A 69,712-nucleotide genomic window follows, 5' to 3' on the forward strand; every position below is an offset into this window, starting at 1 on the left:
ATTGTGATTTATAATAAAAAAAAAATATTTGGTCATTACCCCCATTTCTAGCACAGAACTCCTAAAACACTTGGAATTTCCTAAGTGATGAGAGCCATAACGATGTCTTTTGTTATGCTACCGAGTGACTTTGGGACTGCACCTAAAGATGGGGACTGGTCACCAGGAGAACCAACTTTATGATTAAAAGGTTGGAGCTTTCAGTCCTAAGCCCCTGACCTCCAGGGAGGGAAGAGGGCCTGGAGGTTGAATCAATTACTGTTGGTCAATGGTTTAATCAATCATACCTATGTAATAAAGCTTCCATAAAATCCTAAAAGAACTGGGTTTGGAGAGCTTCCAGGTTGGTGAAAATGTAGAGATTCAAGGAGAGGAGGGTGGCATGCTCAGAGAGAGCATGGAAGCTCCACAACCCTTTCCCCATGCCTTGCCTTATGCATCTCTTCCATCTGGTGTTCCTAAGTTATATCCTTTTATAATAAACTGGTGATCTAGTGAGTAAACGGGTTTCCTGAGTTCTGTGAACCGCACTAGCAAATTAATGGAACTCAAGGAGAGGGTTGTGGGAACCTCCAATCTGTAGAGAGTTAGCAACCTGGGCTTAAGATTGGCATCTGAAGGGGTCGGGGTGGGGGACGTCTTGTAGGACTGAGCCCTCAACCTGTGGAATCTGATACTATCTCCAGGTAGATAATATTGGAGCACTGCTTGTTGGTGTGGGAAACCTCCCCCTCCACACACACTGAATTGGGTCTAGAACCGTTAATATCGAAGTCTTTAAAGTAAATCATCATGTAATAACAATAACACACATACACAAAGCTAAATGGAGAAGGGCCAGGAATTCAGCCCAAGGTCTTTTTGACCAGGTCCCCTTAGGCATCAACCTGTTTACAACAGGAAGAGGAAGGCCAGGATTCCTTCACACATTCTCCAAGCACAAAAACAGAAATCCGATTTAAAGTTTGTCTTCATTTTGCCTGGAATGCCCAGTACTGCAATTTTCATTAGTCCCACCAGAGAGCAACCTTTCTACACTTATGCTCTTACTTGGCAAGAACAGAACCACCTCGTGAAGCTTTCATGACCCAAATAAATTCCCCAGACTCTGCAAAATTACCCCACTTTTAAACCGTCTAGGTAGATCATTTTGAAAAGCCAACAAGATAACGCGTTGGAAAAAGGCTTGAGGATTTGGGGTGAGGGTGTTCTTTGACCTCTAGCAATAAACCTGACACCAGAGATACTGAGGTGAGTGCCCGCACCATAGAGCTGTGGGTCCAAAGTTGCCCCAGTCAGGTTCTGGGAAGAGAGAACTTTCACTGGGGTGAAGGACCTGCAGGAAGTGGTCTCTGGCTCCATGGCCCTGTCTTTACACAGCCTTGGGAGAACTGAGTGTCGACTTTGTATCAGGGTGGTTCAGGGTCCTGGCCAAGTCCCCTGCACCGGGCTAAGACATGGAGCCTGAGGACTTCCCAGGCTATTCCATTAGGGTACAGAACTCCCCTTGGGATCAGTGGGCTGTGATAGTTAGCACATCAGAGTAATAAAAGACACCCACACACACCTCGTTTAAGTGCCTTATGTACACTGCAGACTACTAGACCAGCATTACAGGGGCTGGTAAGAGATGCATTACAGAAGAGTAGGAAATAAATGTTTTTCCTTTATAACTGGCCACTAAGGTGGCCAGTTAACACTAAAAAGATCTGCTCTCCTCTTTCTCGGCCCCTATAGTAACTTCCCTGTCTATGCCCCACCCTAGCAAGATCAAGTGCTGTTTGCTTGTCTAAAGCCCTGCTACACTGTAAACTGTTTATGGATCACCATCTTATCCCCACGACCTGTTGCAGGACCCAAGTTCAATATTCGGCGACAGAAAAATAGTACAGTGCTTGGATGCACCCTCCTCTGGGGCTGGATCTTCGCACAGCCTTGATCCCCACTTCTCTTCTTTGAGTAGGATTCAGGGACTGATGTCTCCCAGGCCCATCCTGGAAATACAGACAAGCCATTCAGAATATCTGTATTTCTTTATCTAAATCTGGTCTGTGAAAGTCTTTGAGTGCTAGAAACCATCTTCCAAATTCATTTCTTCTTTTAATCACTAAATAAATCTTCTGATACTAATTGTATGAAGCAAGGAGTAAGACACTGTTGGGGAAACTGATATGTGTACAAAATATAGTTCCATTTATATATGATATATTGTGTGTGTATCATATATGTATATTTGTGTATGTGTGTGTGATGTAGCTGCAAGAGTCGAGAAAGAGGAAAACCCACCCACCAACCCACCAACCAAATACATCACTCTAGGTCATAATATGTAAAAATCCTTTATTGTTGAGGTGTGGAGAGAGACATCATATTTTTAGGATGCTACAGAAACTCCAGGGCAATCTATAGTCAATGCCTGCAGGGACTGGGGAGGCTCACTAGGCAGTTTCTACAGCGGGTGGGGTAGAGGGTTGGAGAAGGGGTCAAAGCACAAGAGTGTTACAAGGATGTGGGAGAGGAAGGGAAATAGGAGTGCGTGCACCTGGGGATTGGGAGAGGGTGACAGGTGTCTTCACGATGCAGCCCAGGAGTCCAGAAGTGGAGTGCTGAGGACCAAATAAAGAAGAAATCACATCTCTGTCCTGTAAAACTCCCACCAAACACCCACTGGGGAGGCAGGAGAGAAAGGGAGGGGCATCTGTAAGGGAGAAGTAGAGAGAATGGAAGTCTTAACCCTCAGCTATCCCTGTAGACTTTGATCTAGAGGACTGAACTCTCCTAGCCACAGGTGCATGCGTCTTCCCAGCTGCCATGTTTATCACTCTATGGTCTGAGGGGCCCATGCAGAAAGAAGTACTGGCAAAGTTCATAGCATCCTGGCATCCCTATGAGCCAGGCATACACACAGCCCTGTCCAATGCACCCTGGCACTAATGCTCCCCTGGCCTCACCCAGTCCCTCCTCCTCTTTCCAGAAACCTCCTAGAGGAAGGACAGGCCCAGGGATCACTTCCTTTTTCAGCAGTTTCACATGAATAAGATGGCACAATGATCTGTGTTGATCCATCTCATCTAACCTCCTTTAAATGCCAGCCCCCAGGGACCTAGTGTGTATTCTTCCCAGCACCTAACAGGTTGAGAATGCACCATCAGTGGTGAGATTATGAGGGCTGCAATTATGGTCCTGGTCCCTCTGAAAGAGCCTAGGTTCACCAGAAAGCATTAAAAGTAGATTTCCACAATGCACTTCTTTCTGCCATTTGTATAAAATACTATGGCAAAATTGCACTGTAATTATCTTTATGGCCGATGCATAACGTTGGGGAGTGTATGTCATCCAGATATAGCTGCCCGTATAATTATCTGGCCGTCGGCAGGACTGAAATAACAATCTAATGAGAGCAAAATGATACAGTAAGTACCATGTAATCAGTGAGTTACGGTTATTACGGCTTTTTGTACCCTCTTGCCCTACACTGAATGGGGGGCCAGACCCAGTCTCTGGGCCCGGGGAGTCACACACAGGCAGTTTCATTGAGAGCCTGCTCCTGGTCCTTGGGGCTCCCTTGAGACCAATGAGTGTGGGTAACAGGGCCGCAGAGAGAGGGGCAGGAGTCTCTGTGAAGACTGAGCCTTCCTGATCCCTCTCCTTTCCTCCCCTGACACCTTCAGTGGAAGCCAGTGCAAAGAAAGCCATCAGTGAGCTGCTATTGCTGTGTGTGGGAAGATGGTGTCGAGGCGGACGGTTCCGTGTTTTGACAAGACACTTCCCTGGGGGACTCACACTTGCATACCAAGTGGAAGAGCTGTCAGCCCACTCGGGCCCAGGGTCCAGCCCAGACAGCTCCAGGCAGACAGACCAGAGCCCGCCAGGGGCAACCCTGGGACCTTCCCCACACCTCCCAGACTGCAACAATCACAGTAAAGCCAACACACAGCACTGTGTGCCAGGCACTGTTCTGAACACTTTACCTAGACTCAAAACCACAGCCCTGCAAGATAATACTATGACCCCTGTTGTTCAGATGAGGAAATTGAGGCACAGAAGGGTTTTGTAACCTGGCCAAGGGACACAGCTAGTGAGTGGCAGATCCAGGATTCAAACTCAGGCCATGCTCATATTCATTCCACTGCCCAGAGCGATTAAGATATAGTTTCCAGCTACTCCCCATTAGATTTCAGAGTTTGTTGCATTTCTTCCTAAATCACCCTTGCAAATAACTATATAGTGGACCCGGTAACCCGAGATTCTGAATGGTCTGAATGGTTTCAGCCTGCCTGGGAAGCAAAATGCTTCACCTGTGAATAGATGTGGTACCTGTAATTATCAGATGATGATCTCTCCACCTTTTGCACAAATCACAAGAATGGAGTCCAAACAAGAGAAGTTGCTCATCAAAGAAACCCCAGGGGAAACCCCTCCCTTGCCATTTCCTACCACTCAGTCGTAAGCGGGGGTCCATGAGACTGGAAAGAGATGAGAAACAGGGCGTGTGTGTGTCTGTGTGTGTGTGTGATCACAGGCAAGCACACACTTCTAAGTGTCAGGCACTGGTAGTGTATTTAGGCCATTAATTATGAGCATTAATACACAGCATCAGAGGAAATGCTCCAATGCTCCTCTGGCAACCTACCCCCCCCCCCACATACACATACACAGTCCCCTCTCCTCTCCCTAAGTCCTTACCTCATTCCACGTTCGAGGGATACTTGAAGGTGCCAAAGCTGGGGACGTTCTCTTGGTTCATATCAATAGGAGTGTCTGGGGTGAAGTAAACAGTGTAGTTAGGAGGGATTTTTCTGCATATGACCTTCACCCTGACCCAATAGCAAAGGGCTGGCTATGCAGGACAGCTTTGGAAGACAGAGTTGGGAAGTAGAGGGATGCTCTGTTTGGGAGATGGGGGCGGGGGGGTGGGGGAGAAGCAGAGCTTGCCTGACCCCCTCCCAGCTGCAGCAGGACTATCTTATAAAGGTTTCCGTCCTGTGCTCCTGGGGAGGGCTGGACTGTGGATCCAAGCCGATTGGGTAGAAGGGGCGGAGGAACCCTCACTGTAGCTAAGAAAAGTCCTGTCTTTCCCTCTGGTGACAAATATGAAGCAGCTGACTTCTGCTACATCTTTGCCAGCACCCTAGCCCTTCCACCGACCTCCACATGTTCCTACCTGGCTGGATGTTCCTCTTGCCCATGAGACCCACAAAGAAGTCATGCATGTCACCTGCAGAAACAGGGCCAACATTTTCAGCAGTGATAGTGAGGGGCTGATACATTTCCCCAGACATGTGTCAAGACTTCTGAGGTTGGGTTTCTGGTCTCTGTTTCAGTGTCTCACCACAGCTTACTCCCCGCAGTTAGCAGGCTGTCCCCTAAGCCCACCCTCTCTGTCTACCTCTCCCTCCCCCGCATTTCGGGAACTCTCTAAAATTCTCCCACTCAGCAGGTGCCTGGCTTAGAATCTTCAGAGCCACCAAGAGATCCTCTTGGTTCCCACTAACCTACCAGTGGAGGGAGACTCCACCGTGCCCCGCACACCTGCTTCCTCTGGCTCTCAGCGGCCTCTCACATTCAGGAAAGGCTGGCTGAGCAGTTGCAGCTGGCATGTTGTTTGCGCCAGCTGAGCCGGGGCCAGCCGAAATAGTCACTGGGCCCTGTGCCCATGGAGCTCTAGGCAAGTGGTCAGCAGAGATCGGGAGGGAGAAGAGGCTACTCACGTTTCTGGGGAAGTGACGACTCCTTAGGACCTGTGAAGCAAGAACAGGCATGTAACTGGGGAAAGGAATCTGCAAAGTGATGATTAGAGGGGGTTCAGATCACAGCCCTCAATAATTCACTAAGCCATCTCCAGTCTCCTTCCCACTCGAAGGGGTCTCCCAGGCCTATTTAATCTTCAGAATCCTGCCCCACACGCCCCTCTGCCCGGGGCTGCTTCCTACCCACGCTAGCCTTGCTCAGCATTTTGAGCAATCCATCCAGGGAGACTGAGCGGCTGTCATAGAGTCTCCGGAGCAACGAGGGGGGCAGCTGGTAGAGATTCGAGTCCTTCTGGGGAGAGAAACAAAGAGGGCTGAGGAGGAGGCTCACACCCAATCCACTCACTCTTTCCCCACAAGAAATGGCCTCTTCTTGAGCTCATCACAGCTGAACTTAACGTCCTATTTCTTTCAGGATTTCCTCTGGTTTACACTAGAAGAGAAGTAGGCTCTCAAAGTGTGGTCCATGGACCAGCAGCATTGCCGCTGGGAGCTTGTTAAAAATACATAATCTTGGTCCTACGCCAGACCTACTGAGACAGAATCTGCATCTTAACCAGGCCCCCAGGTGATTCATAGGCACAGCAAGGTTTGGGAAGTACATGTAAAGGGAACACATCGGGCATCCCTGTAGGCCGACCAACTGTCCCGGTTTGCCCAGGTATGTGGGGCTTTCAGTGTTCAAGCTGGGACAGTCCCAGGAAAGCTGGGACAGTTGGTCATGCTATATCCCAAGCTCAAAGGGGACTGACCCTTGGGGCCCCCTCCCAGCTCCTGCCACCTCTCAGTGAGAAGGGCCATTGGTTCTTTTCTCCCTGGCACACCCGGAACCGGTTTGACCAACGATGTGGTTGCCCCACTAAGTGAATGAGCCAGGAATTCCCGCACTCCCAAGAAAGGCTCATCAGACAGAGCTAGTGTCTTCTGGTCTGTGCTCCATGATTGAGTCACAGACAGGACTCGGTCCTGGGGACAGGTGGGGGTAGGCAGCCAGGGCCACCAGCAATCCTGAAATTGCCCCCACTCTGCACTGTGTCCGTGGATGTTCCTCTCTCTGCGTTTCCCACCACCTCGCCCTCTCTTTTCTTCTCCATCAGGTTTCTACCTCTGGTTTTCTCTCCCTCTCCCCTCTCTCCCCTGGATTTAGAATTTCACGAAGGCAGCATGCTCAGAATGAAGCCTCTTCTTCCCCTCCACAGATGAACCCCATTCTAGACCTGCTGCCAAACAGGGGTTCTTTCTCATCTTGGTGGTTTCTTTTTTAGCAACTTGGGCATAGCAGGATGGTTGGTGGGCACACATCACACACCCAGTTTATTGCGGCTGCAGAGAGATAATGACAATTGATCATGTTTGGAGATTTTCACCTTGAATCTCAGCGGTGCCTCTCTCTCCAGAGCCTAGGGGTCCTTGGGCGGCTGAGCACACGCAGATGGGCATTTACCCAGGATGCACCCACACACGTGCCAACCTGGCTGCCCAGGCACACATACATCCTACTCCCGTTCCGTCCCAATTTCCCTCATCCTCTCGGACCTGCAGGAAGAAGGGGCAGGATGGCAATCTCTATTTTATTGACCAAGAGGGGCAAGGTCTCAAAGCAAGTTTGTCTCAGAGGAATAGACCCAGATATTCTGAGTGTCTCCAGCTGGAACTTTGGGCTCCACAGTGTCCAGCCCATATCTGGCACTCGCTGTGTGTTTTTTGAACTGGTTCTGGTCTTTTGGAGCTGGTGCAACTACTGCAAGGATGCCAACCTATCATGCCTTGGGACACCTCACCAGCTGGATGAAGGCTGGTGATCTCTCTCTTTGCAGAGCCCACAACTTCCCACGCAGCCACTTCCCCAAATTGTTCAAATACTCTGCGCACCTCCTGTAATGAGATGCTAAACAGATCTGAGCTGGAGAGGCAGTTAGACTTCACACACTGAATTTGTAGTAAGTTCCACCTGTAATCATCTTAAAAGCATTCATACCAATGTAACTGCTGTCTTTTCAAAACCTTGAGAAGACTTCCTCCCTGCTCTCCCCCAGTACCCCTACCCTGACAACTCCTACTCTTTTTCTTAGATGAACTTTGGAAATTGGGGCCCAACCTGTTTTGTGGGTTTTTTCCTATCCTGACTAAGCAGAGGCTAGAGGGGGACATGGGAGAGGAGGGAAGAAAGGGTTGGGATGTTAGGAGCACCTGAGGTTATTGGGGGTGGATGAGCAGGGGATAAGGGCATTTATTTGAGTTTTGAAATAAAATAATACATATAGCTGATAGGTAAAAGAGCACACAAACGACTATTGGGGAGAGAAGTTCTGACTGTGTTTCATACCATCCAGGAAGTGGGGAGGATCTGCCCCCCCTGCAAAGGGCCAGAACCTGAGCTGGACCATAGGGAACCTGAGACCACCCTATCCTACCCTCGCAGTACCATCCAATCACCAGGTCACCAGACAGTCAACCAACCAAACAACATATTAGTGCCGCACATTTTATGTACAAGGTGTCAAAGACACGCAGAGGGACAGAGACACGGACAGACATACTGGGAGAACATGAGGTCACTGGAGAGGCCGAGCTGTCAAACCCTCTGACGGGTGACTCCCAACCCGCCCGTCCCACCTTCCTCCCTACCATGGTGGGACAGGCAGAGTGCAGCCTATGATGCTGCCCTGTACTCTGCCGGGCTGGGTGAGCCAGAGGGGGTGCCTTACCTTGCTGTGGCTCCCACCAGGCACCCCCTGTTCCTGTGACTCCTCACAGACCGCCCCAAAACTCCGAGCCAAGCTGAGGGCCAGGATAACTGCAAACAGCGGGACACTCCTCATGATGCCTAGGAGCGCGGAGAGACAGGACAGGGGGAAGGCAAGGAGGAGGAGGACACAACACAGGTGCAGACATGGGAGACACTCACGACTAGCAGCCTGGCTTGACCCTGCTTCCCCAGCCCCCAACTCTCCCGCCCAAGCCTTAGTCTGGGAGAGTCTCTGAGCTGGGAGGCGCTTAGTTTCCCTGCTCCCCCATCACATATTTCCCCAGGATATGCACCTGGCAATGAGCAATGGCGCGATAATGTGGGGGACTCTAGCCTCCCAGGGAAGATAATAGATTTATAGGACGTGCACGGGTCTATTTCCTTAGTCGGCTTGAGGAGGGATCCTGGATGCTATTTTCCAGCCCTAGGTACCCCAAGACTTGGGCAAAAACTTTCTAATATAGGAAGAATCAGTCTGTACCCACAGGCTCCAAACATTACTACATCAACCCCCATTGATTCCTTCTGCCCACCTTCCCAGTATCCTGCTCCCCGATCAAAGGCTGCCACCTTTATTCCCTCCTGACTCTGCCCCTGTCCTTTGCTGCCAGCTCCCGTCCATCCAACATTCTGCCGCTTGTGCCTACCTGTGGAGCGGCTCTGAGCCTGGGGCAGATGCTCTGGCAGGATCAGGGAGCTGGCCGGGAGCACTGTCTGCTCCCCACACACGCTGCTGGTGCTGCCGTGAAGAGAGAAATGGGGAGTGGAGGGGCTTGGGGAATGTGGCAGGAGCTCCGGCCCAGCTCCCAGATAAAGGCTCTGGGACGGTCTGGGGGAGCCGGGGGAGGGGCTGAGAATCACCAATCCCAGGGTGGCTGGAGGGGAGGGGGAGGCTGGTGGGGGGAAGAGGGATATAGGCTGCAGCCACACACACACACACACACACACACACACACACACACACACACACACACACACACACACACACACACACACACACACACACACACACCACAAACCCAGCGGTGAGCGGGGGTTATCCAGCAGCCCACAGTCCAATAGCCCCTGAGCTGTGCATGCTAAGGGATGATATTGCGTACGGTTTGTCACAAAATTTCCATGCCGGAACCAACTCAATAGGTGCGGTCCCTGGGCTCTTTCTGCTCCTTGTCCACCCACCAGCTCTTTGCCCTTTAAACTTCCAGCCTCAACTGCCTGGCCGAAACAATTTCCGCCAGGTGCTGCTCTGGCCCTTCCACCACCAGGATGAGCAGGCTCAGGTCCCTGACGATTGAGAGGTGAGTCTGGCACACCCTCCAGTCCTCAGTTCTCCCTCTGTCCTCCTCCCAGCTGGAGGTGACCCATCGCGTTGGTCCTCAGACCAGTAGGCTCAGTACTTCTCCCCACTAGTGAATGCAGAAAACTCCAGGGTCTGCCCCCCTCCACCTCCCCAGTGCCGGCGCCTCTCCCCATGGCCTCCCACCCCACTCTTGACCCCTGCATCAGCCTGACGTAGTTGCATCCTTCCAGGGTTCTGACTTCTATCCTTCCTGCTGTCATCTCTGAAAGGAGGGACAGAGCACCACGGCTGAGTTGTTCCCCTACCCTCACCCCCACTCCAGCACTGATCTCTTAACTGCTTGTTTTTCTCCTCACAGTTGCATTTTTTCCCACTCTAATCTGTCTCCCTACAGCTTAGGCATCTTCTCCCCTGAACTTTCAAGCCTCTGGTTCACGTCCCACAGTCGAGGGGCCTTATTCTGCTCACTTCCCACCCAAGGTAAGAGAATCCCAGGGGAGAGGCAGAGTCAGGATCTGACCCAGATCCAGAGAGAAAAGACCCAGAGAGAAAAACATACTGCTGTAGACGAGGGGAGGGAAAGTGAAAGCCGGCTCCAGAGCAATCATCACTCTTAGCGTTTATAATGGGTGCAGAATTTGAACATTTGCAAGACGCTTCGGCAGAGAGCAATCCAACTGATTTTCATCACCTCCACCGCGTGAGTAGGAAATATTCCTATTTTCAGATGAGGGAACTGAGGCTCAAAAAGTTCAGTCACATGCTCTAGGACATATAGCTATTGGAGAACAGCCTCAAATTCAGGTTTTTCTCACTCCAAACCTCCCCTTCATTTTACTGCACTGGTCTGTACTTTGACCAGTAAGGAAACAGTTAAGTCTCCCAGAGGGAGTTGGGGGTCCACCTCTCCAAAAGACCTGGAGATTTGGGACCTTGTACTCTTCTACATCTTGGGATTGGGAAGAGAATCATAGCTCTGTTGCATATTTACTACAAAGACTTCTGCTCACCAGCACCTTCCCCAATCACCCTATTTAAAATTACTACCACTCCATTCTCCATATCCCTTCATTTCTTTTCTTCATACATTACATCAAACATACTGCAATTTTACTTATAGTCTGTCTACCCCACATCCCACCAGAATGTCATCATTATACGGGCAAGGACTTTCGTCGCTTTACTGTTGGATTCCTAGCTCTATAGTGCTTGGCATATAATATGTGCTCAATAAAAATTTATTTATAAAACAAAAAAGGAAGCCTGAGTCCAGCTTCTTGCATTGCGGCCCACAATGTGGATCCTCCACAGAGCCTCAAGCACTGCTAAGGTCCTGAAATGTTTGTCTCCCCACCTTACCCACCCTGGGGTTTGGGCCATACTGAGAAGTCATTCCAGCTTCACGGGGCCCCATGTTCATCCCCGAGTGAGGGCAGCAGCTAGGTCTCAAGGCCCCTTAATTATGTAAGAGGCCAATGGGGCCTCATTAAAGGCTTCCCATTACCCAGCTAATTACAGGGCTCCGTGGGGCAACCATGGCCCAGGACTCAGGGTTGGGAGCCTTTAGTGGAATAAAGAGTAGAAGTGGAAGGCTGTTTACATGTTAATGGCATGACTGGTTCATGCCTTTGAGAAGCTCAGATGCTATTCCTAATTGGACTTGGCCATCTCCCACCTCCTCCTCTTCTCCTCCCTCACCAATCTGGAAAAGGAGGTCCAAGCTGGGCAGGCTGGAGGAAATTGGGGGTGCAGTAGGAAGAATGTGTTAGACTGAGGGCTAAGAACAAAAGCCTCCTGGGTCCCATCTCTACATCAGCCTCCCTCCCCCACCAACCCATCCATCCCTGCCCCCAAGCCCTGGGACTAGGGAAGCAAGGCTTCAGCAAAGGTCCGTCATGAATAATGTCCTTTGATGATGAGGCATCTCACAGAGGACGGCAGGAGCCAAGGATGGGGGGAGCAAGGGAATGGCAGGGAGAATTGATCACCCCTTGATCTCTGGGATTAGCAAAGACGAAAGAGCTGATGCTAAGTCAGAGAGGTGATGAAGGAGGGAGGCTTCGGAGGGCTAGGGCAGGCTGGGCTTCACTTTGCCCACAAATCATATGCAAATGGCATGTAAAGCAGGTGCTGCAGCTACAGAGAACCTAGGTGTTTTTCCTTCGAACACTTACTCTTTATTTGAGCCACACCTCAGACACTAACTGTCGCTGGCCTAGCAGAGCAGGATCCCTAGCAGATCCTCCCTCTGGAGCCCCCCCTCTTTATTGCTGGTGCAGGTTGGGGGTGACCCAGTAAAACACTGAGCTGAGACGCTTTAGTTGGCCATTCCCAGGGGTCAAGGTGGGCCACGTGCCTGTGTGCACGAGCTGGCCTGCGTATGTCCACCACATGCACAGCTTGGGCGCAACATGTGGACCCCTTCGACATCCTGGAGGGGTGCTGCGGGCTGCTGAGGGAGGGGGCGGGGCCATATGTGACACTGGGTGGAGATACCAGTGAGGAATGGAAGGATGCAGAGTCCTGTGGCCAGGACACAGCCGGGAGACAACCCACAGCACAAGGAGAAGAGTCCCTCAGAGCCTGGGGAAGAAATGGGCTGAGCCAAGAGGGCTGAGCTAGAGCTGGTTTGTGCTGTGAGATGCTCGAGTGGCCCCTCTTGGGGGTTAGGGGACTCCAGGATGGCTTGTGCCCCTCAGAGGCTCAAACAGCCTAGACTTTGAGAGAGCTGGACTGGCTGTGAGCAGGGGTGGGCAGCAGAATTTTAGCTTCTTCCATCATGATGGAGCCAATTCAAGCCCTGTAACACAGGTGGGGAAACTGAGCCCCTATAGGCTTCAGGGGACAAAAACACACACTCCTGAGCTCCAGAAGAGAAGAGAAGCAGAGACAGGAAAGAGGAGGAGGGAGGGAGAGATGGGAGAGTAAAGAAGAGACGACTCCCCCACCTCCCTCAGCCTAGCATCTATCCACATGACTGACGGGGGGAGGACAGGAAAGAGAGCAGTGGCCCTAGCCCTCCCCCCTCCTACCATTCCCAGCCCGGAGAGCTGACAGTGCCTTCAGCCCTGGGAAAGGAAAAGCAGGATAGGGAGCAGCAGCTGCATATTCTCCTGAAATTGCTTCTGAAAATGACCAGACACTTCACTGGGAAAGTGACGACAATTTGGGCCCTGGGAGCAGGAGATGAGGCGGAGAGCGGGGGCGGTCAGGCTCTGGTCACCACCCCCCTCTCGGCCTGGTTCTGAGAAGTAAAGGACGGGAGAACTGTTGGGGGTGGCGGAAGGGTGGCCAGAGCCCCAACTCTGGACACGGCTCCCCACGACAGCTCTAACCCCTCACCCACTGGGAAGAGCTGCCTCCCTGGGCCCCATCTCAGCTCAGAGCAGGGTGTGCCAGAACACGGGGCTGGCTTGTGCTCTGAGGGCTAGATTAATCTGCAGGCAAGAGTATGAGCTAATCAGGTCTCCCGCCAGCATGATTACCTGGGGAGTGAGCTGCCTGCCAGTGGAAGCTGAGGTGGAGGGAGACCCAGCCTCAAGGCACAGTGAGCTCAGCGGAGACAGGGAAGAGGCAGGGAAGGTAGAGGTCCGAAAGGAGGCAGAGCCATCCAGACAGAAACAAAAGGCAGCCATTTGTATGCTCGCACAGAGCGCAGTCTACATTTTACTGCAAACCCAGGAGCTGCTTGTTCCCCAAAGGTAGAGAGCAGAGTGGGAGAGGCTTAGACAAGACAGAATCTATGAGGAAATAGCCATGAAGGAAGTGGGGGAGGGTGATATTTAAAGCATTATACAAACTCTTACGTGTTAACATTAGTCAGAGCCCACAGCAACGGGGACAAGGAGATGGTGTGAGACAGCTGGAAACCAAGAAAGAAATAATGACGATGACACATGGAAAATAAATGAAGACGATAGGGAAGAGGTCAGTCATAGGGATGGGAGAGTCCGGGTGGGGGGGGCGTGTCCCCCTGTCAAGTGCCACCAGCTGCAGGCCCCAGCTGTGGGGCAGTGATTAGTAAGATAACTGTTGGCAGCAGCCTGGCATCTCTGGTGTACGGAAAGGAAAGGGGCGCCAGGGGGCAGGTGTGACAAAGCCCAGTGCTGAGCTTGGGGTGGAGGGCGCTATGGAGCCGGGGACCCTGCATTCCCCAGCTCACCTCAGCTCGCATGAGCCCTCCAGCCTTGGGCCTCTTTTCGGGCTAAATCTCCAAAGGATCCCAGTTTCTGCCAAGAAACTCCCAGTTTCCTCACTTCTTCCCTCCAGGGACACACTTAATGAATCAGCTCATTGGCCACCTGCGACCTGAGCCCCATCCCCGACTGCCCCACCCCCACCCCCACCCCAGTCTCTCCAAACCCCGCCAGAGCTCAGCCGGTCAAGGAGCCCGGAGACAATTTCCCTTCTTTTTCATTCTTATTATCTGCATTAGCTGGCTCCAAGGAGCCTGAGGAGAGGAAAGGGAGGGGGGCAGAGGGTCTAAGTATAAGCCAGTGAAAAGATGGGGGAACAGGGACCCACCCACATGACCAAACGTTTGCAAAGCCTCTTGTTTTATTAGTGGGCAAAGAGGCTGAGGGTGGGAGGAAGCTAAGTTTGGAGAGAGGATTGGAAAGGATTGGGAGAAGCAAGGTCCTCTTCAAGGGTTCTGCACTCTCTGAGCCCCACCCCCCATCAGAGGGTTCAGGCACGAGAGCCTCCCACGAAGGTGGGCGGGTGGGAGTGGGGCTGGTGCTGGTCCAGGAAGAAGAAACTGCTGCACCTCCTCACTGTACAGTCACCTCCAGGCAACGACTCCCCTTCTTCTTGCAGCTCAGCTTGCCATTCCCACCACCCCCAGGGCCCTGGATGACCTTGACAGCCAAGCTGCTCTCCTTGAACCTCAATGAGAACCTGGAGGGGGAACAGACAGAAAGACAAAGCTAGTGCCCTCATCCCCTCACCCCTACTCCTGTATTTTCATGGTGGCTTCCCCTCCCCTTCTTGAGGCAAGTACATCCCCCCACCAGCCCCCTATGTCAGAAGACTCAAGGCCGCAGAGAACTCGGGTGGCCCTGACCTGACATAGTACGCTTCACTTTCTGACAGGACAAATTTTCCTGGTCACAATGACCGCCAGCTTGGTCATCTGCCCCAAGCCATCCCTCACCCCCAGCTCATGGCCTTACTCCTCAGTCACGGTGACTGGAAGCTGCCTCTGCGTGGCATCCAGCACAGCCCGGTACATTTTGGTCAGCAGTTCAATCACATGCTTGCTGACCAGCAGGAAGTCCCCCTTGGAGCCCACTGATGATATCTTAGGAAGGAGAGAAACAGCAGGGAAGGGATTCGTTTTTTTCTCCTCAGGAGCAGCCTGGGAGATATCAAAGGCCCAGAGTGAGAGGTCTGCTCTCCATGGCCTCCAGCTCGCCCCAGCCCTGTGATGCCCACCACCTTCTCCAGTCTGGAGCCCTGCCCCCACCCAGCTCTGATACCTCATTCAGATGCAAGCTAAAAAGCCCATCCTTGAAGCTGGTGACTGACACCCCGGCCACACTGTTTAGTGCGACGACAGTCTTGGCCCGGGAATTCTTGGTGTCTGAGATAATCACATGCCCCTTGGTCAGAAGGAGAATTCGAGAGGAAGTCTAGGGACAGAACAGGAAAGGGTGAGGAAGGGTTGCGATGCATCCCCACCCTTCCAGCTACCAGCCGAGGCTCTGGATCAGGCTGGGGAAGGAGTTCAGGATATTGGCCTTCACCTTGCCATTGCCACGGTTGACCTTCATCACAGTCTCAGCCACCAGAACAGGCCCTTCCTCCCCGCCCTTCAGCTTCTGTAGCTTGGGGTTTCCTTGCAGCCCAACGTAGTCACCGTGGAATGGAATAGGGACACTGAGGACACACAGGAGGTACGCAGTGGAGATAAGGTCCTTACCTCCGACCTCCAAGGTCCTCGTACCTCCCCCCACTGAGTTCCCATCTTGGTCCTCATGTGCTCCATCCCCCATCCTCCGCCGTACCCTGTGTCTCAGCGGTTCTCAGAGCATGGTCCAGGACCGACATCAGCATCCCCTAGGACCTTGTTAGAAAGGCAAATTCTTTGGCCCCACCCCAGACCTCCTAACTCAGAAACTCTGAGGAGGGCATGCAGCAACCTGGCTGTTACCCAGCCTGCCAGGTGATCCTGAGGCACACTGAAGTTTGAGAACCACAGCTCTGTTCCACCTGGGGAAACTTCTCTTTGCTATTGATGAAACTGCACAGGGTCTGGGAGGCACTCACCTCTGGGGGTATGAAGCCTTCTTGCCCTTGAACAGTTCGCTGGCACAGAGCTTCTCCCTTAGGACCTCTACCTGCTTCGGGGACAGCTGATCCCGGAATTTCTTGCACTGTGACAGGGGAGGGGAAGGAGGACACTTCAGAGAGGGCAGGGGCTGGAGGAGCATTGGGGAGGGGAAGGGGGACTGAGGGATGCTGGGGGAGGGGGATGGAAACAGTCAAATACAAGCCCCAGGAGGGCTGTGTGCCCAGCGCACAGCACAAGGCCTAGTCCCAGACAGGTGCTCAAAAGTATTTCCTGAGTAGAAGAACTCTGTGCTAAATGAAATAAGCCAGACAAAAGGACACATGTGGCATGAGTTCACTTACATGAGGTACCTAGAATAGTTAAATTCATAGAGACAGAAAGTAGATCATACTTTCTGGGGGCTGGGGGACAGAGGAATGGGGAGTTATTGCTTGATGTGTACAGAGTTTCAGTTTGGGATGATGAACAATAGTATGGAGACAGATGGCGGTGATGGTTGCACAACAATGCGAATGTGCTTAATGCCACTGAACTGTTTACTTAAAAATGGTTAAAATGGTAAATTTTATGTATTACCACAATAAAAAAAAAAATTTAAGTGGAAGAGGGAGGCAGAAGAGGAAAATCAGGAGGAGGAGAAAAAAAAAAAAAAGACAAATGAGAGAGGAGTTGCCTGAGCACCAGGAGAGGCTGCCCAGGCCCCGCTCACCTTCCATTGGTAGAAGAGCTTCTGAAGCTCGTGGTTAGCTGTGTTGAAGTACTTGTAAGGGGCAGCTGGCCACCTTCTGTCCAAGACATTGGTAGACGGCAAATCGTTCTTCAGCCCCAGTAGGAATTTCCGTGCCTGGGTTGGGAGCAGGGGAGTTGGGAGTGGGATGATGAGAAGACCTCCTGACAGGCAAACTGGCACCCAGATCCCACCACTTTAAGGGAAAAGGCCACCCACAGGGAAAAGCAACAAGTGGAGCTGAGGAGATGGAAGGGAGTCCCCTTCTGGTCTCTTTCAGTGTGAATGTAGACTTGAGGTTGGGCAGTAAGAGCGTGAACGGGAGATGGAGGGGAGAGAAGGAGTAGTTCCAAGCAGATACCTTCTACCCAGGGTAGTGAGGTGGGAGAAGCAATATGAAAACTGGCCTTAATATTTTGCTTCTGTAGCTTCCTATTCTTGAGGCTCATAATTGCCTACGGATGGCTGCCCCACTGTCTGTGTTGGGGCTATTGGACAGGTACCAAATCTTTCCTCCTCTCTGCTCAGTCAAGCCCAACACCTCAACCTGGCATTCAAAGTCCTCTACTTAGAGCCCAACCTCATGTCACAGGATCCCCTGCATTATCTTATCCTGGCACACCAACCAGACTGGACTCCCTGACTTGCCCTCTGCCCAGCCCATTCATTATCACTCTGTGCCTTAGCTCATGCTGCTCTCAGTTCAACTCTGCCAACCCAGATTCTACCTATCCTTTGAGATGCAGCTCAAAGCCCTTCCAGATTCCCTGGGCCAGTGGTGTCTCTCCTTTCTTTGAAGCCCCATAGCACTTTGTCTATACATTTGTTTTTGTACTACTGTTATTTGCATGGAAATCTCCCTCTTCTACAGGGTGAGTCTTTGGGAGTCAGGATGCTAGGTCCTGAGTTTTTTCACAATTCAACATCATTGAGCATCTGTTCTGTGCCTGGCACTGTTCTAGGTATGGGGACACAGCAGTGAACAGAGTAAACAAAGTCTCTTCTCACCGAGTTTACATTCTACTGTGGGTGGAGAAGGAGACAGCCCACAAGCAAATAAACATAGACTGTAGCTTCCAATAATTATATACGCTATGATGCAAAAAAAGCAGAACTGAGACAGGAATGAGTGGTAGCATATTCCAGACAAGAAGGAAAGCCAGTGTGACTGGCCTAAATTGAGCAAGAGAAGAAAAGATCAGAGAGTAGGTTAGCCAAGGAGAGATCATGAAGGGCCTTGTAGGCTGTGGTAAGGACATTTGGCTTTATGTGGAGTGAAATGGAACATCTTTAGAGGGTCTTAGGGGAAGAGTGACATAATCTGACTTAAGGTTTTACTTTTTACTTTTGAAAATGTAATACAACTTATTTTCTTATTTTGAAATTTTTAAAATTTGAGTGAAAGTTGAAACAACATTGCAATGAACATCTGAATAACATATACGTCTCACCTAAATTCACCAGCTGATAATGTTAACATCTTACCCTATCTTTGTGCTCTTTCTAACACACGCACACATAAATACAAATGCATGTAAGTATATAAATACACGCATATGTACAAATCTTGGCTACTATAGCATCCTAAAGTAGGTTACAGTTATCATGACATTTTCCTCTAAAGCTTAAGCACGCATTGCCCAAGAACCAGGATATTTTCCTACACAATCATAATTCTATCACCATACCTAAGAAAATTAACATTAATTGGACACACTCACCCAACAGTAATGTATATGCAAATCTCTTCTAATGTCCTTTATAAACTTTAAAAATGTACTCTTTGACTTTGTTTTTATTTCTTCTGATCCAGGATCCAATCAAGTTTCACCCGTGGCATCTGACTGTTTAGTCTCCCCCAATCTAGAACAAGGACTCTTTAAGTCTTTATATCTCAGGGAGCACCTAGCACCCTGTTTATTTATGGGGTAGAATTACTGAAGGTATAGAAAATGACTTGACCTTGAACACTTCCAAATTTTTGGAATTTTTGTGAAAACTTTTTGCTGAGATATTAGGTTAAAAAACTAAAATAGAAAAAGGCAGAACACACAGTATATTGCTGTAACTCTCCAGGAACTATCCAAGCTCTTTGTATCTTCCACTACAAAGATCTAGTGGGCTTGGTCTAACCACCCTGGAGTCCCCAGTCCTTGGCCTGGTTTGATTTAATTCAATAAACATTCCTTAGCATGTCCCATAATCCCCCATGTTCCAATTGATGTGGAGATTCTGAGGTTTTTCTTTTTTGTTTGTTTTTTTTATATCTAGAAAGTTCTGCTTTTCCCTATGCAGCCCTCCTGCCTGCAGGTCTACCCAGAGCCATGGATGCCTGGGTTGCCCAGGCCTCTGTGAGTGTGTTGGGAGTGGTGAGGCAGGAAGGAGAGGGGAACAGTCGTAGGTGGTGGTTAAAACTAGAGTCAAATAGCTTGTATCCCAGCTCTACCACATACCAGCTATGGAACGCCTACAAGTTATTCAACCTCTCTGGGCCTTGGTTTTTACCAATAAAATGGGGGAAAGAGTTTATTTTATTTTTAAAAAACATATACTTTGAATAACAATTTTCTGGGCATGTTTAACTAACCTAGGTAAGAAAACCATGGTGCTGTTTAATTGTAAATAGATTGATATAAGATTAGACCAATACTTGATGTGTACGATTTTAGTATATAGGGTTTTGTGCTTTTAAAAAAAAAAAAGTTTGGTTCTTCCCTGGTGGTGCAGTGGTTAAGAATCTGCCTGCCAATACAGGTGACACGGGTTCGATCCCTGGTCCGGGAAGATCCCACATGCCGCGGAGCAACTAAGCCCGTGCACCACAACTACTGAGCCTGCACTCTACAGCCCGCGAGCCACAACTACTGAGCCCACGTGCCACAACTACTGAAGCCCGCGTGCCTAGAGCCCATGCTCCGCAACAAGAGAAGCCCTCGCAATGAGAAGCCCGCGCACTGCAACGAAGAGTAGCCCCTGCTCGCCACAACTAGAGAAAAGCCCATGCGCAGCGACGAAGACCCAAAGCGGCCAAAAAAAAAAAAAAAAAAAAGTTCAATTAATTAATTAATTATAAAATAAAATGAGGGAAATATAAGGGCCTACCTCAGAGGGTTGCTGAAAGCATTAGAGTTAATGCATGTAAAGGGCTTAGCACATAGTAAGTGAGTTATATATAGGCAAGGCAATGGCAAAATATGGACTAGTCAGAAACACTAGGGCAATCAATGCCCTGTGGTCCCCTACACGCAGACTTCCACAGTGGGTTTGATTTATTGAAATACTGGTTTAAAGGCAACAGCTCCTGTGGTGACATTCAGCAGATGCCTGATGATATACAGGTGAAAGAGAAGGCAGACTAGAGGTCATTCAGGAGATAAGAGCAAAATCAGATTACAGGTCTCAGGTGTGCAGCAAGAGAGCACGTACTCTGGTAAGGCAGACACCCTGGAGCCTGCATGAGGAGAGCCCAGGCAATGGAAGAGGCCTAGGACAACGGAGCTTCCCCGGGGAGGGGGAGGAGGACACAGTGAAGACTCAGGGAGGTGGGGAAGAGGCCCAGAGCCCCCATTCCTCAGCTTAGCCAAGGGAATAGAGAGGAGCTCCAATGCATCTCGTGTCTTTACGAGCAAAGTCAGTAACAGTCCTAACAACCGTCAAAAATCAAATCACGGGCTTCCCTGGTGGCACAGTGGTTGAGAATCTGCTTGCCAGTGCAGGGGACACGGGTTCGAGCCCCGGTCTGGGAAGATCCCACATGCCGCGGAGCAACTAGGCCCGTGAGCCACAACTACTGAGCCTGCGCGTCTGGAGCCTGTGCTCCGCAACAGGAGAGGCCACGACAGTGAGAGGCTTGCGCACCGCGATGAAGAGTGGCCCCCACTCGCCGCAACTGGAGAAAGCCCTCGCACAGAAATGAAGACCCAACACAGCCAAACATAAATAAATAAATAAATTTATAAAAAAAAAAAATCAAATCAGCCGAGGTCAGTTCTAATTCACTCCAGCCCTCAGTCCAAGATCTCCTGCTCTTCTCTCTGGTCTTTCCCAAGGTTTCACTGGAGTGCTGCTCTCCCCCATCTGGTTTCCCTCCAACACTTCTCAGAAGCACTACTGCTATCGGATATATGTCTCTGGAAATCACCCCTCTCTGTCCCCGTTTTCCTCTCACTGGAAACTGTCCATAGTTTGAACGTCCAGGCCTGCTCTTGGCTTCTTCCTGCCCACTCTGACCCGAGTCCTCCAGAATTAAGGTCCTTCCTGAGATTCAGTTTCAGCCTGGCCTGCTACAGTGTCAGAAGAGATAGAAGGAAGATATGATTCCGCCATCTTCACCCCCAACCCTAAAATGAATCTCGGGAGGTTGGGTTACTTAACCCTATGTGTGTCCTCTCTCTGCTCTTCAGTGAGGCTCAGCCTCTTCAACTGCTGTTAACCACCCAGCCCCAGTCTCTTCTCCAGCCTACTCACCACGGACTAGTTGGTGGGTGTGCTGGGACCCCTTCCTGCCACAAGGTTGCCTGCAGAGTCTATTCATGCCAAAATGTGCTCTGATTCTGCCCCTAGGCCCCTCGGCGCTGGGGCCCTCCCCGTGCAGGCTGCTGCCCCATCCCCTCTGCTCCCAGGGTTTAAGTACATTAGATAGAGGAGGCTCTTGGGGAAAAGCTTTGAGTCACCTCCTCTCAAACCCCACATACTTCCTCTTCCCAACCTGTCCCTCCCTCCTCAATGCCCCGTTTCCACCCTCAATCCCCACCACTTACTATGCTCTTGTAGATGAAATCTGACAAGGTGAGGGCAGCCTCTGACCGGAAGTACTTTCGATAATTCTTGCGGGCCTGGCAGGGACATACAAGAAAAGGGCCAAAGTAAAGATAGAGAGTTATACCTGGAAGATAGAAGACAGGCCTAGAAGAGGTTCTACTATTTTTTAACCACACAAAGAACCGAGTAAGATAAAGAGCTGAGACTATAGCTGGAGGGAGAGAGTAAAGTCAGACAAGCTGGCAATCAGGAGGACACTCAAAGCAGAAGGCAGAGCTCTGCTGCTAAGTCAGAAACACACCCAAGCATATATTCAGGTCTCCCCAAGATGCATCCACACTCCCAGACACACACAGAGCAGACCCAGAAACACACCAAGACACAGACATACCATCACACAGAGATGTGTCCTGGGTGCGGGCAGGACCTTCTCTCTGCTACTCTTCCCCACCAGCAGCAGCTGGCATGACCAGGAGGAGCCATGTGAGGGGAGGAAACCCCTCTCCCTTCCCCATTACCTTCCAACCTCTCACAAAAGCCTGGATCAACAATGCTGATGCCTTCATCTTCCCATAGCGTTTCTTTTGCTGTAGAAAACAGTGGGCCTGTTAGAAAAACTCCACCTCCTGAACCACCTCTCCACTTCCCACTCTCCTATTAGAGTAAGGGGGATAGGACTTTGGGGATAACAGGTACCATGTTGCCCCGAAACCAAGAGGAAATGAGGATCTGACTTTTGCGCATCAGTTGGTAGTGGACGCGGCAGCGCCAGCCTCGGTACGTCTTCTGTATGAGTGTGGCCAGCTGGTAGATTCGTAGGCGCCTCTGATCTTCCAGGTAGAAAAGCTGTGGAGAGGTGGAAGGGGGGCACAGAGAGGCTCACCTAGGGGAACCCCACGGCACCAAAGGCTTCCCAGCCAGTGTTTTATTCAATCGTTCTTTAGTCCTCTTATTCATTTATGCATTCATTCATTTAATAAGCAGCTACTGAGCTCTGACTCTTCAGCAGGCATTGTGCTAGGACTTGGAAACTCAGACACCCTGACTCTCAAGGAGTCCTGCTTCAGGCAGAGGCGCTCAGACCAGCAATGCAAGCACACCTAATTCCAGGGCTCAGGGCAGGCAGGGCAGGGACCCAAGAACTCAGTTCCCAGGGATAAAGTCCCTGCAGAGAGGAGACTTCCTCATCCACTATCCATTCCAGGTTCTAGAAGCTCCCGTCGCCCAGCCTCTCACTCAGGTGGGCTCTCCAACTCTTCCACCTTCCAGCCCCACCAAACACAAGTGCACCCTCCAACTCACAGTCTTGGGGCTTCTGATGAAGATCTTTGTCTTCCCAAAGGCCACCTCCTCTGAGGACACACTCAGCTCCCCCAGGACCTTCTCGACCCCCTCCCTACAGGAGCAGGTGGGGAAAGCTGCCAAAGGGCATCCCAGGGGAGGGTCCTCTCCCACCTTTCCTCTACCCCCTTTCACCCCAGGAGAAGAGTTCAGGGTTTGAACAGACTTCAGAGCCTCTGAAAAGTGATCATTCAATTCATTTCCCCGAGAATCCCTTCACCGAGCTTCAGCGATACACATGGCACCACCTGGTCTCTTCCCCCACAGAGGTTCCCTGCACTGCCCTTCCCTTCTCCCCAGTCTCCCACTGAGTCTTACCGGTCTCCACCGTCCCAGCGAAGCCAAGTGCTCCGGCTCAGCAATCGGTACCTTTCCAGGAAGGACCCGTAGGCCTGGCGGTAGGCATAGCCTGCTCGTCGCACCCGCACATTCTCCAGCAGCCCCAGGTACCGAGCTTGGATGGCCACCAGCTCCGAGGAGAACTCACCTCGCTGCTGATGCTCATTGGGCTTTATACACCTGGTGGGAGGTGAGGCAAGGCCCGGGCTACAGGGGCTTCACCCTTGCCAGTGTCACCCATCCTGGTCTCTACACCTCTGTTCTGTACACATTCCCGTTAGCTGAAAATTTTCAGAGGAAGCAGACACACTGGCCTTCCCAGTTTCACTCACTATAGCATGGTCCCTACTTGACCATGACGCTCTCCCCCTTACAGGACTCTCAGCTCCTCGGCTGGCTCTGTTTTTCATGAGGAAAAGGGATCTGGTATCCTATTCCAGAGACAGCCACCCCCCCGCCCCCGCACAGACATGTTCTACCACGCATGGACCCTGCAAGTGTCATCACAAATGCACCATGTTCCCCTATGTGCCCAGCATGTCACCTGATGTAGTTAGGTCTCTTCGAATACAGGTTCTTCATGAGGATGGCCACAGAACCCTTGAACTGGACCCCAGCAGTTGGGGGGCGTTTGAGAGATGCCTGCTTTGGATCACCCTCAGGAAACAAGGACCGAAGGAGGGGGTGCTGGGCCTTCCACATGGCCTGGGACAAGTCCCGGAAGAGTAGGTCGTTATTCTTGTCGATGAAGCTGTTCACGTTGTAGGTCACCTGTACAGGAACAGCACTTGATCTGGAGAGCCCACCACATTGTCTGTCGTGCGCGTGGCCCTCCCAGTCTCACTGCGAAGTGTTCCTGGTTCTCACCTCCCCCCAGTGCCTCCCCCATTGCCTTCAGCCTGTGCCCAGGCCCTAGTCTTCACCCTCCAGCCCCGCGACATCACCTTGCCCGCATAGTGGCAGATGCGGAAGCAGCTGAGGCCCATGCTGTGGTCATACTGGTGCTGGGCGTTCTGGGTGACTTTGCTCTCATAGTGATCATGCTTGGAGAAGACCTGGTTCAGCTTTGCTAGGAAGGTGGAGTCACTGACCATTCCAGGCCGCAGGCACTCCTCGTCCAGCATGGCCAGGATGCCTCGTTGATTCTGGCCAGGGGAACAAGATCAGCCCAACCTAGACCTGGTCCTTCAAGACATCCACATCCTCACTGCCGCCCCTCTGCCCCCTCATCCTTTGCCCTCTTTACCATCCTTATCAAGTGGGGTGGGGAGGAGGGGAGAGAGAGACAGGGGAAAGGTATTCAGGCAGTCTGGAGGGGGAGGTCCCAGAGATGAGAGAAGGATAACTTACATGCTCAATGAGGTTACAGATAATGCCATTATCAAAGTAGTCCACCTTCACCCACGGTATGCCCTGGCAAGGGGAGATGACAAATTACATGGAGCAGGTCCAAGACAAGTCTCCAATGGTCTCACCAGAACCAGGCCCCCTTTCACCCACCCGACAAAGGACCATCAGAAAGCCCTATAGTTCAGAGGGGTCCTTGGTGTGGTTTCTATCACATCCTCATCCCTCCAAGGTTGATGGAGAATTTGTGGGGTGGGTGGGCAGACATGTGGGAGGACCCAGAGCAGTTGTGAGAGAGGGTGAGACAGTGCAGAAAGCCATGCAGGTGCTGCAGGTTGGAGAAGGAAGTGGAATATGTTGGATGAAGACTGGGATAGGGATTACCCCACTGTGGGAGTGGGAAGGGTCCTTGAGTATGTAGAAGAGCAAATGGCCATACTGTTCTGGCAACAAGCTATGGAACCAAAGCACATAGGTGAGTTTATCATCAAACAACAAAGCTAATTTGATACATCTTCAAAGACCTTCATCAGTGAGTCCCAAACTCAAGTGTGCCTCACAATCACCTGGAGGGCTTGTTAAAATACAGATTGCTGGGCCCCACCCCCAGGTTCTGATTCAGCAGGTCTGGGATAGGGCCTGGGAATTTGTCTTTCCAACATGTTCCCAGGGGATACTGCTGCTGCTGGTCCAGGACCACACTTTCAGAACCACTGATCTACATGATACTTTGGGGCTGTATAATTTGTTTTTTAAAAAGCAAGAACAGTATAGAAGCAGAAGACCCATAAGAACATGCATCTCTAATTTAGAGATTTGCTGGCTATCAGGCCTATAGACAGAAGAGCTCCGGACCAGCCAAGTGCCAGACCTCCCAGGCTCAGGCCATTCCCAGGTGTGGTTGGGGAACACGAGCCTTTCTCTTCCTCCTCCCTCACAGGTCTTTAGGGAATGCAGAGTGGAATTAAGTAAAGTTGCCCGTCCACTTCATCCCCAAAATACCTCCCCCAACTGGTTAAATGAACAATCCTATGCAGCTGTAGAAAAGCATCTTTACGTACTGATACAGAAAGGTATCTTGTTAACTGGTGAAAGCAAGATGCAGAACAGAGTGTATTCATTGCCACTTGAATAAATTTTGAGGGAAAATATATTTACAGATTTTTTTGATTACACATAAAAGACCTCTGGAAGGAGGCCGACTTCAGTTGCCTCTAGATGCAGGGGGGAGAACTAGGAGGCTGGGATGGGGTGGGAGGGAGACCTTTCTTTATATACCTTTTTAAGCTTTTTGAATCTTGAAGCATGGGAATGTATATCTATTTGATAATTTAAATTTTTAAAGTAAAAACATACAAAACCAAAAAAACTTTTAGTTGTGACCACATTGCCTGAAATTCTGCCACAGCAGGTTCCTGAGAGCTCACAAGGAACATCCCTGGGAGGGTTTTGATGAGTGAGATTCAGCCATTCACACTTTGGAGTGAATTAGCTCAATCAGAGAGCTTTTCTAACACTTGGCCATAGAAAACGGGGGCGGTTTTCGCTGGCCAGGGGAAGGAGTGTGGAAACTTTGAGCCACGGGGCATTTCTGGTGAGGAAGTCTGGGTGCTACAAGAGGGGCGGCAACATCAGTCCAGCCCAGAGGAGACAAAAGATTCTGAGACGTCAGAGAAGGGCACCGAAAGGGATGTGGTAGGGTGCCAAGCCCAGGAGAAATGCCCCTTCTAAATTCGGCTCACAGCCTGCCCTGGGCCAAGCACAGCTGTCACTTCACTCTTGTCAGGTCTCTCCCCCACCCCTACCCACCCAGACACCCTTCCATCAATCTGCCCCCTTCCTCTCCTGGCCTGGAGGGCAGGATGGGGAACTGGGGGTGGAAAGCAGAGAATTAGGGCTTCTTGGTAATGCTGGAATATTCAGCTGTGCAAGGGAGACTTTTTGTCCTTAGTGTTCTCGTCTGGGGACAATTGAGAGGAAGCTGTGATGAAGGAGAAAGATCTGGCATACGCCTAGAAGTCATCTGAGAGAGGGGAAGCAGGAAGTCCTCGTTTACCTCTCTCTTATATTCCTCTTGCTCCTCTTTCAGCGTTATCTCTATGAACACCTGCTGTAGCTTCTCATTGCAGTAGTTGATCACAAATTGCTCAAAGCTATTATCCTGTGGTGGGTACACAGGTTAGAGAGTGAGACCAGCTCAGCCCAAGACCCTTCCTCTGTCTCAGCCCTACCTCCCCTCTCTCACACCCCCCTTGAGCCTGCCGCTGCTAACCCTCAGGAAGCAGGGTGCTGAGGTTGCTGAAGCTCTCTCACCTCTAATATTTCAAAGCCATAGATATCCAGGACCCCCATGACCTTCCTTTTCTCCCCAGTGCCCACCTGAAGAGGAGGAAAAGATAAGTCTGAGGACCGGCCCGCTACACAGCAGGCCAGGCCCCTCTGGGATGGATGTGAGTAAAGCAGGGAGCAAACAGAACTTGGGTGAGCTTGACCAAGCTGGAAAGGAATTGGTGTAATTTTACTCTCCCTCTTCCTCTATATGCTGAAGGACAAGCAAAGAGGGAGGAAAGGAGGAAAAGGAAGATGTAATAGATGCCAGGAAAATGCTCTCATGGTACAAGGTAGAAAGACGTTAAAATCTTCTAGGGAAAATAACCATCCCTTATATTTGTAGAGCATTTTACAAAAAATCCTATGATCTTATTTCATTAATCCATCTATCCCTATAAGGTGTGATTATTCCCATTCTACAGATGAAAAAAAATCGAACTTCAAAAGAGCTAAGCATTTACCCAAATCTGGATTCAAATCCTATATTACCCTGCTGCCTTCTGGTAACAGATTCTAAATTGATGGCACTTTCAGATACGAATTTTTAAATAATAGCTCTATTTTGACCTGACTTGCACACCATAAAATTTACCCTTTAAAAGTATACAATTCAGTGGGATTTTTTTTTTTTTTTAGTATATTCAAAAGGTATACAACCATCACCACTAAATTCCAGAGCATTTTCGTCATCCCCAGGTGAAATCTTATACGTGTAACCCATTGGCAGTCACTCCCTATTCCCCTGGCAACCACTGATCTACTTCCCATCCCGATGGATTGCTTACTCTGGACGTTTCATATAAATGGAATCATACAAAATGTGACCTTTTGTGTCTGGCTTCGTTCACTCAACATGTTTCCAAGGTTCATCCACATTGAGCATGTATCAGCACTTCATGCTTTTTAATGGCCAAATAATATCCCACTGTATGGATATACCACATTTTGTTTATCCATTCATTAGTTGATGTACACTGGGGTTGTTTCCACTTCTTGGCTATTATGAATAATGCCTCTGTGAACATTTATGCACAGGTTTTTATGTGGACATCTGCTTTCAGTTCTTTTGGATATATACTTAGGAGTAGAATTGCTGGGTTATATGGTAACCACGTACACAATTTCATCTGATCCTCACTAAATCCTGTGAAACAAGTAGGCATTAGTGTGTCTCATTTCCCAAATCAGGAAACTGAGGTTCAGAATCTTTGTGAAACTGAAAGACCACACAGTTGGTAAGTAGGGAACCCAAATAGATGAACTCAAAAAAAGAGATGTTTCCAAAACACTACGTTATCATAAATAAATAAATACACCCTATCCTCCTTACTCTGTTCATCTCAGAACCCAAGGCATGGGGCGGGCAGAGGAGAGTGCTGAGGGAGGAGGGCAGTCTCTCACCTTGATACTCTCATTGATTCGATTCACTAGCCAGTTGAAAAGGCGGCTGTAGACGTTCTTAGCCAGAGCATCCCGAGCGTACTGAGCCTGCAGGGCAGTGCCAACTGGTTAGTGTGGCAGCCACAGAACAGACTCAAAACTCAGCCTCCTCCCACAGGGCCCCTCACCTGAACGACATTCAGTGCAGTGACCACTTTTTCTTTGGCCGTTTCCATGGTCCTTGAGCACAAAGCTCTCTCTAGTTCTGCTGAATTCAAACCCACCATTTCCCCAATCTCTTGAATACCTGGAGTGATGAGGAAATACAACATGGCCTGAGAGAGGGCTTGCTCCCAGGGGAGGGAGGGAGGGCTGAAAAGTGAAACTGCTGAGAGCCTGCTGTTCCTGGGTCTTACTGGGAAAGTCCTTACAGCCAATCCAGAACATAGCTCTGGAGGGATCTCTGGGGAGGAGGAGGAAAGGGAGATCTTGACACTTTGCATGCATTATCTCCTTTAATATGAGAATCTCCTGAAATGAGTGTAATTGTCCCCATTTCTGCAAAGAATCCACTGAGACTCAGAGAGGTCCCAGAACCTAGGTCTACCAAACATCAAAACCTCATTCCAATATGCCTCACAGGGAGTTCTGAATGAGCATGTTTGGGGAAGAACTCCTGAGCGGGCAGAGGGGGACTGAATCAGAGGGAGGTCTATTGTGCTGGAGATGGTGGAAGAACAGAAATTGTAGCAGGAGATTCAGGGAGCTGGTTGGGTGCAGACCTTTCCCATCACGGATGCCACTTGCTGGTACCCCATTGGCCTGGAACTCGTCTGCCAGTTCCACATTCCCCAGCTTCAACACCAGGGCCACCACCTCTAGCACCTGCCGAATCTCCTCCTTGGAGAACCCAATCACAGTCATCGCACTCTTGGAGAGAAAGGAGAAGTCCGAAGCTGAACTGCGGTGCCAGTCCAACGCTTCCCTTCTCAAAGCCAGAGCCTGGGCTCAGGGCATGGCCTAATGGCCCATCCCAGGTACTCACCTGGAGGGCCTTGAAGTTGGCAGTGTCGTCCATGCCATCCACCCTGGATGCCCCCGGGTTCAGGTAGGCATAGCCATTTGTGTCCCGTTCAAGCTTCAGGGCCTCTGGGAGGGCCAGCATGAGGGAAAAGGGTCAGTACACATGCTTTCTGGAGTCCTCCAGCCTTGACCCTCACGGTCCTTGTCCTAGGTTGGTTCATTCATTTATTCAAGGAGTCATTTTTGTTTTAGGTTCTTCCCCTGCCTCTTTTGTTTTGGGATCACTAATTCCTGTGATGATAGACTACATTTTTAAGTGGTATTTAGGGTTTGGGTGTTCATAATTGTTGAAGTTTTCCCCAACTTTTATGAAGGAAAAGCCTCATTCTACTCTTTTCCCCACCCTCAGGGTTCCAAACAATAAAAACAAACAAGAAACCTCTCTGTCCTGCTCAGTTCTCAATGGTTCTGGGAGGATGAAGGTGAGGAAAGAAGGGTGAGCACACATCTCCCACCCACCCCCAGCCTCAAGGCCTCGCCCTAGGCCCAGGTTGGCGCACCCACTATTTGTTCACAAAGCACCAACCAAGTGACAGATACTATGTTCCCCAATCCTGACTCCCTTCTGGAAGGTTTTCTCTGCGTGTAGCTGAGCCAAATGGCCCTCTTGTGTTCCCCCATTGTGCATCTCTACCCCAGACCACACCACATGGGCTGGGCTTTGGGGTTTTTTCTGTCCCTCCTACCAATGAACAACTTGTGAGTTGGGACTGTGTTTTTCATCTTCATATGCTGTGTGCCTGGCTGGCATGCAGGAACTTTTTTCTTTTTAATAAATGAATCAAGGGAATGGTCAAAGCCGTTCACCTGAGATGGGAAGGAATGGGTTAATCATGGAGCTTGAAGGGTATCAGTTATCTGTTATCCAAATGATCTGAGAATCAGGGAGTGACCCTCAAACTAGAGTTTAATGGCAGTTTCCCCTGAGACACAAATTTTGAAACAAGAGCCTGCTAAAGAGGGGTGTCTGGAAGGAGAATGAGTCAGAAAGGCCCTGGGATGATGACACCAGGGAGGGAGGCCCCACCCAGACTCAACTTAAATCAGTGAGTGAAAATCAGCCAGAGCACAACTCTAGTACCTATGATTCAGACAAACGGAATACAATCAAGACAATTAAGCCAGGAGGGAGGATAAGACCTGTGGGGGCTCTTGAACCATAGAGATCTCCAGGAGGGGGAAAGGAGATAGGCACAAGTCCAGCATAGAATAACCAGAAACCAAAGGGACAGGTTCTTGGGGGCTAGACACCCACAGTGCCCACAGTTAGAGGGGGGATTGAGAGGGGAAACTCTGGCAGGGCTTTAAGTCCCATCAGACCCTGCAGTAATGCCCATCCAGAGCCACCTCAGGCCCATCCAGCATCCAGGCTGAGATGGTCTCTTCCCCAAGACAAGGTAAGGTGCTCCATGCCTTCTGCCCCTCTAGCCAGCTACAGAGCCTACTGGCACTGATCACTCTGTATTGCGATGTAGCTGTTCATGCATCTGCCATTCCTAGAAGACTATAAGTTCTTTGAGGACAAGGTCTCTTACTCATCTCTGTATCCCTAGAAGCTAGCACAATGTTCAAGCATAGTAGGTGTTCAAGAGATGTTTGATGAATGATTGAATGGAACCTCCACAGAACTATCTAAGAAGAGAAAATCAAGGACAAGGTCCTGGGCAAGGCAGATGTAGACCCAGGACAACTTCAACTAGAGCTCATTGAAAGTTCTTGAACACTTGTAACATCCTGCCTGCTTTCCTGCTGAGCTATGGATAAAGTCCCTTAAATTGAAGATAGGAGAGATGGTAGATGGAAATAAGTGTTCCATTTCTGAAGCCAGCTTGGGGAAAGAGGAATCCAGACAAGACAGAGAAATAAGAGCAGTGAAGAGGTAAGAAGGCTTATTCCTAGCAATAAAACCCCAGAAAAGGAAGAGAACACAAAGGTCAAGGGATTTGTTCCCAACAATGGGTGGATGAGATTCAGGGTGGGGACTGCCCTGAGATTCAAGGGAAGAGGGCTACAGGGATCCAGAGGGGCCCAGGGGTTCTGGGCATTGAATGGAGGCTAGGGATGTTCTGCCACATGTCGGGGGCAGGCACATACTCAGCAGCTGTGGATCTGCTCCAGCCAGTAGCTGATAGAAGATGTGGAAGTTCCTTTCTCCTTCAAGGTGCTTCACCACGCGGGATTTCTCAAGCAGATCTGGCAGGGAATTTGAAAATAATGTTCTGAGGACCTGGGAGGTACTGCAGCTTCCCTCTAATTCTGCCCTCATCCCTAGTGTTCCTAGTGGTTGGGAAGCCTGGTAGTCTAACATTCCTCCTTCCTACAGCAGCAGATTAGCCAAAAGGAACACCGTGGGGCAGGTGGGACAGGTGGTAAGCGGGATGGGGAGACACATACAGTTTGTGATGACACCACCAAGGGGGGATCCCTTGAAGTCAAACTCAACATCCATGTATTTTCCCTTCAGAGACCAGAGAGAGAGAGAGAGAGAGAGACTTGGCTTCCTCCTCTTCTCGCCACCCTGTCCAGGAGGGAGCTGTGCCTTGTTCCTCCCTCTCAAGGCCCCACACCCTCTCGTCCCAGTCCGGGGAGATGTTCACTCACAAATCGAGAGGAGTTGTTGTTGCGAATGGTCTTGGCATTGCCAAAAGCTGTGGAGATGAGGGGAGGGGGAATACGATGGCTGAGGGGAGAAGAGGGACTCCAGAGCAGGGGAAGGGGGAAGGCCCTCCAGCCATGAGGCCGATCTCAGGTTTCTCAGGCTGAGCGAGAACAGCGATTTGGGGAACACTGGGGATGGTAGGGTGGGGTGGGGGTGGAGAGGGCAGACTGGACTTCTCACCCTCCAGCACTGGATTTGACTGAAGCAGTTGCTCCTTCACAGAGTTCACCCGTTCCCCTTCCCCACAGACAGCCGCCACGTAAGTCATCACTAGCTTACTAGCCTCTGCAAGAGAAACCCTCACGTGGATCCCCCACCTATGCCCTTAACCTCCCTCATCCCAGCACCTCACACCACTCAGTCAGAAAAAGCCGGGGAGGAATTTCAGGGGGTGGGGGCAGAACTGGGCCTGGCTTGGAAAGAGACAAGGGGTATTTCCAGCAGTGACTCCATGGCTTCCCCCCCGGCGCCTCACCTGTCTTGCCAGCTCCACTCTCGCCCGTGATGAGGATACACTGGTCTTGGTCCTGGTCCCTCAGTGACTGGTACGCCACATTTGCCAGTGCATAGCTTGCGGGGAGGAAGTGGGTGGTGACTAGTGTGGGACCAGTCCAGGACAACATCTTTCACTCGACCCCCAACCCCCAGACTCATTCGCCCTCCCCACTTGGACCAGACCAAGGCAAGTGACAGGCCTAGGAAGGGGCCTCCAGAGGGCCAAGGGAGGAAGGCAGCTGGAGAACCTCCTTCGGGAGGAAGGATAGAGGAAATTAGGATGTGTCGTCATAGCGAGCTGGGGCCCTGTCACCTTTCCTCGGTCCCTCTACTCACATATGGGGCTTCAGCTCGTAGAAGGTATAGTCACAGTATTTGGCAATGAACTCTGGGCCATAGATGGGCAGCTGTTGGTAGGGATTCACTGAGACCAACACGTTCCCAATGTAGGTCTGGTGCCAGGGAAGATGAAGGGAATGAGAGAGGGTGGGGTTTAGGGGGAGGCACGTGAACTCTCTGGCCACACGGCCACAGGCAGGGGCACCCGTAAGCACTCACATAAATCTCCCCCTTTTCATAGCGCAGTTGGAGGTTCTTGATCAGAGACTCCTGCTCCAGGGGTTCCAGGAGCACAAGGTCCTCCACCCCAATGCACCCTTCCAGGAGAGTCATGTCCAGAGGAGCAACTGATCCTGGGATCAGTCTGTTGATGTCTGCTCAGCTTTAGAGGCCAGTAACTGTTTGAGGGGAGGAAGGCAGAAGGACCTAAGAGAGCTTTCCCCTCCCCTAGTCCTGGTCCTAGAGAGAGCCCCCAACCTGGGAGAGGCCTCTGGACCAGCCCAAGCTAACAGTGGAGGCTGCAGAAACTCCTGGTGGGAGGCGAGGGAATCCTCTGCTTCCTGAATTAGGGTTGGTGGGGGTGGGACAGGACCACCAGGGTAAAGAAGGCACCCAGTAGGCAGCAGCTGGGGGAGCATCCTTGTACTTGCAGGGGAGAGGGCTGGGGAGGAAAGGGTAAGCAAACTTCATGCCACAGCACCGAGAGCTCCCTCCCTCCTGCACTGAGGCTGCGGCCAGGGTCCAGACTCCCTGACTCTTTGTCACCCGTTCTCCTTCTCAACTCCCCGCCTCTCACGGCCCCCGTTTCGGTCACCCAGCACACCCATACCCCTTTGAAAAATTGTGCCAATGTCTTTCCTCCCCTCTCATTGCTACAGTGAGATTCATTTTTTAAATGGGGACTGGAAGAGGTGATGAGCTCAAGGACAGAGACAGGAGTTCCTCCGTAAAAGGCTGGAATACCCCAAAGAAAATGAAAATGAGGTTTGTTTCCCCAACAAGCAAGTAGCTGTCAGGACCTCTGGATGTGCCTACACGTCTGTCCCTATTTTTCCATGTCCAGCTTCTACACCCATGACCATAAGCTTCTGGCATGGACTTTGCCCCAGAGGGACACACCTAGCTTTTTAGTAGCTGGTGGGAATGGGCAAGGAAAAGCAGCGTCAGAGGGGCAGGGAGCACCGTGCGGCTCGGCCTCCATGCAGTAGGCGCATGGCAGGTGCTCCCCAGAGTGGAAGCCCAGCCCTCCTCAGCCTTTCCTGGGGGACTGAGTAGGCAGGGCGACCTGGTGCAGGACAAGACTATTACAATGGTCAATGCCACTCCCTAACAGGAATAAAAGAGCCACATCCTCCTGTCCTGCATTGCTGAAACTGAGTGGGGGAAGGGAGGGAAGCAGGAAGGGAAGGTGGGGCAAGAAAGGGGCACAGGCTGCCTTCTCCCTTCACTCTGCCTTACCCAAGCTTCGGGAAAAGGGAGCACCTGTCACTTCCTGTAAAGTCACAAAGGAGGGAGCAATGAGAATACTGATTATAGCAACCTTTAGCAATCAGGTAGTATGTACTAGGGGCTAGGCAGGCTCTAAACACTTTACATACACTAATTCACTTGATGCTTACAATATCCCCATGAAGTAGATACTATTATCATCCCACATTTTCTAGATTAAAAAAAAAAGTTAAGATTTTAAATAACTTGGCAGGGAAGGGAGAGAAGTAGAAGCGGGGCTGGGCTTTAGATTTGAAAGGAATGGGAATAAGATTGGTTTGGCTTCTTCTTTGGCTTTAGATTTGAAAGGAATGGGAATAAGATTGGTTGGAGGTGGGGAAGAGGGAAAAAAAGCAGCCCCCACATGGGGCACCCAAAGATGTGAAAAGAGGAGTAGAGGCAGGTTAAGCCAGGACTCACCAACACTGGAACTAGGATGTAACTTCGGTGTCTCTTGGAGAATGGTGGATGAAATCCCAGTTTGACAGGAAGGGGGCATAGGAGTCCCAGGCCCCAAGGCTGGAGAGGTGCCCTCGTTAATGGGAGCTGTCCATGGTGTCAGGGAAGACAGGAAATATTCGACCCTCCTCTTCCCAGTGTCCACGATTCTGACCTTCCTCTGTGCAGCCTCCTCCAGCCAGGGCTCCCTGTGCCAGTCAAGCCAGGCGAGCCCTGAGATGGCTGCTCAGCACAAAGTCCGAGGCTGTTCCTGCTGAGGGTGTGGCTCGCTTAACCCTTCACAGGCCTGCAGCCCCAAACGGAGACACTCAGTCGCATGAGAAAGCCCCTCTAGGTAGGAAGGGGTATCTGGCTGGCCTTAGCTGAGGGGTTCAAGCAGAGTTCTTGCTCCATTGCCCCCCAAATTTGGAAATGAGGGCAGAAGGAGCAGACTTTATAGCCAAGGAAAAGCTTTTTCCAAAAGTCAGGAATATTGTCAAACAGGAAGTTAGGCTGGGGTGTCTTCTGACCAAAGTAGTACCTCCCTCAAACCTACCCTTCCTATCTTGTTGGGAGCCAGGGGGTATTGATGATATTACTGGAAGAACTAAGCAGACAAAATTCCCAAATTTCTCTCCACTTCCCTCCCCCCATGAATCAGACCCCATCGTACAGGTCCAAAGATTAAAGTTATTAATAACACCTGACATTTCATTCATTCAGCGAACTCCCACCTGTGTGTCACCTCATTGAATCACACCACCCTGTGAGGTAGGCAGTGAAGACTCACTCCATTAAAAAGGAAAATTAGAGACAAACACCGAGGCTCAGAGAGGTTACACAATGTGCCCCTAGTTCCACAGACAGCACATGGCAGAACCAGGAACAGAAAAATGCAGCTTCCTGACCCCAAGTTGGCCACAGGTTCCAGCCCAAGTCCTGGTATTTCTCATTTTATTCCTTCTTCTGTGCTAGAATACCGAATAAGACCCTGGGATGCTCTTTCCTGGGCACTATCTCAGCTGGAAATAACTGCCTCCAGTGGACAAGAAGCTTTAAAATCCTATTTCCCAGGGTACCCCCTCATCCACCCAGGAAAATTCCTAAACAGCAGGCTCCCTATGCCCACCATCCTCCCTCCCAGGCATGCACAAAGAGCAAATTAGGTAACTACAAACACTTAGCTGAAGATAGAGACTTGATTCTCCAACTCCCAGCCACAGCTGCTTGGTTCAAGGTCCAAACTCTACTGCTCTCACAGAAGCACTCTGCATAAGCCTGGCCCATCAGCAATTCCATTACCAACCTGCCCTTACGTAAATTATTGATCTACTAAATATATATGTATTTGAAGGGGGTAAAAAGCAAGAGGCGAGAGAGAGAGAAAGCTGAGTGGAAGTGACATCAGAACATAATCCCATGTACAGGGAGAGCAGTATCACAGCAGAGGCAGAAATGACTAAAGATCCCCTATTTTGCAGTGGAGGAAACATACTTAGAGTGAGAAACCATTTTCCCAGGATCACACCACTGCAAACCAGGCAGAGCCAGGACCAGAACACAGGTCTCCTGTTCTCCAGGCCAGGAATCTGCAGCTGTCTACAACTGAGGTTCATTTGTGTCCATCCACAGACTCATTTATCGAGTGCCTACTATGTGCTCACATGACAGAAGTGACTCTAAAATGAGATGGCAACCTCAGACTTAGAAACAATGGCATGAACATCACAGCTAGGGTGACCAACCATCATGGTTTGTCTGGGACCTGAGATGAGTTTTCTGGACACGGGTATTTGAGTGCTAAAACCAGGAAAGTTCTGGGCAAACGGGGATGAGTGGGTCATTCTAAATTAACAAGGTACAAAATACACATCCAACTCAGCTGGGATTTGAAGATCTGTCAAAGCACTCTTGGGGTGGAGAGGAGGCACAGGAGATGCAGGGTTGTGATCTCCTGCTTCCCAGGCAAAACTGAAGCAACTGGAGCTTGTTGGTCTTCCTCCACTCTGACTCTGAAATTCCCTTCCTTATCCCCCCATTAGAATTTCTAGTCCGTGTAAGGGGAAATGAGGGAACATTTTTTTTTTTCTTTTTTTTGCATTGGGTCTTCGTTGCTGCGCGTGGAGTTTCTCTAGTTGTGGAGAGCAGGGGCTACTCTTCGTTGCGGTGCGTGGGCTTCTCATTGTGGTGGCTTCTCTTGTTGCAGAGCACGGGCTCTAGGTGAGTGGGCTTCAGTAGTTGCAGCACGCGGGCCCTAGAGCGCAGGCTCAGTAGTTGTGCACGGACTTAGTTGCTCCGCGGCATGTGGGATCCTCCAGGACCAGGGATTGAACCCGTGTCCCCTGCATTGGCAGGTGGATTCTAAGCCACTGCGCCACCAGGGAAGTCCCATGAGGGAACTTTTTGAGGTGATGGAAATGCTCTATAACATAACTGTGGTGGTGGTTACACAACTGTCTCCATTTGCCAAAACACAGCAAAATTTAAAACTGGTGAACTTTATTGTATTGTACAATTTTATAAATTATACTTCAGTAAAGCTGGCAAAGGAGAACTAGAAGCAGCAGCAGCAATCCTAAACCCTTCAATGCTGATTTCTGAGAGCTGTGAGGGCGGCAATCTAATTGGTCTAATTCACACTCACTAGTCCTCCCAGGGACATTCACTTTCTTAAAAGATGTTACACAATAAAAACACAGGAGTTTTCAGACATGGTGGAGAAGATATTTGGTGGTAGAGGATCTTTTTGACTCTCACAAACTATCTGGTGTCAATTAGTAACAACATTGATCAAGTACAGTTGACCCTTCAACAACACAGGTTTGAACTCCCTGGTCCACTTAAACTCAAGATTTTTTGCAATAAGTACGTACTGCTACTACATGATCCATGGGTGCCTGAATGTGCAGATGTGCAAGCACAGATACAGAGGCCCTTCAATTGTAAAATTACAGGTGGATTTTCTACCGGACAGAGAGTTGGAGACCCTAACCCTCCCCACCCCCGATTTAAGAGTCAGCTGTACTACTCTGTGCCAGGCAACAAGCTAAATGCTATCCAAAGTGAGGTCCACAGACCAGCAGCATCTGAATCACCTGGGAGCTTATTAGAAATGCAGAATCTTGGGCCCCAACCCAGACTTACTGAATCAGAAATCTGCAGTTTAACAAGCTCCCCAGATGATTCCTATGCATGTTAAAGTTTGAGAAGAACTGCTTTACACACCTTATCTTTTTTTTATCCTCACTAAAACCCTATGATCTTGCAAACCTGGCGATTATGCTTTAAGTTTTTATTAATTCAACCACTGATGATCATCCAATGTCTCTTATTTACCTAGTTTGGTTGTAGAAGGAAGAGGAGAAAAGATGTCATCAGTATGCATTAATCTACATAAATTTACATATGATCCACACCCTGTTTTCTTCCTATTTCACCAACTGTCTTTGAAAAATGGACAATGGATTTCCATGTAGTCAAAATAACTGAGAAGAGACAGGTACAGAATTAATGCAAATGCTATAACGGATTCCCAGAGCAAAGAAAATAGCCAAAACATAAAAGAAAATGGAAGGTACCAGACTCCTTCCTACTGCAGAAGCTGGGCCTAGTCATAATTGAAGTTTTTTGTTTGTTTGGTTTATTTTTGCTGCATTGGGTCTTCATTTCTGCACACTGGCTTTCTCTAGTTGCAGTGAGCAGGGGCCACTCTTGGTTGTGGTGCGCGGGCTTCTCACTGCGGCAGCTCCTCTTGTTGCGGAGCATGGGCTCTAGGCGCACAGGCTTCAGTAGTTGCAACACACGGGCTCAGTAGTTGCGGCACGTGGGCCCTAGAGCGCACGGGCTTCAGTAGTTGCGGCGCGTGGGCTCAACAGTTGTGGCGCATGGGCTCAGTAGTTGTGGCGCACGGGCTGTTGCTCCGCAGCATGCGGGATCTTCCCGGACCAGGGATCGAACCCGTGTCCCCTGCACTGGCGGGCGGATTCTTAACCACTGTGCCACCAGGGAAGTCCAAAATTGAAGTTTTTATTCCATGCCCCCTAATACTCACTACAGCCCTGCTCCCTTTCACCCTACATAAAGCTCTTGGCAGGCATCTCACAGCTGGATCCATAGGTCTTCCCCTCACCCCAATCGAGAAACAAAAGAGATACTTTATGCCATTAAAAAAAGAAAAGAACTAAAGTACAGAGTAGCTCCCTGGACCAGGAATAACCTATACATTGTTTTCCTATGAGACAGCACAGCGGTACAACCCTCTGCTCCTGCAGGAATACCCCTTAGAGATCTGGCATCCTGGGAAATCATCCAGTCCAAGGAAGTAGACCAAGACAGACCCAGGATGGGGAGCAGTAGTTAAGAAAAAAAGGAAAATAAATGGCATGCAAAACAATCTCATTAGAAAGATGAAACAGAAGAGCTAATTGCTCATTACCTGAAAACAAGAGATCCAAACAAGAAAAGTACACGTTCGGGACTTCCCTTCCAGCTTGGTGGTGCAGTGGTTAAGAATCCACCTGCCACTGCAGGGGACACGGGCTCGAGCCCTGGTCCAGGAAGATCCCACACACCGTGGAGCAACTAAGCCCGTGTGCCACAACTACTGAGCCTGCGCTCTAGAGCCCGTGAGCCACAACTACTGAAGCCCGTGTGCCTACAGCCCGTGCTCCACAACAAGAGAAGCCTCCGCAATGAGAAGCCTGCGCACCGCAATGAAGAGCAGCCCCTGCTCACCGCAACTAGAGAAAGCCTGCGTGCAGCAACGAAGACCCAACACAGCCAAAAATAAATTAAATAAATTTAGAAAAAAAAGTACATGTTAAGAGAAACCACTATATAGTCTATAAAACTTTATTAAAATTGGGATTACTTACAAACTTGTACAATAAAAATGAAAAAATATATAATAAGACGTCGTTTTTTCTTACAGGAAAGTGAAAATGAGACCCATGGCAAAGAGTCATCCCTGATCATTTTGTTGCTTTCAAACATTCATGAACTTATTTTAAATATAAATGACAAATCTTTTAAAAATAACACTAAGGCATTACCCACAGGCTAAAACTTACCCAGTAACTCCCTATTTCACCATCAATTCTAGAAACTTGATAAAGGGAGGCAACTGCAGGCTGTAACAGTTCTAACACTCACATTATGAGCTATCTATTATGTTAATAAGAAAAGAATGTTGTCCATGCTGTAGAAAATTTCAGGGAAGGTGGTTTCACCATTTTCAAGTTATTGTCAAGAGTGTGAAAAGGAAGATGAGACACATGGGCGGGGGGTATGGGAGACAAAAGCCCCAAATTTGGGGATACTGTGTGCCATTCCCTTCCCCACTAAAGCTGTGTGTTGACACTGGTGTGAATCCGCTTTGTTTATTCCCAGCAGGCTCTGGCTCCCATCATATAAGGCACCAAACTCCCTTTTCAAGGTAATAACTGTCTAGAATCCAACTCAATAGCAACTGAATCCATAAGCTAAGTTACCAAGAGATACCCCTGGAACACCACAATTGCATAGGTTTCCCTAAAAATCAATTTCTGCTACAACAAAACATAAACAAAAGGTTTTAGGTGCATTTGCCTTGTGCAATGGCTATTTTATGTTTATTACTTGGTTTCAGTGCCTATGTAACATGAAGGCATAATAAATCTGTCAAACTGTCCTCTCCTTGGTTCAGATAAAATTCTTGGCATTTCAATATAGATTATTATCTCTTATGTCAGACCTGAGTCCAAAGGAATACTAGAAGGACATTTAATTTCCTTTTCTCGTACTTCAACTTTCACTACTCAATTCAGAGAAAAGTTATGAGTTCATAGCTAGGAACCATTTTTACGTAGGCATCCATCTGAGCCCATCGTTTTTTCTGGAACAACAAAAAGATTGAGGGCAACTGCATAATCCATTCCCAAGCCTTTTATGGATATCAGGGCCTGGGGGAACTACCTGGCCTATTTGGGTCCTTACATTCATCAACTCTCTATTGTATATGCAAAGTGGGGATTGGGTTGAAGGGAACACAGTCAATGAAGAGAGGGCTAGGCCCTAAAATGGGATGTATTAGCACAAAATGGAACACTGGGACTCAAAGTCTATCATCAGCAAAATCCCGTAACCAACATAAAGGTCATGAATTTGGGGGGAGAAATAAACTAGTTTTGGTGGGATGAAGTGGCTGATAGGAATTTCTTATTAGAAGATATCAAAGTTGCTAAATTTTCCTTATTATCAGTCATTGGTTCCACAGGTCTTCTGAAAGTAATCTGAGTGGGAAAGTGAAGGGGAAATGTTTTAGGCCAGTTGGCTCTTGTATTCCCATTAATGGGAGTCATGCTCTACACAACTTGGTCGGACCCATTAGGGGCAATAGATTTCTGATGCTGATGGGACCCTGAGCTCTAGGGCCAATTTACAGCTTGATATTTGCCGAGCAAGATGCTGACATGGCAGCAGACGTGGCTCCAATGTCCAGCACACTCCGCAGTTATCCTTTCAATCCTTCTTGATGAGATCGGTCTGAGAGACGAGACTATGCTGAAACTGCAAGAGCTGTAACTGAAAATTAAATGGTGGCTTCAAGTAGTGACTGAGCCAGCAGACTAAGTGGCCAAAAGGGAGACAAGAACAGCTCCTAAAGAAGGTTTACGGAGTCAAGCAATCTCCAGGCACACAGAGGCTCTGAAGCATCTGGGGCAGAGCCACACAGGAAGACAGGGCAAGGACACACAGCACACCAGAGGCACCGTCCTTCACTGTCTGAGAGCAGCTCTCATGCTGCAGGACCCATTGTCATTGCCACTGCCTACAGCTCAGTTCTCCAACTACCAGACAGGGAGTAATAAACCGAGTTTGATTTTACTCATCCCAAATTCAAACAGTGAGAAAAACTCATCTTGAGATGGAAACTGTATATCACAAGGGGTTTACTAAACAGAAAAAGACGAGAATCTTTCTCTACTTCACAATGCTTTCTCGCTGAAATAAAGACATGAGTCAGGAAAAGTCACACTGGAGGCAAGCAACCATGTCCCTAAGTAGTTATATGGGGAAGGCACCAAAGTCTCCAGGGAATCCTGAGACCATTTGTACAGCCGAATTATTTTTTCGAATCAGCTTAGGCTCAAATATGCTAAGTCTCGATTTCTATTAATGAGGCAAAAAATAGTAAATTTCCGAGGTCTTAACAGTTCTTTGTAGAGAGATAAAATGTTACCATGTACATAATTCACAAAGATAGAAAGGTTTCCTAATATAAATCAACTTTAACCCATGGCATCTGTCCAAATACTGCTTATTTTTCACTTTCTGCTATATGTCTATTTGCTGCCAACTGAGGTAGTTGTCAGTTTAGGACAGTTTAAAGCTGTGGGAAACACTGGCAGAAAAAAATCAACTGGCCACCTGGAGGGGAATCTCAGAACTGACATTTTGGAAGTCCGTAATGGAGTCCAGAACCTTTCAACATTATCTGTTAATGGCTGGTCTGAAGGAGTCATTATAGCTTTTTAAAAAATCATCTGCCTTCCCCATGATCATGGTAAGCCAGTCAGTCCAATGCTGTGCTCCTGCCATCAGTGTCTATCTTCCTGAATAAAGTAATTATAGCTTTTTCCAAGGTACGAGGGTGAAGATCACAAAGACAGAACCAAGCGAATGACAGAGACTTGGGAATTTGCTCCCTCATAAATGGCACTGCTTGCTTATAAGGGTACTTTCCAATGGCAAAAGAAAGTGAAACCAATGCCACTGTGATAAAAGGCAGCATGAACCTCTGGTCAGGCATGGAATTGCAAATAAGTACAATAAGTTCATAGAAAAGTGCATCTGCTCCTGATGGCTGAACAAGCACCCAGAGGCATAAGGATTATCTGGAGGTCTATCTCCTGACAATGCAAATTGCGGCAGCCACATAGCTACAACGTGTACATTGTATCAAGAACCTTCATAGATAGTTTCAGGCTCACAAATTAGCCAGACTTCAGGTGGGGAGGGATACAGGTGGTACGGAAAGGCTGAAAAGAATAGGTAGAATGGGTAGACAAAGGAAGGGAAAGGAAAAGGAGATAGTTTCTTGATCCCACAGCAATTCAAAGATATGTGACCCACTGACAGGAAAAATGGAGAACCTTAAAAAGCATTTAAGTTCCCTAAATAAGATCACTTCTCCTAACCAGCAGAAACAATCCTATTATAAACCAAAGGGAAGAGAATATAAGAAATGAAACAAACTGAAATGTACATACTTCAGAGGTGAGGGAATAGACTCTTCCTGAAAGGGCAAAGGGGGCAACGAGGACTTAGAAGGGAAGAATGCAAACCAATTTTTAAAATAGAATTGAAAGTTAAATATAATAAAAACCCCAACAGACCTCATCTACAGAAAGGCCTGCAGGCAGGACTTAGAATATCATAGGTGTGAGAACTAATCCAAAGCTCAGCACAACACTCCTTGGGCTTTAATGGATAATCCATATTAATAAATACGTAGGGGCCTATGGGGCTTGTCACTCTGGAGCACTTGCTGGCTCTGGAACGAGTTTGTCACATTTTTTTAAAATGTATTCACTTAAAAAACAAGACAGACAAATAATAATCTATTTTCCTCTTAAAACAGTTAAAACAAGGATTATGCTAAAGTCACTGAAATAAAAGCACAAGTAAAAGAGGCTCAGATTTGTGGATTTGTCTCTGAAAGATGCAGCCTATAGTCTGAAAGCATTACTTCACATATAACAGTTATCACTTCTGAGTTTGAAATGCCACAACTGAATCAACTTTCAAAGAGGAGCTGGAATGCCATGCTAGCTGTGGCAATCCAGTTTCTTTGGAAATATAAAGGTGGGCCGAGAACTTAACCAATGGGACGTGTTGGGAAGCAGTCAATACTTGATCCACTCTGCTTCCTCAGGACCCCACAGAGACCACCAAGACCATTTCCAGAGGGAGGTCTACTCAGGCCTCTAATTTCAGCGGGAGAATTTCAGCACTATCTCACCCTATTTCCAAGATTTGAGAAGCAATTGCGCAACACATGCAACCTGGACCATTGAGGTACCAAGCCAATCCACATAAAAATAACTGACGACCACCTAAGTCAACAAGCTGTTCTGTTGTGTGATGGGGGGGTACCGAGAATCTGAGTCCTCCTCCTCAGAGGATGTTTCTTCATAGAGTTCATCCTGGGCAATAATGCTCTCTAACCCATACTCCTGCTCATGGACAGAAACTTCATTTGGTGTGAGGTGGAAAGATCCTTCCACAAAGTCAGCAAATCTGAAAAACAGAAGATAATACTCATTAGGAACCTGCCTTCTGTCTTGTTTTCTTTCAAAATAAGAACAAATTGAAACCCTTGATATGCTCTCAGCTCAAATTATATTGAGTCTAGCCAACACCCTTATCCTAACTCTGGCAGGTAAGTAGACTAAAGCAAGAAATAAGACGAAAAGGAAAGCTGGGATCATAGGCCAACATCTCCTGCAACCCCATCCTGCTTAATAAGCACTTTTAGTTATGGAAGTTTAGTTACCCTTTTTAGTTATGGAAGTGCTAAAGTTCCTTTAGTCATCCGTAATCCTGATAAGATTAAGGGGCATTACACATTTATTTGTGTTTATGGCCCTATAAACTTTATGCCATCAGGATTCCAAATTGAAGCTTCACATGTTTCCAAATAAAAAGGGTCCCCTCTCCTAAAAAAAAAAAATATTAAAAAAAACACTCAAGAGAGCAGTGCAAAACTATCAGAGGGGAAACTTAATATGGTACTAAAGTCTTCTCATCTCAATGCTAAAATCAAAGCTAGAGTAAATAGTTCTTTGAGGAATCAGGAAACAGCCTACTGCTTAACATATTATATGAGTACCTTTCTCTTGACTACTCCTAGATGAACAAGGAAAACAAAGCCACAAATACAAAATGATTATAGAAGTATAATCTCTGTTAAAACTGAAGGTCATAATTACCCTGACAGACACTTGGCACTTCTGGCAAAGAGTTTATTTACCTTTTTGGAGACTGGATTCGAGAAACAGTCTTCCAAGCCGAGCAGTCTGGACTGTTGCAGTATTCTCTAAGCTTCTCTAAAGCCTTTCGGGTCTCTACCTCTCCTTGTATCCGATATTCTTCTTCTGTCAGAAGACGGGGGGGCACAGTCTTTTCTGTTGCATTACACATCTTTCTGTGCTCACCAAAATAACATCATGAATGATTAATCAGTAATCTACATCCACCCTTACATCTAACTCCCTTCAGTGGGTCAAGCATACAGCAGAGAGCCTGAACATTAAGAGTCACTGCTCCCACCTTTCTTCTACAGACATCTTTAGTTATAATGTACCCTTGACATGTTAGACTATGAGTGACAAGTCAGAGTAGTCAATATTATTCATTAATGTGAACAAATTCACTTATTTTCCAATAAGTGACAGACAAAATATTTATTTCCCAATAAATGGAAAAACCACAAGAAATGATGGTGTAAGATTGTGGTTCATTAACTTGGGTCCCCCCGAACTGAAGGCATTACTTTGACTATCTGTAACAGAAAGAACATTGATAACCTCAGAACCTATGACCATTCCATAGTCACCATACAAAGTGACAACATGCTTTGAATTACATCTTAAACTAAGAATAGGACTCCCAGAGCAATCTGAGAGCCAGTGTGAAATAATCTGAAACCAGGTGACCTGAGGCATGCGGTATAAAAGTGATATACTTTGCACCACCCAGTGGTAACAAGAACACATGACACTTTACTAGATGTTTTTATTTTATATATAAAATAACCAGAATTTATAAATTCTGTAAAAATGCCTACAGAGAATCTAAAAAGAAAGACTTGAAAGAAATAAAAGTGAAGCATAATACCATAAATTTGCATTAACAAAGAGGCTCCCAGGTCAACACCTCTGTCTCCTTTTGCTGCAACTGCATCCCACATTGCATGTTTCAGTACAAAGTTACACTGCCTTTCAGTCACCTGTAGGTGATGTACAGCCAGTGAATAGGGTACTCCAGGCTCTTAGTACACAGTGCAATGATGATAATGGCAAGGGCAATGTGTGGTATCTGGATACCGGAATACATGAAACATAAGCCCATCAGCTGCAAGGTCCAAGTCAGCAGGTTGATACTTCGTTCATTCTCCAAGGGCCCATACTTGTAACAGACTGCAAAACTCATGAATCCAACTGCAAGGACATAGCCTATGAGAAGAGTTATCAGAAGACATTCTTTTTAACCTACAGTTGGTAAAAATAATCTGTGTGGGGAACAGCAGTAAACTCACTATGTAGCGCCTACTGAACCAGGGAAATAGGTAAGATCTTTACTCAATTATTCACACTTTTTTCATTATTCATATATATTTATCTCTTTAAGCTTCTATCCTTTCTACTATCCCGAATTTATTTAATTCTCAAATGGAGAATTAAACCTACATGTTGAACAACTCTAAAATAGTCTGTTTAAAAAACCTAATATATGAAAATCCAGATTAATCTGCTCTCAAAGGATTAAGAGTTACTATCTTTATAACCAAAAGATTCTCGCTTTATAGATAAGGTTCATTGTAGAGTCCTTTACTTCTTAAGGTCCTCAAGTGTATTTAAAATATGATTATATTTATAAAGTCAATTTACAGCTTTTCAGAAAGATGCCTATTATGTAAAGAGAGATGTACTTATAAACACCAACAAATTAAAGTCTTCTCCCTAGCAGCATTTTAATTTAAGAGAAGGTGACAACTGTATAGAGGGATTAGAAATAAGTAAAGAATTATGATTCTTACAAGTTAACAAAATGGCATAGACTATTAAACTCTTGTAAGCAGTAAGCAAGCAACATCTTTTCATGATCAAATTAACTAAAACAGCCTATAAACATATAAAAAGTAAAGCAAAACCAACAACACTTACTTAAAAGATACTGCCAGTAACATCTCCAGATCTCCTGTAAATTTTTAAAAACTAGCTGAATGAGGTACAGAGAAAAGGACCAGCCTCCTACCAGGATGATGTAAATGGGACTTTTCTAAGAAAGAGTAAAAGTGAAAGCAAAAAGTTACAATGGGCTTTCCATACATAAAAGAAACAAAATAGAACTGTGATTTAAAAAAAAAAAAAATTCAACCTACTAAAAATGCACAAAACACAACTCTTAAAAAGATGTCCTTTATATTTTAAATGGTACAGTCTGCAAAGAAAACTGGGAAAATGAGATGCTAAACAACTTAAAAGCCTGGCTATATAATCTATGTAATTAACAAACAGGAAGAAGACTTTAATCCCCCCCACTGTATACAGGATTTCAAATAAAAAGGGAGAGATTGTATGTAATCAGGCTCCAAGTTTCATCATGGAAAGTACCTTTCTGAATCAAGGAAAGAGTAGGACATTTACTTATCAGCCATCAATGCAAATTTTCAGTGCTGTTAAGATTATCCAAAAAACAATCCTTCAACTATCCAAGCTCATCCTAACTGCATGTGAGGATTCTGCTCCTTACCTTGGGCATAAACTTGGACAGCATAAAAATGATGATTAGTAAAGAGGCCACAATTCCCACACTCATCCCAGTGGAATAGTAGAAGATTTGACTTCTGCAGAGAGAAAATTCATTTCATGACTACGTGTGTATCCTTCATATATGGCACTGTTCAAACTAGACAACTAACCCAGCCAAAAGACAGAAAAAAGGTACAAGGTGAGAGCAGGTATTTGCCCAACACTTGAGATGAGAAAACTGAAGAGACTAGTACAATGTAGCTGCTGCCAGATTATGAAGATTAGTATCAATAAGGGTCCCTCAAATATATCCCAGTAATAAACCTCTGCTTAGTCTCCCGCTCCCATCCCCAGTACCTCTCCCCATGCAATTTCTAATGAGAATCTTTCTTCTGGGAACTGCACAGCTTCTCTAGGGAGAAGGAAGAGCCCCAGTAGACACTGGAAACTAGAACTGAACTGATTACCCAGAAGGATAAACCAAACACAGGGCACAGAACAGGGAGCTCCTATTCCTCTTCTAGGTTCTTTCTACCAGATATCCCTCCCTCACTTTGAGTTTCTCTCAGGATCCCCAAAATAAGGAACAACTTCCACCAACCTTGCTCCAGCTGAACTTCAATTGGTAAGCTTTCATTCACCATTCCACAAATATTCTCCTTGTGTTCAAAGTTAATGTTAATTCTACCTTTGTTCAATGCTTGTTATCTATATGTTTTCTTTATATTTGTACATGTCTGTTTCACCTAGCTAGTAGGTTCCTAAAGGCAGGAAATGAGTAAGTGGTTGATATTTGTTTCTTTACTTCTGAACAGCATGAAACTCATCAACACACAGCCTTGTAAAAATGAGGGCTAAACATTTCTAACGGTGGAAAGGGTGGTGCTGTATTGGCTAAATCCCACACATGATGGGTAACCTAATGGGGGAATTTCATTATTACCAATCTTATTAATACAAGAAAAAAATAATAATTATAACACATATTATTTTTTTAAATTATTGAAGCAGGCAATGGCCTAGCCATCCATAAAGGTCCTAGAAAAGGGAATGGCAGCACTTCAAGTCTTTATGATAAAAGTCAAGCAGGGTTGGACTTCCCTGGTGGCGCAGTGGTTAAGAATCCGCCTGCCAATGCAGGGGACACGGGTTTGAGCCCTGGTCCGGGAAGATCTCACATGCCACAGAGCAACTAAGCCCGTGCGCCACAACTATTGAGCCTGCGCTCTAGAGCCCGCAAGCCACAACTACTGAGCCCACGCGCCTAGAGCCCGTGCTCCGCAACAAGAGAAGCCACCACAGTGAGAAGCCCGTGCACCGCAACGAAGAGTAGCCCCCACTCGCCGCAACTAGAGAAAGCCCATGCGCAGCAACGAAGACCCAACGCAGCCAAAAATGAATTTAAAAAAAAAAGTCAAGCAGGGTAGGTCTGAGCCTCCTCATTCTGCCCTCTAGCCTTCAAACCTACCTGCTCAGCAAGTCACCACAAAAAAATAGAATAAGTCCAAGGAGAAAAATGAGGAAGAGTTTGGGGTCAAATCCTGAAATAAATAAAAGACTTCTGCTTAATAGGGGAACAAAACAATTTAAGGCATTATAGAATAAAAGACAATGTTGGCATCATTGGTCAGCTAATAAAATATATGCAAACAGCCCACCTAAACAGCATTTTAAATTCCACACAAAGCCTAGGCACCCTTCCAAAGAGAAAGTATAATTAGGTCTCTGTCTAACCTGTACTTCCCTCAAGAGTTTATTTTTATTTTGGCTACTAAGCTAAGGCTAAAAGAAGCTAAGCTTTGCTTTGGATGGAGCCATAGTGCCATCAGCACTTCATGCAGTCGCCCACAAGGGGTCTCCACCACTCTGGTTTTCAGGCCTTAAGTCACACACGCTCGGATTCAGATTAGCCCAGAACTTGGGGTCAGGGCCCTCTGCTGTTCTCTAACTGTTGGTCTCTGCTTGACCACCACCACCACCTACCTCTCTTCACTACACAAGCACTGTGTTGGAAAAGCCTACACTCAAACACATCTCACCCAGGACCGGGGGCCCAAGCATAGACCCCCTACTGGCATGCCAGACACTCCCACAGCTTTCACATTCAAGAGCTCTGAGTCTAGGGGAAGTCCACAAACAGAACAGGAGTGAGAGGGATCAGTAAATGCAAAAGGAACACCAAAAAACAGGCTGATCCTGTTCAACCAAAGAACTGTGGAACCCTAGGACAGTTAGAAGGGCACAACGTATTTCGTAGCAAAACCCAGGAACATTTCTACTACTTACAACATTACTCTCCTAAGACAGTAGTTACCAAGGAGAGACAAAAAGTCACAGAGAATCCAACAGGATAATGATCCACCTCTTTGTGAAACTTTCTCAGACACATTCAGAGAAGGGAAAACTCCCAATTAGACTGAATAAGCCTGAAACTGCAGTGATCTTCATATTTATTTATGGTTCCACATATATTCTTTTGCTTGTGAGGTATTCAGTTCTACCCTTCTTCAGTTTTTATTGTTAACCATTCATGTCTTCAAATGTAGACCTGTACATTTCAAGACATCTGTCTTTGTCTATAAGTGCCCAGAAGACAGGAATACATCTATCTTACTCTGAAGAATACTAGGCATATCAGCTCAGAGCCATTGGAAGTATTAGGAATGCAAGTCTTCACAATTCCAGGTAAGGAAGTACTCAGAATGACTTATGGTAAAGTCTCAAATCTAGGCCTAAAGGGTTTTATGAGGGGTGGAGGCTCTCTGAACTGTTTGGAGCAGTGGTATATTCAGGTTATAATTAGAACCAAAATGGAGCTGTCTTGGGCTGACTTTTCTCACTAACTATACCCTCCAAAGCTCAGTCCCTTCTCACCATAGAATCCATCAGAAAAACAGAGGTAAGACTTACTCCGGGTCACAATGACACTGTACTTGGTGTCTTCCTCTAAAATCTCAACTTTGAGGCAGGTTTTTGTGCTGTACAGACCCACGTTAACATAGGTGTCATTCAATTTCTCTTTTAAAAAGGAGGAAAAAAAGTTCCAGATACTGAACTGCTCTAGCTCCTTCAGTTTCTCCTCATTCTCCACCTGGGTGACTCGGACCAGTTTGGAACTATTTACCCGAATCTGTAACACAAGTAAAATCAGGATGAGAAAGAAGAAAGTAGGAATTTAAAATTTTCACAAATACAATTAAAAAAAAAAAACCAAAACCTTTAGAGTAAATAACTAAATCAATAATGGCACCAGCTTTCCACAGGCTTATGAGAAATATAGAGATACAGCAGCTAAAAGATAACTGGGCAAATAACACTGCACATGGTACAGAGAGGCAGCTGTTAGAATGTTTTATTGTTAACATGATCTGAATCTAGTATTAGGCCAGAACATGGGGGAAAAAAAAGACTTCCAAGCTGAAAGAGTCACCAGTACAGCTATTTATGAGAGATCATACAAAGCAAGGGTCTAGAATATTAAGAAAACTGCCAGGCTTCCCTGGTGGCGCAGTGGTTGAGAGTCTGCCTGCCAGTGCAGGGGACACGGGTTCGAGCCCTGGTCTGGGAAGATCCCACATGCCGCGGAGCAACTAAGCCCATGAACCACAACTACTGAGCCTGTGTGTCTGGAGCCTGTGCTCCGCAACAAGAGAGGCCGCGACAGTGAGAGGCCCGCGCACCGCGATGAAGAGTGGCCCCCGCTTGCCGCAACTAGAGAAAGCCCTAGCGCAGAAACGAAGACCCAACATAGCAATCAATCTATCTTTAAAAAAAAAAAAAAACCAAAAAACTGTGACCTTTAGTAGTAAAGTTCCTTCTAGAAAAAGAAAAAAGAAAAAGAAAACTGCCAGGCATAAACAGCACCAAAAATGTTTCCCATAATGACAAGCTGAAAAGTTCAACCCTTTGTCACAAATCACTGATTATGGGTAAATGTTGGTTATAATGTGCTCCAGATCTTTATATCAGACAATGAAAAAAGAGAATTTTTTTAAAAAACCCACGAGCCCACTCTTATGTTTTTGATGTGAACAAATCCCTTATCAGTAACTATGCTTATAGCAGCAGAAACATTTCCAAAGGACTCATTTTGTTCAATCATTACAGCCAGACACTCTGGCTCAACAGTGTTATGAAGTAAATGAGACCAAAGTCATTCTATCAAGGGGAAACTTCAGCTCAGGGCATTTATGCAACACCTTGTGTAGAATCAAAATAGAATAGGAGTAGCAAGGCAAGAGTTTACATCCTGATAGGCACACAACAGTTTCCAGCCCAAAGAAGGCATAAGACCTTTAAAAAGAAAGAGAGGTGTATGTGTGTGTGTGTGTCTATGAGTGTAAAAGGAGTGAGGGGAAGAGAATGAAGTAGTCTCTTGGGGAAAAGGAGGAAGGAAGTTTATCTCAGGCCACTTAAAGAAACAGAGAGAGGAACACAAAATTGGCATAAATGCTTTACTGATGAAAACACTGATGAGATTAAGAATAATCATAATCTTATCAAGGTTGTTAATTTTATACATATATATATATATATATATATTTTTTTTTTTTTTTTAATTGCATGTGAGAAGGGAAGAAAGTGTCAATGTACTCACTGATCACAGACAGATATTCACAGAAACTGCCCCTGCCAGGAGCCTCCAAATCATTACCTGTATCTGTGTCCATATATCATGCCACTTTGGGATCAGCACATTTTTATAACAGGATTGTTGACTGGTATTCATATAATAAACTTTGGATTCCTGAAGCATGACCACATTTAAATCAATTCCGGCTTTATGCAAAGAAAGAAAATAACAATTAAGTATAATAACAGAACAAGCTAATGACTATAACTCATTTCATAAAAAGAATTAAACTGACCACTTTCGTAAAGCTGGGGTTAAAAATATCAGCGACTAAGACACAAAGAAGAAAACTGAGATGAGAGAAGAAATAAGGCAGTCTTATTTCTGTCAAATGTAATTATTTAAATATTACAAATAGTCACTAATCCAGGATAAGTAATAATAAAAGCCACTATTATGTGTTTATTAAGACAGACAGTATGTTGTCTGTCTCATTTAACCCTCCCAACAACGCTGTGAGGTAGGCACTCTCATAACCCCCATTTTACAAATGAGGAAACTGATGTTTAGGAAAGATTAAGTAATTTGCCCAAAGTCACAGAGCTAGTAAATAGCTTAACTGAGATTCACACCCAGGTCCTGTTTCTCTTATAAAGGCATAGCTAAAGTAACCCCATCTGGTGACTTTCTCTATCCATATCCTGAGTAGGATGAACAGAATTAGCAACATTTTTTGTATTTAGAGTACTTTAAGCAGATACTAAAAGACTGCAAAGTTGCTTTTTTCCAGCTGTTTTGTTTCATTCAAGTTTTAAGAGCAGCCAATAAACATATGCAGTCCCTCTGATTTTACCAAAACAGATCTCCCCTCAGGAATTTATATTCAATCGCAGCTAATTAAAGGTTTACAAGTGACCATTAGCATATCTTCTCACCCAAGTTTGCACAAGCTACCTTCTTTACCACAAAACATTTCAATATCTTCTTCCTTGCTCTACACTGTACTTACCAACTCATTTAGTGCTACTCTAAGGGGAAATTTAGCTAACTTTTTGGTTCTTAGTATAAAGGTGGGTAGATTTAAATAAACAAAACACCCCAAAACACAAAAACCTCAAACAAACCTTAGAAAGCCAAAGTTACACACACAGAAAAGGCAAAGACAAACCTTAGAAAGCCAAAGTTACACACATAAAAAAGGCAATGGCATCCATCAGTTCAAAATGGTTTTAGAGTGAAGCTCAGACTAATTTTGAAGTTAAATTCGGTCTTAAACCTAAATGTTAAGAACGAAAACTACAAAGCTCTTAGAAGAAGAAAACAGGTGTGTAAACCTTTGTGACCGTGGATTAGACAATGGTTTCAAAATTTTTAAACTTTTGTGTTTCAATGGCCACTATCAAGAAAGTGAAAAGACGACCCACAAAGTGGGAGGAAATATTTGCAAATCATATATCTGATAAGGGTCTAATATCCAGAATATATAAAGAACTACTACAATTCAACAATAAAAAGAGAAATAACCCAATTTTTAGAATGCATAAAGGATTTGAATAGACATTTCTCCAAAGAAGATATACAAACGGCCAATAAGCACAATGAAAAGAGGTTCAACATCATTAGCCATTATGGAAATGCAAGTCAAAACCACAATGAAATACCACTTCACATTCACTAGGATGGCTATAATCAAAAAAGAGGACAATAACCACGTGTTGGCAAGGATGTGCAGAAACTGGAACCCTCATACATTGCTGGTGGGAATGTAAAATGGTACAGTCTCTCTGGAAAACAGCTTGGCAGTTCCTCAAAAACTAAAACACAATTATTATATGACATAGCAATTCCACTCCTATGTATACACCCAAGAGAAGTGAAAACATGTTCACACCAAAACCTGTACACAAATGTTCACTGCAGCAATATCCATAATAACCAAAAAGTGGAAACACCCCAAATGTCCATCAGCTGATCAATGGATAAGCAAAATGTGGTATTATTCATACAATGGAATATTATTCAGCCATAAAAAGAAGTACTGATACATACTACAACATGAACCTTAAAAACATTATGCTGAATGAAAGCCAGTCAAGAAAAAGTCCACATATTAAATGATTCCATTTATATAAATATCCAGAATAAGCAAATCCGCAGAAAGTAGATTAGTGGTTGTCAGGGGCTAGGAGGAGAAGGGAATGGGAAGAGACCTTTAAGGGGTATGGGGCCTCATTTTGGAGTAATAAAAATATTCTGGGGATCCCTGGTGCCACAGTAGTTAAGAATCCGCCTGCCAATGCAGGGGACATAGGTTCGAGCCCTGGTCCTGGAAGATCCCACATGCTGTGGAGCAACTAAACCCGTGTGCCACAACTACTGAAGCCCGTGTGCCACAACTACTGAAGCCTGCGCGCCTAGAGCCCATGCTCCACAACAAGAGAAGCCTCCGCAATAAGCCCTCACACCGCAACGAAGAGTAGCCCCCACTCGCAGCAACTAGAGAAAGCCCATGCACAGCAACAGAAGACCCAACGCAGCCAATAAATAAATAAATAAAATCTACTAAAAAAAAAATTCTGTAATTAGTCAGTGGTGATGGTTGCACAATACAGTGAATACAGCTGCCCCATTAACAACCATGGTTAGGGATGCCACCTCTCTGCTCAGTCAAAAATCAGCGTATAACTTTAGTCAGCCCTCTGGATCCACAGTTCCGCATCTGTGGATTCAACCAACCAAAGATCAGGTAGTACTATAGTATGTATTTACTGAAAATAAAAATCCACGTATAAGTGGACCCATGCAATTCAAATCTGTGTTGTTCAAGGATCAACTGTATACTGAAAACCAATGAAAGGGTGGATTTTATGGTATGTGAATTATATCTCAATATTTTAAAATTCAGTCAATATTGTAGGGGAGGAAAAAGTTTTCCTTGATCCTCTTGGGTCCCTGGCTGGGTCCAAAAATTAAACTGACAAAGACATATTAACAGGAGAAAAGCATACAAATTTATTTCATATCTTTTATGTGACATGAAAGTCTTTAAGGAAATAAAGACCCAAAGAAACAGACCCACGTACTTTTATGCTAGGTTTGACGAAAAGTGGACATTCGCAGAGGAACGATAGGTTGAGTATGAGGTAAGTGTAGTAAACTGGGGGAAACTGAGCAAGGCCTGTTTATTAGGATTCTTCTTCATGCCCCTTTGTCTTCGAAGATAAGGATGCTCCTTTCCTCCAGGTATAGGGAGGACACCTCTCACATGAGGATGTTATGGCCTATTTCAAGGAAGGAGGGCTAAGTGCGGGAGGTCAGAGTTACTTTTCAGCTTTGCTGTTTTCTCAAACTCCCTCAGCTTAAAATATTCAATATGCCAAGGTGCCATATTTTAGAGTAATATGTCCTGAACCCCATCTATCAATCTCTCACTAGGGTTTAATTCAATAGTAATTTGGATTTCCTCCAAACCTATTTTTCATAAAATGAAACCTTTTCAAAATCCTATTGACATTTGTTTCACTAGCAAGCCCAAATATACTGAAAGAACACCCACTAACAAATATGGATCAAGAGTTTATTTTCTTCTGGAGACTGTAAGAGAGTAAGATTATGTGAAGCTTAAAACTAGTGTATTTACAAATAAATTTTTAAAAACCCAAGAGTCACACTTTATTAACTCCTTCTCTCCCAAAATACCAAGTAATATAACACATCTCTTTAAGCCCATTATTATTTTCAAGAGGGTAGTAAGATACAAATAATATGTCAATAGCACAGGAGATTTGAAAAACTTAATGCCATTAAGACATCAGTATTTTTAAACCAGTTTTAAAATTCTTCAATGTCATTTTCCTAAAGAAATAAAACTTTTATAAAAAGCAACATTTTGGGGGTAATTCCCTGGCCGTCCAGTGTTTAGGACTCCCATGCTTCCACTGTAGGGAGCACAGGTTCTATCCCTGGTCAGGGAACTAAGATCCCACGGACAAATAAATAAATAATTTAACAAGCAACACTTTCTTAAACCTAGTTCTTCCTTTTCCCAAGTTCCACACCATTCAAAGGAAAGCACTGTAAATAAACAAACAAACCTCTCTAATAGCAACCTCCTACAGAAATCAGCACCTTGGCCAGCCACATCTTTGGAAATTCATTGAGAGGGAAAATACACCAAATCAGCCTCAGGGGATAATCTGTGGAAACAATCACCACTCCAACTATAGTCTAAATTATTAGAAAAACATAGAACTAAACCTATTACCTTAAACATATACAAGCTGTCAAAATGCTCATGTTACAATCTTGTGCTTCCCATAGCAAAAGGACATACACAACACTTTCCTTCCCCTCCCCAAAGTGAGTTAGCCAGCATGTTAAAAAGCACAATGAATTAAACATTTAAAGAATGCCTTCAGGGAATTCCCTGGTGGCGCAGTGGTTAAGAATCCGCCTGCCAATGCAGGGCACACGGGTTCGAGCCCTGGTCCAGGAAGATCCCACATGCCGCAGAGCAACTAAGTCCGTGCGCCATAACTACTGAGCCTGCGCTTTAGAGCCCGTGAGCCACAACTACTGAGCCTGCGCGCCTAGAGCCCATGCTCTGCAACAAAGAGAAGCCATCGTAATGAGAAGCCCACGAACCGCAACGAAGAGTAGCCCCGGCTCACTGCAACTAGAGAAAGCCCACGCACAGCAACGAAGACCCAACACAGCCATAAATAAATAAATGCAACAATTAAAAAAAAAAAAAAAGCCTTCAGAGCACAAAGATCTAGTTCTTCTTAGAAAATGCCTCCTTGGAATTCAGTGAATCACAACTTGCTTATTGTATTTACCCATAAACCAGCTACTTAAAAGTTAGTAACTTTGTATTTACTTATATTCATCAATCAACAACACTGATCATTTAACATCTACTGATAGAAGGTAATGAAAATGATTCATGGTATGTGAGGACCAGAAAAGACCCTAAAAATTTATGAAAAACCACCCCTTCTAATTCTTAAATAGCCTCTATTCATTTCTGTCAAGAGGTAATCCAGTTCATACTTAAAAGCATCGTAAAATGCTCCTTAAAAACTAGCATCTTAAATTAGTGGGCTTAGCAAAGGATTATTCAATGTGATGCTGGTACAACTGCCTGGTTATTTGGAAAATAAAATCTATCTAGATACCTCACACCAAATACTAACATTAACCATTGATTAAAAAGTAAAATGAAAAATAATTAAATTGTACCACAAAATATACATATATAAAAATTTAATTTTGGAGGACTCTTTAAGTACAAAAACAATGGAAATAAATCTAAAGAATAAAATCAAGTGATCACATAAAAAATATAAATCTTCTATTTAAAAAGATAAAGGGGGCAAACAAATTAAAGTTCTGTAATAAATAATAAACAAATAGATTATAAAAATATACATCCTTAATATATTAAAAAGTTCATCAACTGATTTTAAAAGTACACAAAAATTCCAATAAACAGTAATCACAATAAATAGGCCAAGAGCAAAGGACACACTCTCCAAAAAATGTAAACTCTAAACAGAAAATTAAATAACTAATGAACATTTGAAAGATGCTTCCTCACAAATAACGCAAGAAATGCAAAGTAAATTAAGATGCCACTTTCAATCTATCAAATTAGCAAATGTGTTTCCGTCTGGAATATCCAATGCTGGCAAGGGTATGGGTCACAAGCAAATACAGCTTATAATCGTATAAACCAGCACACCTTTTCAGAAAAATATTTTAGCAAGATGTTTCAAGGGTCTTAAATATATTTTAGCTTTTGATTGAATAAATCCATTTCTGAGAATCTATCCTAAAAAAAAAAAAAAAAATCTGTCCACAAGATGAAAGTAAAAATAACATTTATGAAGAATTTTAAATGACATAGGAAAATGTTTATGCTACAAACCCAAATGAGAAAACTATCTCTGGCAGCAACTGGTGGCCTCCAGGGAAGAGAACTGAAGTGCTGACAGGTTTATGAATATATTATCAATTCAAAAAAATTTTTAATTAAAAACACGTGGAAACAGACCAGAAGAAAGTGTGCTTTAACGGACTGCCTCTGAATGGAATAAACAGTGAGTGATTTTGCTACTTCCTTATACTTAATTGTACTTGCCAAATAGTCTAAAAGAACTCCCTGCCTTTTGAAGTACTCCATTCTCTCTTTAGGTAGCTCTCACTTTTAGAAAGTTCCACTCCATTACATGATTGTCTCTTTGTAGCTGCCACCTACATGATCTATTAGGCCATAAAGAACACGTATCCCAAGTTTACCCTTCTCCAAGCCAAAAAGTCCCCATTCCTCTCCTTATTAAAGAAACTTTGAGCCTGCTGATTGAGCACGGACTACGTAGGAGCATTTTGATATAAATATTCTCTTTCATTTCCACAATACACAGCCTCTAAGGTTAAACATCTGGTCAAAGTTCATTCAGATCATTATGTAGCCCTTCAAATGTTACTCTGGGCCCTGACCCTGGAAAAGTACCTTCTTGGTTACCTACTCCCCTCTCCCTATAAAAACCGTTTCAGAAGGACGCTGCAGTTTGAAACTAGTTCTATGGATCCTGAGATAACCTTAAAGCTGCAGCTAAGGATAATCATAAGTGACAGCAATAGATAGGCAGCAAACGACGGAAGAGGTGAGAGAGCATATGTGTTTACAAGATACGATTCTCCTTAATCCCATGAGTCTCTACTCCCTCCAGTGGAAGCTTGGAAACATCACTTATCTTTCTGTTGTGCACTTAACAAGGGTAGAAGGTGGTTTTTTAAAAACACACTCTAGGTTTTCTGAATTAGAGCGGAAAAGGAAAACAATTTCATCCCAGTCCAGAGCCAATTATGCAGTAGCAGGCATCAAGAAAGTTTGCTTGAGGAATGAATAAATTTCCAAAATAAAACTACTCGATGCTGACTAGCGTTTTTGGAAATGGGAATTTAACGGCTCCAGGTAGGTTCTATAGGGCCGGTTGGAGCCAGGATCTTACAAGGGCATAAGATACTGAAAGAGATCACTGCATTTCAGTGAACTATAATTATCTGTTCAGCCACCCATGCCGAGTCCTTGACAGCATACGCTCAGGTGTCGCTAATTTTCTGAATGAACGGGATGCTCCCCTTCCAGTGGCAGCTCTGCCTGTCCATTCGGTCCTCGGGTCACCTTCCTTTTAACAACAACAATAAAACAAAACAATAAAAAAAAAATCGAGGAGGCCCATGCAGCAGGACGCAGCCCCCAGGACCGCTTCTCACCCAGTGCAGGCCTCCCCGTCTCCGCCAAAAGGGCTTCAAGCTCCTCCCCACTCTGGGTAGCTCCCGCAGGCCGCCCCAGGGCCCTGGTCCCTCAGTGCCGGCGCCCATTCGCCAAGGATGAAGCTTCTTCCTCCGCACCACGCCCGCGCCCCTCAGAATAACGGCCCACGCCCTGGGGACACTCCCCACTTTTCTAAATATAACCCCTCGGCACCCGCCCCCTCGGCTGCTGCTGCCGGGCGGTACCTGAGCCGCAGACCAAGCAGCCGGAGAGGACCAGGAGCAGTCGCACTGCACCACCGCCCCCGGCCCCCCAGCTCCAGGGCCCAGCACCAACTGCAGGTAAGACCGCCACTTTCATTCCTCCCGCCATGGCCTCCTCACGCCGCCTCCTCCTCACGTGCCTCTCCCCGGCAACTAACCCGGAACTGGCAGGGCCAGCAGCCTATCCGCTACAAGACCCGCCCCCTAGCAACCAATCGGCCGGGCGGGGCTTCGAGCATTCAGTCCTTTATGGACCCTATAGTCCCGCCTCTTAGCAACTGATGCGCGAGGGCGGAAAGAAGCAGCTTTCAGCCTATTAGAAAACTGGTTCTCATATTAGCAATGGCGACAGGAAGATCCCACCCCTTAACAACATGCTTCCGTCTCCAGTTTATTTACAACTGGCGCGATTGATGGTAAGCTTAACCAATAGAAAATCAAAATGGGAGAGCCCTTCTTGACCAAACTTGATATTTCCATCGAAATTGGCTCAGGTTCCCTCTGTTTCCTTTCTTTCCTTTTCACCACGATCTTGTCATTGTGGGAAACTTAAGACATTGTGTCCTCCAAAGTCCTAAATGATTTAGAAGGGAAATAACAAAAAATTGTGTTGACAGTTTTATAAGGAATAAACATTAACGTTTAATAATGTGGTTACATGGGGCTTCCCTGGTGGCGCAGTGGTTGAGAATCCGCCTGCCAGTGCAGGGAACACGGGTTCGATTCCTGGTCCGGGAAGATCCCACATGCCGCGCAGCAACTAAGCTCCTGCTGCCACAACTACTGAGCCTGTGCTCTAGAGCCCGTGAGCCACAACTACTGAGACCACATGCTGCAACTACTGAAGCCCACGCGCCTAGAGCCCGTGCTCTGCAGCAAGAGAAGCCACCGCAATGAGAAGCCCGCGCACTGCAATGAAGAGTAGCCCCCGCTTGCCGCAATTAGAGAAAGCCCGCGCGCAGCAACACAGACCCAACACAGCCAAAATAAATAAATAAAATAAACAAATTTTAAAATGTGGTCATAGGGTAGTTTTTGTTGGAAGCAAAATGCATGTGAAGATAAACTTTTTTATTCCTCACAACATCCTGTGAGATAAATAGCTTCATTTATGAAGAAGCCAAGGCTAAGACAGGCAAAGGAACCTGCCTAAGATTGCATAGTTCATTGGGCTGGGCTGTGGTTCCAACCCAAGTCTTACCCCAAAGCCTGGGTTCTTTCTACGCATCAGGCACTTCCCATTAAATGACTTACACAGTGAGGGCCTAGCAGAATGCCTAGCACATAACAGGTGTTCAGTAAATGTTAGTCGAAATTGAAGCATCTTATTTTTTAGAGGATCTGATAGTGGTGGGTAGGAATACTGGAGACAATGGAGGCTAGTGAGTTAAGGGGGAAGTCATGGAAGGAGGTAACTGCTGGGTAAGGTTCAAGCTTTCAAAGCAAGGGATTTTTTTAAGAGTCAAAATGGGGCTGAGCCATGGGCAAGAGAAGAAATTTCATCCTCAGAAAGAAAGGTCAAGGCCACCCCTGGCTGCAGTGGTCATCCTATGTCTCTCATATACATACACCACACACTCCCCTAGCTGACCTAAAGAGGTCAGTATCAACAATAATTAAGCTCGTTGCTACTATGTACCCTTGATATTGTATGAAGAAAATCGTATTTCTGTGGTTTTCCTCCCCAAAACCCCTAAAACTAATCTAAGTATGAGATAAACATTTAAAAAATTCAAATAAAGAGGCAACCTAGGGAATTCCCTGGCGGTCCAGTGCTTAGGACTCGGCGCTTCCACTGCCGAGGACACGGCTTCAATCCCTGGTTGGGGAACTAAGATCCCGCAAGCTGTGGGCTGCACGGCCAAAAAAAAGAGAGAGGCAACCTACAAAGTACCTGACCAGTACGCCTCATGGTCATCATAAACAAGGAGACTCTGAGAAACTAACAGCCAAGAGGAGCCTAAGGAGACATGGAAACCAAATGTAATATGGTATCATGTATGGGATCCTGGAACAGAAAAAAATTAGGTAAAAACTAAGGAAATCTGAGTAAACTATAGACTTTTAGTTAATAATAATGTATCAGGGACTTCCCTAGTGGCGCAGTGGTTAAGAATCCGCCTGCCAATGCAGGGGACACGGGTTCGAGCCCTGCTCCGGGAAGATCCCACATGCCGCGGAGCAACTAAGCCCGTGCGCCAAGACTACTGAGCCTGCGCTCTAGAGCCCGTGAGCCACAACTACTGAGCCTACGTGCCACAACTACTGAAGCCTGCACCCCTAGAGCCCGTGCTCCACAAGAGAGAAGCCACCGCAATGAGAAGCCCGCGCACCGCAACGAAGAATAGCCCCCACCTGCCGCAATTAGAGAAAGCCTGCACGCAGCAACAAAGACCCGACGCAGCCAAAAGTAAATAAATAAAACAAATAATTTAAAAATAATAATAATAATGTATCAACACTGCTTCATTAGGGTGGCAAATGCACCATACTAATGTATGATAATAATAGTGGAAACTGGATGTGGGGTACATGGGAACTCTCTGTACTATCTTCTCAATTTTTCTGCAAGTCTAAAACTGTTTTAAAAAATAATTTATACACCCACACACCCACCCACAGCCACAGCCACACCCACACACATACACACACTTCATTTTCCACCAGGTCCCAAATTCTCAGCATTCAGAGCTTGCTCTTCGGTTTTGAACAAAGTCCAGAGAACAGGGGAACTAATTCCAGAGGATCACTGACCACTGTTGTTTTGTTTTGGTTTGGTTTGGTTTTGGTTTTGGCTGTGCTGCGTGGCTTGCAGGATCTTAGTTCCCCCACCGGGACTGAACCCGGGATCCGGCAGTGAAAGCACTGAGTCCTAACCACTGGACTGCCACTGACTGTTAAAATGTGTACACAAAGTGTACAGTAATGAGACTGGTTGTCCCTAAACACATCACACCTTATCATCCAAATGAGTTCTGTCACTTCCAGGTAGACACTCAAGAAGCTTTTAGCCTTGTTTTAATAATAAGGACACTGCTCAAAACACTTTGAGAATCATCTTCAGACTCCATAGCACACAACACAATGAATATTCATTACCTGCAGGTGGATCTGATTTATGCAAATAGCCAAAAGAACTCAGGCCAAGACTGATGAGTAAATGGGGTGGAAAATCTGGATAGTAAATGTGTTTCAGAATTTGGGATTTTAGAAATGTAATATGATACATATACAATATATAAGGCAGCAATCCTAAAGGGGTCTGGGACAGCACCTCATAAGCAAATTAATATTTCTGGAATAAGAGATATGAATATCCACATTGGTATAAATGAAAGTGGGATAAATGAAACTATAAATAACCTCATGTAAGTTTAGGTGGTCTGCCACGAAATAAGTTCAGGTCAGATTAGGTTTTGTGGTCAAATGAGATATGAAAACTTTTGGTTTTCGTAACTTTCTCAATTTAGGAAAAAGACTGCAGATGGTAAATATTTGACGAAGATGCTCCATTCCATTCACTCAATCCCCCAAGCTAGAAGCCCAAGAGTCACCCCCTAAACTCTTCTCTTGCCCCAACCCTTTAGCCAGCCAAGTCCTTTTGATTTTACCTGCTGACTATCCTTTGACTCTGTCCTTTCCTCTCCATCCCACGCCAGTGATTTAGTCTAGCACCTTGCCATTGCTCTCTTGGACCACTTTAGTTTCCTTCAAGCTGGCCTCCTTGCTGTTTTTGCAGCCATAAAACCCTTCCTCTGCACTACTCCGAAATGCATATCTGACCATGTCACTCCCATGTTACCAAGTCTTTATTTTTCCATGCTATCTCCCGTGATTAAGTCCATTGCCCTTATATGACCTAAAACATAGATATAAAGAAACAAATTTTTACAACAGTGCTACTTCAAGTTTGTGACCAATCTGCAATGAAACAATTTCAGAAATTAAGTGTAGGCATTTAGAAACTTTGATAGCAATTTGACAGAGAAATTTTATATTTATTGAATTTAATAAAAATGGGATTTTATTTCATTTTTTTCTAATAATTCACTTTTAGTGTATTTTATAGAGTAGTGGGCTCTACCGTGATTGGCAATTGTTGGGGGTTTTTTAAATAAATTTTTATTTATTTTTTTAAATTTTTGGCTGCCTTGGGTCTTTGTCGCTGCGCGCGGGCTTTCCTCTAGTTGCAGCGAGCGAGGGCTACTCTTCATTGCGGTTCCCGGGCTTCTCATTGGGTGGTTTCTCTTGTTGAGAGCACGGGCTCTAGGCGCGTGGGCTTCAGTAGTTGCAGCACACGGGCCCTAGAGCGCAGGCTCAGTAGTTGTGGCGCACGAGCTTAGTTGCTCCGCGGCATGTGGGATCTTCCCGGACCAGAGATCGAACCCCTGTCCCCTGCACTGGCAGGCGGATTCTTAACCACTGCGCCACCAGGGAAGTCCCTGGAAATTGTTTTAAAAATTGGTCCTTTACTATAGTTTGAGAAGCACTGGTCTCTAATATTCTTAATTAAATGGCCTTATACACCTCCCTGGGCTCCTTTTTAACCACCAGCACCCCCCCATCCAGCAATAATGAACAATTTCTAGGTTCTCAAACATATCATTGTTTCATACTTCCACGTAAATTTAAATTCTGCTCTCTCTGATTTGACTGTCCCTTCTTCCTGGAAATCTATTTACACTTCAAAATCCTGGGCTGCATCATCACCTCCTTGGGATGCCTGTTTAAACCAGTCCGTCACAACTCCAAGCAGAAGACATCACTTGCCCCCTATACTTCTATCATTGTTTGTACCCCTATTATGGAACTACAAAATAATCGTGTCTACCTCCCCTACTAGTCTATGAGTTCCTTAAAGGCAGAAGTCAGGATTATTTGTCTTTGAGAGGTGAAGAATCTCTGGCAAGATGACGAAACTGAAGGACAGTACTCCTTCAAAGACTACAACTCTAACATGTTAACAGAAGAGAAAAAAAAAAAAAGAGGATCATTACTTTATATTCATATTTTTCTGTTACCAGCAAGGATTTCAGTTTTACCTTTAGCACCTGGGTATGAATTAATTTACCAGACTAGTGGACATTTTAGAAGGCCAAGGAACCAGACTTGTGAGACTCACTGGAAACTTTAAGAAGCAAGGAGACGTGGAAAACAATCATCTCCACTTGAACAGTTCTGCCCAGAGTTCAGCCCCCTCTGGAGTAAAATCTGTGTCAGTTGCCCTTTTCAAAGCTGCTCAGGCCTGGAAATAGCATCATCAACTCACTCATTTCAGAGGGCCCACCAGAGATCAGGAGAGGTCCCAGGCTAAAGGTGAAACAAGCAACTATAATTGAAATGTGTACAAAGAGCCATGGGGCCACTGAGGGATGGGAGGAATTAATTCTGCCTAGAGGAGGTACAAGAAGGAGAGGGACCAGGAAGGTGACATTTGAGCCAGATCTTGCTGTATGAGCTGGATTTGGCCTGGTGAAAACTTGGGGTGGGGGGGGGTCGGTGTGCAGTGCAATCTGCTGGATGAAAATCTACTCATGCCTAGGAATGACAATCCCTCTGGTTGGCAATTTCCTCACTCCTCTTCCACCCACTTTCTTCACAATCTTTTCCTCTGTTCTTGGAAAATTGGGACTGAGGATCGTTTCCCTTCCTGGAAGCGATCAGTGTAGCATTAAACTAATCCTTGATTAAATGGGGCCCGTTGCTCAGCTCTGTGTGCCTCTGAGAACACCGATGTGGAAGGAGAGGGGAGGGAAAAAGGTGAGTCAGGTAGGGAAGTAGGCTTGAGCCACACTGGGGAAAACGGGGCTCAAGGAGAAAAAGAGAAGAAATTAAGATTTTTAATTTGCCGCACCCCTTTTTTGTCAGCCTCCCCCCACCTGTCTCTTATCGTTATTGTTTTTCCGTAGTTTCTCATAGTCTTGGTCTCTTTGTTTCTCTCCATTTGCTAAACGCTGGAAATTCCTTGTTGTCAACGGAAGGGAGTAGGAGGGGAGTTGGAGGTGGTAGGAGTGGGAGGGAAGCGAAGAACAGACATCTCAGCAGCTCCGGCTGCGGGGGCGTCTCGGCCTCTGGTGGGCCTTGACAAGTCAATTATTTTTTAAATGTACATATTTTTAAATCCACACAGAGGGGCTCACAAACCTAGAGAGAGACAGAGACACACACAACTAGATGTAAAGAAACGTACAAATACATAATCTCAGGGTACAGAGGCACAAACTGGCAATAGCGTCTTAAATCTGCTTATTAACATTTCACAATTTACAAAGTTTTCATATACACCCTCTCATTTGAACCTCACGACAACCCTGAGAAACAAAGATACAAACACTCGGGAGTTTCACTCTCAGATACACGTTCGCACCCAGATTCCTTCTGACCCCTAGGGGAGTGGGCTGGCCCAGTGCGTGGGATTTTTCTCTCCTCGACCCTCTCTGGCCTAGTAGCGGCCCCAGGACCGTGGAGCTGAGGCCCCAGAATTGACTGTTCCACCGTTTTCTTTCCTGGGCCGGGACCCAAGCGCCAGGAGCCCAGTTGGTTACCGCCCCCTTGCTTCACGCCCTATTCCGCCCTCTTCCCCGGGCGGGCCAGCGTCTCCCTCCGGATCCGAGGGCTCAGCACCACCCCAAGGGGGCCCGGGTGGGAGGGAGGGGGGCGCCTCGAGCAGAGGCTGAGTGGGCGGAGGATGTGCGTCACGGGGAGCGTGGGCAGAGGGAGGGCGGAGGCACGTGGAAACCCGGGGCCAGCCGCTGGCAGCCAAGGCTCTAAAATAACCGGAGAAGAGCGGGGGGAGGGGCGCCCACACACTTAAGAGGGGTCGGGGAGTGCCCCCGGAGGGACCCCGTGTAGCCGCACCCTCCAGTTGCGGGACGGAGGACTCAGCTCATTTCTATCACTCCCCACCCCCGTGTTTGGGGCTTAATGGCATGGAGAAGAGAATCTTGGCTACCGAAATTCCCCCCAGTGATGCACCCCTCCTCTCCTGCCCCTACCGGAGGCCTAACGGTCCCCTCGCCAGGCCGGAATGTAGAACCAGCCCTGGCCCACGCCACCCACTCAGAAGTGCGGAATGGCGGGCGGGGCTGAGGTTTCGGACTAGGGGGAACCTTGCTTCTGGCCAGTCCGCTCGCTTCCCGCCGCCTCTCCCCCAACCCCCTTCATTTCTTCGGGGCCTAGAGCCACAGGGCCGGGCGCTCAGAGCCCCCGCCCGTCCGCCCTCCCAGGCGTGGGCGGGAGTGTAATGGGAACCAGATGGGGCTGGGAGAAACAAAGCGGGGAGGGGGGTGGGTTGCGGGGAGGAGCTAGGCTCCTTGAAGGAGCTCCTCCCTCCTACTCCTCTGTAAGGAGCCACGTTGGATGCAGCCGGCCCTTGCCCATCTTCCACTAGATTCTTGCGGGCGAAGTGCCCTAATAGACGTCCCTAGAAAGGGTATCTTCCCTCTCCCAGGCTTGCCACACAGTTCCCCAGGAGCAGGTCCCCATCCTCAGCAAATAGGGTGCGACGAGTAGAGAAAGGCGGGGTACCCCTCCCACCCCTGCCTGACCTAAGCGCTAACAAAACTCGACGCGACTAATCGCTGCGCGTCTAAGTGGTAGCTTCTAGCAAGCCCCGCCCATTCCTGTTCGCCAAACTTCGACGGGAACTCAGGGCACGGATGGAAGGACGCCTGGGTTTCCGAGAACGGCCTCTTCAAATAACTCCTTTTGGGGCTGGGGAACAGCGCGAGGATATGTAAAATATTCCTGCAGAGCCCCACGCTCACAGACCTGCCTGAAGTGCACACCCTATGGGAGTCAGATGCACGCGCGAAAGGAGCCGTGCACCCCGAGTCTCCAACAACTTTTCCGGGCTCGCTCCTAACATTCCCAAGTACAACACCGCGAGGCCCGAGTGTCGGCAGGCAGGCGTCCGCGTAGTTTAGGCGCCTGTGCCCGTCCGTGCGCTTCTGTGTCTTTGTGTACCTGTGCGTGGTTGTGAAATTCCGCTCTCCGCTCGGAGGGGAAGGGGGGTGGGAGTAAGAATGTCGCCGGCTGGGCTCTCACGTGGGTACGTGGGCGCGGAGAAGGCCGGCTGTGCATCCGGCGTGGGCGGCACAGAGCGACCTCGCCCCGCCCGCCGGATCCCCAAGTCCGCCTTCCACAGCCCAGCGTCGGTCACCTCAGTCCCCAACTCGGCGCCCAGGCTCTGAGTCCCCGCCCCCGCCTCCTGCTCCACACCCCCTCCCCCCGGTCTCCGCCTCTCTCCGTCTCTCCGCCGCGGCGTCTCTGAGGCCGGCGGAGAGGCCCGGGCGCCCGCCGCCCGCCCCCCGCCCCCGGCCTCCGCCCCCGGCTCGGCCCACGCCCTCCGCCCGCCAGGCAGCCAGCGCTGCGCCGGGCCTCGCTCCCCGTGCGTCCTGCGGGGGCGGAGGCGCGGAGAGGCGGCAAGCGCAGCCGGGGAGGTGGGGGGGGGCAGAGGCACAGACAGAGGCGCGGAGGCTCGAAGAGAGGAGACGTGGAGGGAGGGACGGAGCCCGGACAGCGGCGGACACGGCCTCGCGCGCCCGGAAGAGCGCAGCGCGCGGCAGGCGCTGAGCTCTGGGCACCGAGAGGGGCATCCCCGGTGGTCTGCAGCCGTCCATGCACAGAGCTCCCTCCCCCACAGCCGAGCAGCCGCCGGGCGGAGGGGACAGCGCCCGCCGGACCCCGCAGCCCAGACTCAAGTTAGTGGGCAAAGGGAAGCGCCGGGGAGTGGAGATGGGTGGAGCTGGACGGGAAAGGGGTCCGGAGGACGGAGGTCGAGCAGAGGACGAGGGGAAGCGGGACGGGGGTGGGGGGTGGAGACTGACGGAAAGGGGGTGCGTCTTCGAATTAGGGGCCCTGGGAGCAGGCAGGAAGCTGATGAAGCTGGATGTGAAAGAGCAGTACCTAATTCTCCATCGCCCGTTTATTTTGTGCTCATGATCTGGCATGTGAGCCCCCTGCAAAGAATGTGGAGGCTCCCAAGCGCTAGGGGAAGCCCTGGAGCTCTAGCTGGCAACAGTGCCGGGGGAGGGCCACTCAGCTGGCTCAGTCCGTCGTCGGCACGGAGCGCGCGGCTCCGGGGTCCGGGAGAAGCCGGCGCCTTTGAACCAACAGAGCGTCAGAGGGGCTCTGCAGAAGCGGGGCATGCCTTAGGCGTTTTTTTCTATTTCTGTGGCTTGGGGGGAGTTTCATTGTGCGGCCCCTCCCTCAAGGGGTCTTGAGTCGCTCCCACACAACCGTTGAAGGCGTGGGTGGAAAATGAGGGAGAGAAGGGTAGGCGGGACCCCCCCCGGCAGTGTTCGCCCACAGACGGTAGCACTGTGGGAGTGTGTGGGGGCGGACCGGGCCCCGGAGCAGAACAATTGAGGCACTCCTCTTCTCTCCCGTGCCTGAGCTGAAGGGATGGGCCTACCTATGGAGCAGGTGGGAAGGTCACTGCTGGGAGAGGGGCCAACTGAGGTGCACTGGGCAGTCTGGAAGGCAGGGGAGGTCCTGGGGACAGAGAGCAAGAGTGGGCAAAGAATGCCTAATCCGTGGGAAAAGCTGAGCAGGGGTGGGAAAAGGGGAGCAGAGGATGGTTTGCCTGGCTCACTGAGTGGAAAAGGGCAGGGGGAGGGGCCACACCCCTGTCTCTCAGACACATGAGCAGGATGCCACCAGGGAATAAAGCTGGCCAGTAGTGCTCCTAGGTGTCCACTGTAGGGAGGATGGGGGTCCTGCATTCACCTCAGTGTGCGAAGTTAACTTGTGTAATGTTGAGACTGCTAGGTGTTTAGGGTGGAAGATGAGGACTGTGTTGTGGAAGAGAGGTTGGTCCAGCCACCCCAGGGGTGTGCTGGCTGGCCTCAGCGCTCAAGGTCTCCTTGCCCCAGGCCAGAAAGGTAAAAGCTGAGGATGGGGGCTTGGAGCCTTTGACTTCGGCAAAAACTGGTCTGGCTTTTGGTACTTCCGGCCAGTCTGTGATAGCACGAGCATGGCTGTGCCTCTGAGCAGTGCCTGATTCTCATAGTCTGTGCTCAGGTCTGGGCAGAGAGAGCATTCAAAAGAGGGGAAGAGAAACAGGCAGGAAAGAGAAGACAGTTGTGAGTGTGGGTTAGTACCCAGCAAGGGAACTTGCACTGACTGCCCCCCCCCCCTTGTGCGCCTCCTTCTCAGGCCCAGTGCCCGAGCCATGGCCCTGCCTCGGACACTGGGGGAGCTGCAGCTGTACCGGGTCCTGCAGCGCGCCAATCTCCTTTCCTACTATGAGACCTTCAT

The 69,712-nt window shown here is 47.4% G+C and overlaps 4 protein-coding genes across 10 annotated transcripts in view; 1 reads left to right on the forward strand and 3 right to left on the reverse strand.

Moving 5' to 3' along the window:
- Positions 1-4,687: 4,687 nt before the first annotated feature.
- TAC3 (tachykinin precursor 3) lies at positions 4,688-8,572 on the reverse strand. The gene is made up of 5 exons (XM_068561392.1): positions 8,459-8,572; positions 5,934-6,042; positions 5,712-5,741; positions 5,165-5,218; positions 4,688-4,761 (listed from the first exon to the last, which is right to left on the reverse strand). Exons 1-5 carry the CDS (start codon positions 8,570-8,572, stop codon positions 4,688-4,690), a joined length of 381 nt encoding a protein of 126 aa, XP_068417493.1.
- A 5,996-nt stretch (positions 8,573-14,568) lies between these two features.
- On the reverse strand, positions 14,569-33,226 carry MYO1A (myosin IA). The gene is made up of 27 exons (XM_068560492.1): positions 33,113-33,226; positions 32,891-33,006; positions 32,535-32,629; positions 32,240-32,344; positions 32,002-32,048; positions 31,795-31,858; positions 31,495-31,593; positions 29,363-29,466; positions 29,100-29,247; positions 28,506-28,624; positions 28,339-28,425; positions 26,920-26,985; positions 26,663-26,767; positions 24,610-24,672; positions 24,204-24,404; positions 23,804-24,030; positions 23,239-23,439; positions 22,882-22,975; positions 22,276-22,425; positions 22,098-22,166; positions 21,579-21,653; positions 16,801-16,935; positions 16,067-16,173; positions 15,544-15,676; positions 15,277-15,429; positions 14,971-15,098; positions 14,569-14,695 (listed from the first exon to the last, which is right to left on the reverse strand). The coding sequence occupies exons 1-27, from the start codon at positions 33,224-33,226 to the stop codon at positions 14,569-14,571; spliced, it is 3,132 nt and encodes a 1,043-aa protein (XP_068416593.1).
- A 6,461-nt stretch (positions 33,227-39,687) lies between these two features.
- NEMP1 (nuclear envelope integral membrane protein 1) lies at positions 39,688-59,563 on the reverse strand. Of its 6 annotated transcripts, none has more exons than XM_068561473.1 (9): positions 59,526-59,563; positions 51,989-52,113; positions 50,245-50,464; positions 48,803-48,875; positions 47,336-47,429; positions 46,747-46,861; positions 45,810-46,035; positions 44,832-45,005; positions 39,688-44,098 (listed from the first exon to the last, which is right to left on the reverse strand). In XM_068561473.1, the coding sequence occupies exons 2-9, from the start codon at positions 52,088-52,090 to the stop codon at positions 43,915-43,917; spliced, it is 1,188 nt and encodes a 395-aa protein (XP_068417574.1). In that variant the 5' UTR covers positions 52,091-52,113; positions 59,526-59,563; the 3' UTR covers positions 39,688-43,914. The 6 variants fall into 6 exon arrangements, with proteins under 6 accessions (XP_068417574.1, XP_068417570.1, XP_068417569.1 ...); XM_068561469.1 differs by having other exon boundaries at positions 45,810-46,020; positions 59,435-59,563; XM_068561468.1 differs by having other exon boundaries at positions 59,435-59,563.
- Positions 59,564-67,858: 8,295 nt separating this feature from the next.
- Positions 67,859-69,712, forward strand: part of NAB2 (NGFI-A binding protein 2) — a 6,065-nt gene continuing 4,211 nt past the window's right edge. Inside the window, exons 1-2 of one of the 2 annotated variants that reach the window (XM_068562046.1) lie at positions 67,859-68,154; positions 69,611-69,712. The exon at positions 69,611-69,712 is cut by the window's right edge and continues 772 nt beyond it. In XM_068562046.1, coding sequence (XP_068418147.1) covers positions 68,072-68,154; positions 69,611-69,712 — 185 coding nt within the window. In that variant the 5' untranslated portion in view covers positions 67,859-68,071. The remainder of the gene's footprint in view (positions 68,155-69,610) is intronic. The other variant, XM_068562045.1, reaches the window with a different exon arrangement.

This window comes from Eschrichtius robustus, chromosome 13 (assembly GCF_028021215.1).
Source record: "Eschrichtius robustus isolate mEscRob2 chromosome 13, mEscRob2.pri, whole genome shotgun sequence".
Taxonomy (NCBI): Eukaryota; Metazoa; Chordata; class Mammalia; order Artiodactyla; family Eschrichtiidae; genus Eschrichtius; species Eschrichtius robustus.

What these genes read in the sequence shown, in the direction of transcription:
- TAC3 (XM_068561392.1), bottom strand. Translation starts at nt 8,572, where the DNA reads ATGAGGAGTGTCCCGCTGTTTGCAGTTATCCTGGCCCTCAGCTTGGCT. An exon ending in CTGGTGGGAGCCACAGCAAG is followed by an intron (nt 6,043 to 8,458) that starts GTAAGGCACCCC and finishes TTCTCTCCCCAG; the next exon opens with AAGGACTCGAATCTCTACCA. An exon ending in CAAGAGGAACATCCAGCCAG is followed by an intron (nt 4,762 to 5,164) that starts GTAGGAACATGT and finishes ACTTCACCCCAG; the next exon opens with ACACTCCTATTGATATGAAC.
- NEMP1 (XM_068561468.1), bottom strand. Translation starts at nt 59,561, where the DNA reads ATGGCGGGAGGAATGAAAGTGGCGGTCTTACCTGCAGTTGGTGCTGGG. An exon ending in TGGCTGTACATCACCTACAG is followed by an intron (nt 45,006 to 45,809) that starts GTGACTGAAAGG and finishes TGGTGAGCACAG; the next exon opens with AAAGATGTGTAATGCAACAG. An exon ending in CGAATCCAGTCTCCAAAAAG is followed by an intron (nt 44,099 to 44,831) that starts GTAAATAAACTC and finishes TCTGTTTTTCAG; the next exon opens with ATTTGCTGACTTTGTGGAAG.
- MYO1A (XM_068560492.1), bottom strand. Translation starts at nt 33,226, where the DNA reads ATGACTCTCCTGGAAGGGTGCATTGGGGTGGAGGACCTTGTGCTCCTG. An exon ending in AAGAGGAATATAAGAGAGAG is followed by an intron (nt 24,673 to 26,662) that starts GTAAACGAGGAC and finishes TCCCCTTGCCAG; the next exon opens with GGCATACCGTGGGTGAAGGT. An exon ending in AAGAGACCTAACTACATCAG is followed by an intron (nt 23,440 to 23,803) that starts GTGACATGCTGG and finishes ACCTCCCACCAG; the next exon opens with GTGTATAAAGCCCAATGAGC.